At 39.0% G+C, this 72,089-nt stretch overlaps 4 protein-coding genes across 6 annotated transcripts in view; 3 read left to right on the forward strand and 1 right to left on the reverse strand.

Annotated features, from left to right (window-relative positions):
• Positions 1-2,735: 2,735 nt before the first annotated feature.
• On the forward strand, positions 2,736-10,387 carry pdk2a (pyruvate dehydrogenase kinase 2a). Of its 2 annotated transcripts, XM_010794724.1 has the most exons (11): positions 2,737-2,920; positions 3,683-3,824; positions 4,303-4,374; positions 5,074-5,258; positions 6,006-6,095; positions 6,198-6,275; positions 6,683-6,759; positions 6,856-6,954; positions 7,729-7,839; positions 8,850-8,963; positions 9,136-10,387. In XM_010794724.1, exons 1-11 carry the CDS (start codon positions 2,803-2,805, stop codon positions 9,277-9,279), a joined length of 1,230 nt encoding a protein of 409 aa, XP_010793026.1. In that variant the 5' UTR covers positions 2,737-2,802; the 3' UTR covers positions 9,280-10,387. The 2 variants fall into 2 exon arrangements, with proteins under 2 accessions (XP_010793027.1, XP_010793026.1); XM_010794725.1 differs by lacking the exons at positions 8,850-8,963; positions 9,136-10,387 and adding an exon at positions 8,665-8,807 and having other exon boundaries at positions 2,736-2,920.
• Positions 10,388-18,753: 8,366 nt separating this feature from the next.
• On the forward strand, positions 18,754-43,689 carry LOC104966375 (unconventional myosin-Id-like). Its single transcript, XM_010795562.1, has 11 exons — positions 18,754-19,270; positions 35,464-35,672; positions 36,276-36,369; positions 38,263-38,428; positions 38,553-38,606; positions 38,921-39,016; positions 39,725-39,841; positions 40,820-41,023; positions 41,435-41,580; positions 41,780-41,894; positions 43,495-43,689. The coding sequence occupies exons 1-11, from the start codon at positions 19,176-19,178 to the stop codon at positions 43,687-43,689; spliced, it is 1,491 nt and encodes a 496-aa protein (XP_010793864.1). The 5' UTR covers positions 18,754-19,175.
• An 8,927-nt stretch (positions 43,690-52,616) lies between these two features.
• Positions 52,617-62,690, reverse strand: eno1a (enolase 1a, (alpha)). Of its 2 annotated transcripts, none has more exons than XM_010794726.1 (12): positions 62,583-62,690; positions 60,376-60,470; positions 57,645-57,740; positions 57,090-57,148; positions 56,617-56,686; positions 56,061-56,194; positions 55,302-55,524; positions 54,748-54,945; positions 54,100-54,301; positions 53,896-54,004; positions 53,727-53,785; positions 52,617-53,106 (listed from the first exon to the last, which is right to left on the reverse strand). In XM_010794726.1, exons 2-12 carry the CDS (start codon positions 60,458-60,460, stop codon positions 53,043-53,045), a joined length of 1,299 nt encoding a protein of 432 aa, XP_010793028.1. In that variant the 5' UTR covers positions 60,461-60,470; positions 62,583-62,690; the 3' UTR covers positions 52,617-53,042. The 2 variants fall into 2 exon arrangements, with proteins under 2 accessions (XP_010793028.1, XP_010793029.1); XM_010794727.1 differs by lacking the exon at positions 57,090-57,148 and adding an exon at positions 57,429-57,487.
• Positions 62,691-67,792: 5,102 nt separating this feature from the next.
• ca6 (carbonic anhydrase VI) overlaps positions 67,793-72,089 on the forward strand; it is a 5,586-nt gene continuing 1,289 nt past the window's right edge. The window contains exons 1-9 of the mRNA XM_010794728.1: positions 67,793-67,827; positions 68,271-68,428; positions 68,882-69,061; positions 69,447-69,595; positions 70,497-70,592; positions 71,359-71,425; positions 71,500-71,657; positions 71,769-71,895; positions 72,024-72,089. The exon at positions 72,024-72,089 is cut by the window's right edge and continues 18 nt beyond it. Coding sequence (XP_010793030.1) covers positions 68,335-68,428; positions 68,882-69,061; positions 69,447-69,595; positions 70,497-70,592; positions 71,359-71,425; positions 71,500-71,657; positions 71,769-71,895; positions 72,024-72,089 — 937 coding nt within the window. The 5' untranslated portion in view covers positions 67,793-67,827; positions 68,271-68,334. The remainder of the gene's footprint in view (positions 67,828-68,270; positions 68,429-68,881; positions 69,062-69,446; positions 69,596-70,496; positions 70,593-71,358; positions 71,426-71,499; positions 71,658-71,768; positions 71,896-72,023) is intronic.

The raw sequence follows: 72,089 nt of genomic DNA on the forward strand, positions 1-72,089 counted from the left end.
CAGGAATGCATGATGGAGAGCGGAAAAGTACCGGAGGCCACCGACAACTGCCCCCACTACACACACCCCTCCCCCCCCCGCTGACCAGTTAAGCACTCTCCACTAGATGTGTCTCCAGGGTCAGTTTCATACAAGGCCAGCCTCAGTTTTAGACTACCACTGAATAACATGTAACTATTAACTGGAAATGGTGATATTATCTCTGCCATAGATTCATAATGGGACTTCATATTTGGGGGGGATTGCATGTACTGTTATTCATCAAGGACAACGTTCAAAACTTTTTCCTTCCAAATTCAAGAATAATTGATATACAAATGGCTCTTTGGGGGTTGAACGCATCAAAAGTGAAAGTGCTCATTATACAATGCTGAAAATGGCCCTTTGGACTGATATTTAGGGACGCATAGCTGAGTCTTATTCTTTCCCGAAAGAAGCTCAGATATCAAAACTCAGGGAATCTGCTGATCCTGGGTATACATTTGATAGCATTTTTATTTTTCCCTTTTTTAACCCTTCTGAATACCTCACTGCTGAAATAAATGAGGTCAGGGATTACTGTGGTGCAAAGAAGTGAATCAATGGGCAGCCCAACCTCGCTTAATGAAGAAATGGATGCAATGACTTGCAGAAGAAAAGTTACAGAAGAATGCATGATGGAGAGCGGAAAAGTACTGGGGGCCACCGACAACTGCCCCCACTACACCCCTCCCCCCCTGCTGACCAGTTAAGCACTCTCCACTAGATGTGTCTCCAGGGTCAGTTTTATACAAGGCCAGCCTCAGTTTCAGGCTACCACTGAATAACATGTAAACTCCTGCTTCGAAACACCTTTTCATATATCCAAATATCCTAATAATTGTATTTGCTAGGATGCTTATCATTGTCCATTTTATTATTCTTTTTTCATAAGTATGAAATAAACTGTGAGAAAAGCAAACATGCAATGAACTTGCCTGAAAAGCTTTTTAAAAATAAAGAAGATCAATGCTTTCTGATTTTCTTTACTTTACTGCCCTCAATTTTCTGTGGACCAACACATCTTCATCTCCCCAGGTAATAACTCTAGTGATGACTAAGGCCTCTACCAGCAGGAGCTCCTTTATTTGACTGACACATGTTGACCTCTTGTTCTCTTTCAGAGGACACATCTGCTCGAGGGAAGACATGTTTTTCTGTGCTGAGACAAATTATTCAGTTGCAGACTCAAATGTATTAAAATCTGGTCTAAACACCTGGATATAAAAGATGCTGATATTTTGTATCACAGGTGTCCAGCTCTAAATACGGTGAGCTTAAACAGAACATGTTGTAGCTGATATATTACAACATTACTAAAAAGTAAAACACCTGGCATTTGAAAACAATATGACTAATAATTGTTTTGATATTGTAGCGGGCATCAGCATATTATCTGCTATGAGCTGGCAAAAACTGAAATTAACTGTGGTATTTTGAGGTGCAGATTCACTCTCTAATATTGCTTCCATTTAGGTGTAAACTCCTGTTTTGATGGAGAGGCAGGACAGGCTGGCTTTATAAGGACAATCCGCACTGTACTGCCGCTGCTGCTTATGTAACGGGAGATTTGACCCGGACACTGTGTTCCCTGACAAAGGCATTTCTATTCAAAAACCTGAGGTGGCACGCTTCCAGCGAAACAATCACTGGGGGAACTTCTGCCCATCAGGAGAGGAGACAGTAAACAAGGAGCAGAGGGCACTTGGCTGTGTTAACACCCTCATAGGGATGGAAGTTTATAATCAACTTTAAACTGCATTACCTCCTAAAAGTTACTCCTAAATAAGCCCATTACAACTTTATTCAATTGAATGAGAATCTTCAAAAGGCCTTTACAAACTTTCTTTGAACAGCAGAAGTCGCTCCATTGATTGATTCATAGCAAATTGACCTATTCAGTGTAGATTTGATAATCCATTCATGAATTCATCTAAACCTAGTATCAAATGCAATGTAAGTAAATAAAAGAGAACATAAATATCAATAAGTGTCCAACGGAACAATGTGAACTTAGAAGAAGAAGAAACCAAGATATTTAGTATAAAACATATTTTATTTATAGGAAAACCTGCCTTTCATTAATCATATTCAGGCAATGAAAACACATACTGTAGTTTAAAAAAGCAGAAATAAAGTCTGAGCTAACAGAAGATGCTCCGTTTTGGTTTATTTAATACATACAGTTAAACTCACACACACTATTTTATGAATATAGGTTCACCCACTGAATTTAAAAAGAACAAATGAACCAAAGACAGTGAGAACCATAAAGCAGATTCAGCCATAGGCGTTTAGACTGACACAAAGTATTAACCTACAGAAAGTTCAGTTTACAAAGAAGAAATACAATCTGCTCCTTTAACAACAAACACTCTATATGCTCTTTTAGTTTCTAGTAACATTGCAATACTTCTACTAAAACTGTAATTTATTGTGTGGGCTCTTAAGGGAGTATATATTTCCTAGTTTGGTGTTAAAGAACATTATCTTGGAGTACACAGAAACATCTTGTATTGTGTGATGTGTTCATTCATTGAGCTGGTTATTTTGTACTCAAAGTAGAAACGGAAGGAGTTTCCTGTGATCACCACTAACCCCGCCCCCTGCACTTCCTATTGGCCAGTGTGGAACGTAAATAACCACGCCCGCACTCCTATTGGCCGGAGCTCGGAGTTACCTCCTCTGTTTTTGATAAGAGGTCCGCGGCGGTCAGTTTGCTAGCATAACATCGACGTTGTGGACACTTTATAGCTACAAGAGTTTGGACCATTCAAAGCAATAATGAAGTTCGTAAGGTTTATAATGAAAAACGCCGCCTTGGCCAGTGTGCCCAAACACATCGACCATTTCTCTAAATTCTCTCCTTCACCGCTCTCTATGAAGCAGTTTCTGGATTTCGGTGAGTAGGCTATTGATAAGCGATCAGATGTGGGATATAGCCTATCTGAAAAGGGTGCCGTGTGCAAAGGGGTTGCTCTATTTAACATGATCAGAAATGTGCTGGGATTCAGATACAGACTATAATGCATGTTTGTGTGAACTAGCATCTGCAGCAGCACAGTGCTCATAGTGCAGAGTGTTCCATCAGATCTGTAGCCAGCCCTGGCAGCACTGTTTGGGCCCTGTTAGGGACATTCCTGCTAATCACTACTAACATACTTTTTTTTTTTTTAAACTTCAGCAGATTGCAAAAGAACTATCATTAACATTTTGCAGAGAAATTAAGTACTACCTTACAATACAAATTGCAGCAAAATCCCTATAAGCATCCTACATATTTATTTTTTATTCATGACTATTAAAAGGCCTTAGCTAATGGTTACTTTCATAATGTATTCACTTCTGTCAAGTCAGTGTTATTTGAAAAGTCGGATTAAATCATCACTATATTAGGAAACTAATGATCCTTTTTTTTAAATTGCATATTTTTCATATACCGGTAGTCAATAAAATGTCAGAATATTGTGAAAAAGGACCAATCAAGAGCAAAAACATATCATTTTTAAATGTATTACCATATGTGTTAAACAAAAGCATAAGCAGCTGGAAAGGGGATTTTTGGCACATAAATTATTCAAATAGTTATTCATTCAGTGTTCTGCCATCAACTATTTAGAAAGTGGTGTCAGCTCTTAAAATTGTTCACTCTACTTTGCTTCAGGTTCCATCAACGCATGTGAGAAGACTTCCTTTGTGTTTTTGAGGCAGGAGCTCCCTGTAAGACTCTCAAACATCATGAAGGAAATTAACCTGTTGCCTGACAGACTGCTCACAACTCCATCTGTACAGATAGTGCAGAGCTGGTAAGTCAAACCAGGGAAACTGCTTCTTGTGTTGTTATGATCCAAGTTACGCAACCCTTCAACTGTGATACTTATTATTCCAAAACAAAGGAACAACATGAGACTCTTTCTGCATCTTTTGTAACTCTTTAAAACTTTATTTGCTACCAGAAGTCTCCCCCCCCTGACTTGTGAGACGTTTACAGTCACAGCTGTTGACCGTTAATGTCTAAATAGTCGAACAGTTTGCCAACTTGAAGTCCTTCCAACTGTGTACAGAGGGGAGGCTCTCAGCTGTGAACTTTACCCTACTCTCTCCTCACATGTCACGTGACTTTGTTTTCAGGTTCTGCTTTTCTTCCCTCTGAAAGGAGTCAGCTAAGGCGAAAACAGACTTGCCTTTTTGACTTTGAGCAAATAAGATTCCAGCAGACTCACTCAACTGTTTTAAAACATGTTTATGTGTGTGTGAACATCTTTATTTATTATTTTTTCCCAGGTACATCCAGAGTTTATTAGAAATCCTTGAATTTCTAGACAAGAGTCCTGATGACCACAAAGTTCTTGGAGAGTAAGTTCCTAAAATTCCCAACAATTTCACCTTTTTTCTTGAATTGTGTTCCAGTGACTAGTCAACATATCAATAAGTTAATAATCTGCCACTATTTTGTATATTCTATTAATCGTTTAGGTATTGTATTATTATTTATGTGGAAAATGTCACAAAACTCATTTTTTTCGCCTTCAAATATGGAGATATTCTGCTTTTTTCTGTTTTATATTATTAAAGTTAGTATTTTGGGTGTTTTGACTGACAAAACATGACAATCAAAGTCAAACTTTATTTAATATCTGACCTCTTATAGACTTATAATTACTTGAGACAATAATCAGTAGCATTTTCTAAAGTGAAATAAATGTTATAGAAGAATTCATTATAAAATGTTTATTAATTAAGAAGAAATGCTTATTAACTATGCACATATCCAGTTTGCATAATTGTTTTTAGGGCTTGAGCTAATTGTAATTTTAATTATTTATTGACATTTTATAGACCAATAATTGACAGAGTTATCGATAATATAAATAATCATAAATTGCAGCCCTTATCTGATCCTTCGCTTTTTTGTATTACTAAAGCCATACGTTATTGAAGTTATTTTAGGATACTTGTTTATGTCGAAAATGTTAAAAATACAATTGTGATTTTTTTGTAATGCTCTTATTACGCGTATTTCCCACTCACTTCTTTGTTGTCCTTCCTCCCCAGGTTTGTTGACACCTTGGTCTCCATCAGGAACAGGCACAACGACGTGGTAACCACCATGGCTCAGGGGATCATAGAGTACAAAGAGGCCTTCTCCCATGACACAGTCACCAACCTGAACACAGAATACTTTCTGGACCGCTTCTACATGAGCCGCATCTCCATCCGCATGCTCATCAACCAGCACAGTGAGTAGGCTTTCACATTTCCCAGACAGCTTTGTGTCTGAAATGTATATTTTAGTACCAGTGTGAGGTTACTATAAAACTCACTGTGAGTTCTGTCACTCTCTTGACAGTCAGAGGGAAAAATAAGTCTTTACCCTGAAAAAACATGCAGTCTGCTTCATTGCCACGTTAAAGCTTACAGATTTCCCTTCAGTCACTAATAACAATTAAAAAAATATTTATTGCAGTGATTTCCTTTTTTTTATTCATATCAATAAATCATATCATCATAAAGGACTCCTTTTACAGCAGATTGACGCTCCAGAATGATGACAATATGTTTGTATTTGCGAGTCCTGTGGAACAAAGATTGCTGAGGGATATCATGTTCTGATAGTGTAATCTCTCTCAACACCAGCTACACGCAGGGGAAACCATGAAGCTTTAATGAATCTACTGTAGAGGCTCATATCGGTTTTATGACTTGTTTTGGTTTTATTACTTACTTAGTATTTATTGTGTTATCACATGACCTTTAAAAATGTTGAGTATGAGCTGTTATGGGACGCAAATACCACCATTCCGATCAAAAGTCTGGTTTGTTTTGTTGATTTAAATGTAGGAAAATGTTTTTCTATAAAGAGTTTCAAACACAAGGATTTTAGTATATAACATATTATATTCCAAGGGATCTATTTTAAAAGGATTAAAGAAATATAACGTAATTTGTGCTTTATGTCCTTCTTAACTTGTTTTTCTTTCCTGCAGCTCTTATTTTCGATGGTACCCTCAACCCTATACACCCAACTACCATTGGGTGCATCGACCCTCACTGTGAAGTCGGAGATGTAGTCCAGGGTAATTATGCCTTAATATTGGAAAACACATTTTAAAAACTCCATCGATTTTATATTGTTATAACAATTTCTAAATGTATCATCATCATCCCTTTTTTTCCAGATGCATTCCATAGTGCCAAGATGCTGTGTGAGCAGTACTACCTCCGCTCCCCCGACCTGATCCTGCAGGAGATGTGCAGTAAGCTTACATTAATTTCATCTGGCAGTTTCATTACAAACCAAGATCCACTCTTAATGCAAACACCTCAAAGGCCCAAGTCCTTCTTAAAGAGATTTAAAGAAAGAACAAATAGACCCGTATCCTCTGTTTGTACACACAGACTGAGTGTTTGTTGGCAAATTAATATACAGCCTGATGGACCTGAGAGGCCCCTCATTATAGCATGGAAGCTAAAGTAAAGGCTAAATGAGCCCCGGCTCACTGCCCCAGACAATATTGACACACGGTCCCTTTTCGTCCCTATCTTCTTGAAAAGATAATAGCTTTGCAGAATATTTGCCACAAATGGAAAACATTGAGAGGATAATGGATTTTAAATGAAGTGGGAAGACTTATAAACACTTTGTTGTTTGTTTTCCGTGCAGGCAAGAAGAAGAACCATCCGACGAGCATCGTATACGTGCCCTCTCACCTTTATCACATGCTGTTTGAGCTCTTTAAGGTGCGACACACTCTTAGATAAGAATTATATCCAATGGAAGTTGATTTGAATACCACTTGAAGATATATGTTATAATATTATATTTCCTTTTTGTAGAATGCCATGAGAGCCACTATTGAGACCCATGACGACAGCAACAACCTCCCACCCATCAAAGTCCTGGTGTCCCTTGGAGACGAGGACATGTCAATCAAGGTAGGGTTGCAAATTATAATACAGCTTCTTGAAATGGTCAAATAATATACTGTGTTCTTTGTGTGAAATGTTCATATCATTCCTGATAGCAGGTGGATTAGAACTTTACATTTGTCTTGGGTGTGTTGTTATGTTTGTAAGCTCTGTGTGAACCAGCACATTTTTAACAAGTTAAATTGAGCCTATTAAGATGAAAAGCTCTCACTAAGCTAATCAGTTAAGTATTACATTCATATAATAATAATTAATTAAACAGCTTGTTGAAAACAGAATTGTTTGCCGTTTTTGTATGAAAAATTACTTTGGTTGGAGTTTATAGTTTTGGCGATTATTTTATTGATTGCTCAACTAATCGCTGCCGTTTTAATCTCCATTTTAATTTGATTTTACACACTTTTTACAAAGTTCTTTAAGGGTTAAAACAGGAGGGATAAAGCGTGCATTTGTTTAGTTCGCAATCTCCTTTCAATGCACCCTTATTGTCTGCACTCAGATTTCTATTATTCTATACTTTCTCCAATGTGCCTCCTCTAGCTGTGACCTCTTGCACATTTACCATGATGATATGTGCAGTGGAAGAACAGAAGGCCACTTAGCTTCTAGTTTTAAGTGGAGGGCATGTGTTGGTGGCAGGAGGGCCCTCATCACCTCTGTCTTTAAAATGTCTCCGTCAGCTCTGTTCAAGGACCTCATGTCACCCTGTCCCTCCTTTATCTGCCTGTCTCACCACTCTGTATCTGCTCCCCCCCCCTCTGCATCTGCCCCCGTCTGCAGGTCAGCGACAAGGGTGGCGGTGTCCCCTTTCGCAAGATGGAGAACCTTTTCAGCTACATGTACTCCACCGCTCCTGCTCCACAGATAGGAGAGCGCACACGGCCCCCACTGGTAAGGAGATAATAGAGATATATTGACTCAATTACACTCCTACATTTATTTGAAAACACTTTTTTCTTGTTATGGTTGTTGGGTTCTTTAATCATCCCATTCTCTCTTATTAAAGGTGGGGTAGGTACATTTGAGAAACCGGCTCGAGATACACTTTTTGTTATATTCCATGGAATGCTCTTAACATCCTGATAGCAATGAATATCTTAAGTGCTTTGACAAAAAATCCATAAAAAAATGTCATCTGTGGAAGCCGTAGTACTGTAAAAAGCACGACCAATCATTTTAGCCGGCCCGGCTAAAATAACTGGATGGCCTACCTGCCGGTCAGCATTCCATCTGTGCACAAACTTATCTCGTGCCCTCATTGGTCATGTGCGCGTTCGTGTGTGTTGGAGGAGGGGCTCTGTAAGGAAGTGGCAGATTTTTTCCGGCTGTGTACTCGAGCTGGTTTCTCCAAAATTACCTACCCCACCTTTAATGTCTAGTGGGAATTTCTTCAAATTTGGCAAAAATCACATTCACTTGGACTCAATGATGAATTTGGTGGACAAAGGACAAAGTCAATTTGACCTTGCAAATCCTATATTTGGCTATAAATCCAGAAGTTGGACACTAATTATGACAATTATACTCAAGATAATAGTAGGAGGAAATTATGTAATAATATCATTTTGTACAGGCATATAATGAACTGCAACTTGAGGCATTTATTCCGTTCTAAATACTTGTACAGGTGTAAAGTTGCTGCTTATGCACCAAAAAGCCTACACACATTGAAATGCTCATTTGGCCTTTTCTTTAAACTCTCTTCCCTTTTTAAAGATTGAAATCCTGGCATCATTTTGATTCTCCCAAACCGAGTGACTTCTAAAGCAAACTTGACAAAAGACCCGTTTGTTCTGCAGTGATGGAAGGATGCTGCTGCTTGCACTGTGACAGGGAACAAAGCCTTCTCAAACCCCCCCCCCCCCCCCCCNCCCCCTCTCTCTCTCTCTGTCTGTGTGCAGGCTGGCTTTGGCTACGGTCTGCCCATCTCTCGTCTCTATGCCAAGTACTTCCAGGGGGACCTGCAGCTCTACTCCATGGAGGGCCACGGCACGGAGGCTGTCATCTACTTGAAGGTGAGCCAGACGCGGTGATCATGCATGAAACTGCGACAGGACGTCAACAGTGTGAAAGTCTGCAGCACAGAGAGAAAAACTGCCCTGTGGCACAAGCGCCAAACTCTGCAGACATGTCGAGCCAGGTATGAGAGGATATTTGTAATTACATGTTGTCTTCCTGTCCCTCCAGGCGCTGTCCACTGACTCCATCGAGAGGCTGCCGGTGTACAACAAAACCGCTCTGAAGAACTACAAAGTGAGCCAGGAGGCGGACGACTGGTGCATACCCAGTAAAGAGCCTCTAGATCTGAGCAGATATAAAGTTCCCAAGTGAAAATGTCCCTCAAGCTCACATGTAGTAACATGAAGCCTTCTTCATATTCCCATGGCAACATTTTCCTGCTAAAAGGGTCCTCGCTAAAGGAGGCAGACTACCCTTTTATCTTTGGTTTTAGAAGTAGCATGAGGTCCTGAAATGATGTGTTTTCAATCCCATCGCTCCTTCTTGGGGTTCATAGGAAAATATAAACCAATGCATCATAGATCAGGTGCAGGTAGAGACATAAGAAGCACTTGCAACTAAAAACCGTTGGAATAAATGTGGAGCGACGTAAAGGAGGCTTCGAATATTCCAGTTTAGGACAAAACAAGTGCTGCATGTTTATCACAGCAGGTGTTCGAGGAGCAAGATAAGGAAGTTAAACAGGGCGGACCTGTTGCTGAACAATGTAAGAGATCTATATCCTGTAGGAAATGTCACCCATGCCTTAAAGTAGCTATTTCACCCAAAGGGACATTTTATTTAAATAACTTTGAGTATTTAAAATAATGCTTATGCCGCACCGTGGTACATTTACCGTAATAAAGAGAGTCTATAGATTTGACAAAATGTATGACTCTGAAAGTGTTTATTGTGCTTATGCACGTGTATTTGTTTGGAGCTTTTGACCTGTAAAGGTTAAGTGACAGTTTTGCGTTAACTGATAAGATACACGGTTATCTTACCATCAGTTTTCTGGACCAGACTGACTCTCTTCTGTGCAATAATTAACATGTTTTACATATGAGAAAGTACAGCACTATAGGGCCCAAGTTCTATTTGATATAGCTTTTACCGCAGACTTGCTTTTTGTTTGGAGTTGTAATGCTTTTAGCTGAGTTCCATAGAGGCTGGTGTTATCCAACCCCAGAAGGCAATGCATGTGCTCTCTACCAGTCTGTGTTCCAATAACGCAAGGCCAGTCTCAGATTGTTCATCACACTGTGCCATGTGAGGAAAGAAATGTGTTTTGAAAATGTGTTATTTTGTATTAAATGAATCCTAATTATACTATAATTTAAAGGTTATTATATTTTATTATAGGCTGCACTTTTTGCGACTGAAATGATTGTACATAGTGTGAATAAGTCCAGATAATAAAAAGACAACTTAAATACAACATGCTTCTCCTGTGTTATTCAATACTGCATACTGAGTGTGAGACTAGACTGTTGATTAGCTCTAAAGAGGGGATTGATTGTATCAGTCAGTGGAGTCCCTGTGGTCTTTTTGTAATCAAATGTTAGCAGAACATGTAATATGTAAAACACACCGGCATGTGCATATCATATAAGTTAACTTAGCCTTTTAATTATGTTCACATTTTGGACTCTTTGAACACTTTTGGACACTTTAGTACTGTTCAGGTCAAATTGATCCAGGACAAAAAAAAGGTTTGCTTTTTTCTGCTTTCTGTACAGTGGGACGTTGATTTATTTTAGTCTTAACATCTGACAATATAGCACTAATTGTGTGCAATCTAAGGATATCATTTATATTTGCCTGTCAGTATAAACAATTTGATTCCTTGCAAGATTCTTAAGGTAAAATAAATGAAGTGAATATAAGTGAATATTTATTTGTTGTGCTTTTCTAAGTACTCAAAGACACCTTGCAATTAAAACAACGTTTCAAACATACATACATACATACATACATACATACATGAAAACACAAGTTGCAATAAAATGGATAAGAAAACAGAATGCAGATAAACCTGCAAAGTCATAAAATGGTGGAGTAGGAGTTTATCAGGAGAAGCAAGTTTGAACAGGTATGTATGGTCATTTGCTCTGGTAGTGTGGGGTAGGGCATTCCAAAGGGAGGTGCATTAATTGTAGAGCACAGTACAACAAATATATATAAAAAATACAATTGTTTAACAATCGAGTATCATGAAACTACATATTACCAAACTGATCTGTGTCGATATGTTTTTACTGTATACCCCAGTTGCTTCCCGTCAGTGTTACTGGATCTGATCTGAAGCTGCTGATGACATCACGTTTTCTTCCCTGTATCCATTCCAGCAGCAGACCGTCAGGCACTAAATACACATCTTACCAAATACATGGCCGCTGACTGATTTATGTGAGTAAAAGTTTCCACCCCGCTTGTGTTCTTCTGTCTGTGGGTACACAGAGTGACAAGGTAGGTCACAATTGTGAATTTCTTTGGCCCAGAGCCCAATAGGACAGAGGTCCTCATGTGGAGTGTGTGTATCAAAACTACCCTACCATATACGTTTAAATAAGCTATAACTAAACAAGCCACAACATTAAAATGCTGCTTTATTAATTGATAATTCATGATTTTATTCATATTTACAAACCAGTCTCAAAGGGGGTATCCTGTTAAAAGAATATTTTGACGTGAGTTTCAGTATTTTAACAGGTAATACTTCTCGGGAAATTTGGGATGCAGTGGTTGTGGTTGTTTTCTTGTCTTTTTTATATTTTCACATAAGTATAGTTTCAGAATCCTTCCACCACTGACCAATGGCATGTACTTAAAGGGAATAATCAAATTAAACATGAGAAGGATCAGCAATAAACTGTATTTGGTTTAAACTTTTAGTTAACTGTTTCATTTGTACTTCTTAAATTCAGTGCCCTTTTCCACCCAAACATTTGAGAGTTATACACACACTATTTCAAGTAGTTTTCACTAGAGCTACAGTCCCAATGACATACTCAATTTCTCTGGGGATGCCCTTCTGTTTTCGTTGATTAATAAAATATCTGTCATGTGTCACACGTCAAGTGAGGATCATTTTACAGTCAGTCTTATGTTTTTACAGGCCAATAAGCTGTCAACAACTGCTCTAAATACAGCCGTACATGTTTACCTCTAGGCTACTACAGCTACATCGAGGAGTGGAAAGAATCCAGCAGTGCCCTTCTCCGTATCTCATACAAATAAAAAAGGCTGATTACCTCTCCATAGCAACAGGAACAACTACTACAGTACAGTGACAGGAACATCATGTTCAAATCTGCATGTTCGTGTGAACTGTACAAAAATATGTTTCATACACAAGGTGGACAAAGGAACAAATTCAAAGCAATGTTGGTGTCACATCAGTTAGATATCTGGGGGATACTTGTGGAAAATAAAAGTTATGATTTAATAAAAAATCAGTCAGATGTTATGGACAAACTAGGTGTTAAGCAAGCGCACAAAGAAGTTGAGACGGGTTGGCTCAAACAGACTAATACATGGTTACATTTAGAATCAGTTTAAATAGTTAGCTAATAGTAGGCTAATGAATTAAGAAATACAAAATGGGCTAAACTTAAAGGATTATTAGCAAATGGTAATGGATAAGCAGGCGAAAAAGTTATCTAACGTTGTTGAGTTAACAGTTGAAATAGTTAGCTAAAAGTAACTGATAATTAGCTTAAAATAAAAGATGAATAGTTTAAGAAGTTAGGTAAAAGTGTGGGACTAACGCTAAAATGATTAGCTTATAATGTTAGAAAAACAGTTCAAATAGTTGACTAAAGGTAAAGGATCAACAGTTGATATCCTAAGCGACAGTTAACATGTACTGTATAGAAAATCTCCTAAAAAGTTTCTGTTATCCAGAGACCTTATTTCAGGTATTTAACCTCCCAAAATAACATTGCAGGGATCAGTTAACATTGCTAACCCATTTGCTGAGATGTGGGACTAAGTAGTAGCCTAGTAGCAGGTGACCAATGCAAGCTTGACCAAATGTCTATAAAATTGATAGTTCAATTGTGAAATTTAATTTTTTTAAAGTGAAGACATTTGAACATAACGGGTAGTGTCAATAAGACGTTCTAACATTTATGTAAGGAGCAGTGGGTGTAGGCCTACGTTGGACAAAACATCTTAGAAACCACCACAATTCAAATAAGAACAGCCAACAGGTTACCTATCTGATGTATGAGGACAGAAAGCTCAGTGAAATCCCTTAATGACCTATGGCCTGGTGCCCCTTGATACCAAATATCACAACCTGCCAACAAACTAACTGCCATGCCAAGAATCTTCAAGAAGAGTTCGTTATGATTTCACAAATTATACTGAGTGTTTAATTTTGCTGCAAATATCTGTATTGAAGCATGTGTTTGATTTCCCCTTTATTCCTATTTCTCTCAGTCTTCCTGTCTTGAAATCTTTGCTGAAGCTCTGAATAACTATCTTACTCTTTCAAAACTAAAGAGAACTAGATCATTTTAATGACTTTGGTCAAGTTGGTTTGCGGTAACCTTATTAAAGTGGTCTACTTGGCAGAGAGAACCACTTTTCCAGGTGGACTAATGAGGGGAATTTGCTGTTTATGAGCTGTGTGGGTGCATATAAGGAAAGACGGAAATAGCATTTGGATTCAAAAGCATACTGTGTGATAAGAATTCAGAGATCAAATGAAAGATCATTAAAAGTAAATATTGTTAGTCTCATACAGAATGTAAAATCACACTTTTGCATAATTCTAAAGACAATACACATGTTAACGGCTGATTTACTCTTCACTTTTGTGTGTTTGTTGAGTATTCATTTTGATAATAGAGGCTGTTTATTATAATGGAAACCTTGCATAAATGGTTGTTTTCACACCTCCTCCCTCCTGTGGACAGTGTGTAGTAACTGTACTAGCAACTTTGACCACTTTGAGCTGACCATACAGAATAAAAACTGCCAACACCGTTTTAATTTCATGTCTTTATTTACTTAACTTGTAACACCTAAACTAAGTGAGAAAGATGCTGTTAAACGAAAGTATGCAAATTCCCCTGTCTGTGCTTTTACTGAATTTAAGGCTGAGTTCTCATCATGCTGATAAGTAACTACCAACTATGAAGATTATGTTATGAGTCAAATCTTTGCTAACATTTGCATATGATAATATACTTGGAAGATATCCAGTATTTAACGAGGCTAGTCAGCCAAAATTCATAATTTAAATAATGTATTAGCACTTTCACAGTCTATACCCTGTGAGTTGCTCTACACATGCCCTGGTTAGAACAGGCTGTCAAATAAGTTCAAGGTTAGGGGATGATTGGCTGAATGTAATACTGTGGAGATAAACCTAATATATACCCCGAATGTAGGCCACAGATTATCCAGGACTAAATGAAAAAAAAGACTTCAGTTCTTTTTATGTAGTTGCTCTTTTTCACATGGCCTGGCTGCTGAAAATGAGGATGTAATGTTATAATATATTTATAATTTCACTGTCTTGTTATCTATATATTCATGTTGTCCTATTTGATTATTTTTTCTTGCTATCTTGTTCTTCCTTCTACGCATGTTGGAGGAGCCATCTAGTGGTCACACTTTGCATTTGCCACTGGTGAGTTTATTGCTTTTTTGTTCAGATGGTTGCTATTAACATGTGTTTGCTTTCCCCTTGTTTCAACAAAAGGGGAAACTTAAGAAGGCTGTTGGTGTAGCTACACATGGGTTGTAAGCTCAGCTCTATTTAAACGTGTATAAACAGCCTATGTTTTTAACATGTACTATGAAATAGCTGTTTAAATCTATGTTTTTTACTGTTTGTCAGAAAAGTGCTTTAGACCTTTCTTCTTTTATAAAGTGTTTATCTTATCCTAACTCATCCGTTCATCTGAGCACTCCTTTAATTTTTGTTTTGTTTTTTGCACCAGGCATTGTTACATAAATGACAAATAATCATCGAAACATGCAGATATTAAAACACAATTGTTCTGATTATACAATGAGTAAGCACAAACTATTGTGCAACTGTGTTTTCCTCCCAGATGGTTGTCTTAGCTGTGGCTGTGTTTGTAGCGTTGTCATCTTGTGCAATTGGCTGCTCGGGGAACACACATTCAGTGAGCATGAGCAGATTTCTTCACGGGCTAGAAGGCAGATGGAACTTAAAACTCATACATTATGCAACAACCTGTTCTTATTTTGTCCCAGATGTTATTTAGCACAGACAGAACTGTGCTGAGGTTTTGTCATACTGAACTTTCATAAAGAGAATAGAACATTACATTATATTATATTAAAGCCGTGCGCACAAAGTCAGTGACAGACATTTTTTCACACAGAGTTCTATTTTTTTTTTTATCCAGACTGAGCTGCAGCTTTGGAGCATGGCAATCAACCCATGGCTGTTCAACTGTATTCAAGGTAATATGATATAGTCAGTTTAAATAGGGATTAACCCTCCTATTACTTTGGTGTTCGCAGTCAAATTTGACCGGTCCTGTTTTAACTGCTAACACAAAAACCATTAATCATCACCACATTTCATTTAACACCCTTTCAAACTGTACATATTGTATCAGACTACTGGTATACATGAACAACTGCAGTAAATATAAGAATAGACACTGAACATGTATTGCGTGTGCCAGGTGTGATCCATGTGGGGGGATGGGCACATAAGAGCGGGAAATGTGTCAAATTGTTGTGTGTGTGTGTGTTTGTGTGTGCCAAGTGTGATTCACATGGGGGGATGGGCACATAACGGACACACACACACACATCTAGTGTGTGTGTGTGTGTGTGTGTGTGTGTGTGTGTGTGTGTGTGTGTGTGTGTGTGTGTGTGTGTGTGTGTGTGTGTGTGTGTGTGTGTGTGTGTGTTTCATCTGATCCGGATGTTTACTAATTCCTTTTCTTTATGGAGGTCATTTTTGACCGGGAACACCAGGGGTGTTACAAAGTTGACTAAGTCATCCAAAATTCAATGAGAGTGGTGATCAGCAAATGTATGTATGTTGAAATGTCTACTGTGAAGGATATCATAAAGCCTTAATGCAATTGAATCTAAAACCAAAAAGTTATGATTGATGAAAGTAGTAAATCGGTCAGATTTGACCCGAAGACAACAGGAGGGTTAATCAACCTGCAGAAATTAAATAAAACCTTTTGGTAATTAGGTAATCTTTCAAGGTCCTTTTTAAGAAATTAAAAAAATATATATCTTGTGTCTTGTGTGCCAGAACACTTGACATTTTTGCATATTTTAGATAACTGGGATTGGTAATTTATAGGCGAAACATTTCCGAAACGATTGCATGAATCGAGAAAACAATTGTCCAATTTGGCAATAGACATTGTTGTTGCAAACTTGAGTGGATGGATGATTTGCAAATGTAATTTATTTATGAGGCACATTAGGCTTCACACTTACACAACACCTCGGCCCAGGGCTATAGCAAAAACTATGAAAATCCTGTAAACAAATAGACCAAAAGTGTCTAAGGCCCCTCGAGTGCAACCCAACCCACAAAAGGTATGTTTGAAAAGTCACTAAGAAAATCTATTTTCCATTTAATATGGCTTTATTTTTATATTGTATATGATTGCCAAGGTTATTTCTGGACATTATGTCCTTTTAAAGATTATTATAATAAATTATATTATACTTCTAAAGCAATGAAAACACACTTTTTAAGGAAACCTGTCAGTTCTAGACTTTACAGTACATAAGCTGCACCATCTGAATCACTCATTGTTATGTTCATCTTAAAATATTAAAAGTGTGCCAGAATGTGCTGGCTTTTTAATGACATTGCAAAATGTAAATCTTTGCTAAAATTACACACAGAGATGGAGAATGTAATTTGTGAAGAAACAACACTTCAGCAGCAGCAGCAGCAGCAGAATGCTCTGACTCAGGTAGCCTCTTTATATTCATTACTCACTGTCTGTCTCCATCAGCACATCATCTACTGAATGTCTAATTTTATCACAGATACAAAACATAGCTCAGGAAGGCGATTAGTCAATAGAATAACATTCTTTAGATACAAAATAATGATTTGTACAGCAACCTGCTGTATTCATTCTGTCAGAGTTACAGTTACTATAAGCTAAAATCTCTTTTCAAGCTAGAACAAACTTCTTACTTATTATTGAAGTGATGACGACAAAGACAACCTGCCTTTCTCTTAGGAAGACCTGACCCCTGCTTCCTATACACAGTCCTGAACCAGGCCTGATGTGCCACCAACACCACCAACAAGAACAAGATGTGTGAATGCCAAGTCAAATGTAGAGGTAGCTAGATTGTCTGTAGCTACATTTATAACTTTCTTATTTCCTTCCAATGGCTGGTACTTCACCCACTCCAAGGGGCGCCATCAGGGATTTTGGGCCCCATATCACATTGGTTACTTAAACATTTTTTTCTTAATGTTCTCAAATGGTTTGGGCCCCTGTCAGTCACGGGCCCTTAGAATCGTCCTAACTTTTCCCCTCCTTACGGCGCCCCTGCCCACTCCCCACTGTGGCATGGAGGATTTCAGCCAAACAGAAGAGTCGCTGGAAGAACTGCTGCACTTTCCGTTCCACACCTAAGATAAGATAAGATAAGAAGTACGTTATTGATTCCAATTTGGGAAATGTTTACGTTGCAGCAGCATAAGAAGACAAGGCATTGTACATAAGAGAAATTAAAAGAGTAGAAATAAACATCCAAAATGTACCTCTCCAAGACAATAAGTCTCAGGGCAGCTGTACTTCTAAAAATGACCAGAATCCTCATGGGGTTATTTGGCTTACTGTGGAGGTTTTAAACAAGAATTGTGTCACTCGTAAAATGTACTATTGATGTGCATTTAATTATTTTCCATCTGCAGGTTTAGTGTGATATAAAGGGCTTATTGCTGTATGATGCTGTAGGTCTATTCTAAGATATCCACACAATTCTAATTGTGCCCTGCAGGAGAGAACAATCCTGTGTGAACCGAAATGAGTTTCCCTGAGACATAAGAGAAAGAAAAGAAGTACGTTTTTCTTTTTTGGGGAGTCGGTGGGGGGGGCGAGTCTCATGACTCCTCCATATGTGCCTTTTTGTCAGGACAAAAACGTATACAACATATTCAAGTCTGAATGTTGTACTTATTTTTCTCCAAATTATATTCTATGTAGGATCCAGATAACATATATATACAAATTACAAGCCCACACCTAACAAACTCATTTTCAGAAAATACCCTTGCCATGCCCCTGATAAATTTACAAATGCAAAATAAATCCATCCATCTATCAAACCATCCAAGTTATTCAATATATTTTTAGAGAAGGCATGTGCAGTGCCTGTGTTTTACACAAGGTGGCGCACTGACATCAGTGTAAGCCTGGTGGCAGTGTGTTAATGGTGTTCAGCTTCTTGTACAGTTGTTTTAAAAGAGGAGGACAGGCCTCATCAGAGTGAACATGGGCAGGTCATATTAACTGATCCCTGAAAGTGTAATTGTTAGTAGTTAGCAGGCTATTTTGTTGCAGTTTCACTGTATCTAATCCATACCTTTCATTCATATCCCACTGATGAGACCTTGTTTTTCCTTTTATGGTAACAGAGGGCATCCTAAAAGTGAGGCCAAAACATTGCGTATTTTTCTCCCTGTGTTTTACAATTTAGAGGTGGCGCGTCATCGCTGAAATATGTATCAGAAACAGTGGGGCTGTGGTCTTTAGAAATATTTCACCAGTCTGACCAACACCTCTCCACAGGAGGGGCGTGGTTAGGAAGAGGCGGCTGCAATCCTATTGGTGGATGGTCGGCCGGGACGACAGGAGAGAAACTCCAGGAAAACGGACGGAGCTCGCGCACGATGTAACGGGAAAGGTTACATTTTTGAGTTAAGAGGAAACTTTGCATGGACATGAGGAATATTTCGGGTTAACTTGTTATTTCTAACAGAAAAACTGGATCTATAAGGAAATATCCAGCATTTTATTCCTCTATTTGAAGCGACAGGGTATTTTTTAAACAGTTTTTGACCTTACTAAAACATGACTGAATGACAATTTGACGAATGAAAATGCGAATTGTCCACTGAGGAGAGGAGGTGCTCAGAGAAGCCCGCCAATGCTTACCTCTTGTCGGAACTTCAAAGCAAGTTATTAAAACGTTGTTTTTTTTCGCGAGCTTCAATTCGAAAATAAGGTAACAACATGGCAGAGCACGAGAGCCTGGAGTTTGGAAAAGCAGATTTTGTGCTTTTGGACAACGTGTCTCTGGAAGAATTCATGACTAACTTAAAACTCAGGTAAGCAAACCGCACTACGGTCATTAACCTTTGTAAATCCACACATGCCCAGGAAAATAGTTTGAACTAAAGAAAACACGTTCAGGTGAGGACAAACATAGCTTGTAGCGTAATTTTAGCCCAACATGTTGTTACATTATAGCCGCTCAACAGGTGCAACTTGGCTCATTCAGAGTGTAGTATTCTCTTATATTGTTCGGCATAATATATATGACTGAACAAATCTTGACAAACAAGCTAGCCTGCCATTTATGCTAATGTTGTTGTCACTGCACCTGTCACGATACTGCACTCTTTTGAATTACAATCGTTGGAGTAATGCCACTGCATTCATTTGATGCTGTCTTTCGATCAAACCGGTAATATTCTTGCTGTGTGAACTCCACCCAAACAACAACAACACACACACACACACACACACACAGGTTTCCATCAGCTGTGTTGTAAGTGGCTCAGTGTCAAGTATGCATTGTGAATGAAGAGAGCTGTTGTGGGTTAACATGGACTGTGGCTTCACTTTCACCATCTCGGTTCCTCACCTCTGCCATCTGTAATGAAAGTGCAAAAATGATCCCTGATGGCAGTTTAAGAGAGCCTAGAATGACTAGGTGGTTGTGTGGAAAGTCGTGGTACAGTAGATGTCCAAAAGAACATTATAAGTGTAGCTTTCCACAATAGGAAACACATTTGCAATGAGAGAACGTTTTGTCTTTCTTTTTGACAGCAAAGTAAAATGTGATTTAAAAGTAACTAGTTAATGTGTGATATTAACATCAATAAAAGAAAGGTATTGTACACATTTGGCAGAAGATATCCTGTCAAAAACACATTTATGGAGATGCGTAGCAAACTAAATTGTCCCTGAATCTTATTACATCTCTCTAATCTAGGAGCCAAAGATATTTTAGGAATTGAGCTGCTTTGCGGGAATTGAGTACTATTTTTCTCTGAGCTATGTGGTGAGTTTATAATTACATGGCTTCACCCCAAAACATTCTGGTACATAGATCATCACGAATTGGAATGGTTGATATATTTTGATATGTTTTAGTTTGCTAAACTTGTCTCAAAAGCCTGGAAAAGGGCAGGATGGACTATTGACTAAATCCTCTTTTTTATATTTTCAAGCTACACTGCTTTATCAGTAATCTATTAGATCAAATCAGACTTGATTCCTGGAGGGGAAATGAACATGTAACCACAGTACAAGAAAGAGTGATAAGACACAGATAAAGAGCTATACAATAATAAACGACATTCAAGAGCTATGCACATTACAATACCAAGGCCTTAACAGGACTTGAACAGTGTGTATGGAGCTTAGAAGTTGTGATATGAATCTTATTGTGGACATGATGTTATTCTTTATTATATTTGTATTAGATCTGCTATAGCTTTTTGTTGCAGTGTATTGTAAGCCAATGCAGGCTGGGCATACTGTAGGTGAATGCATGACACACTTTGTTGATAACATGGATTTTTAAGCCAGTCCCAGTACAACATTCTCGGCACACTGCCAGCAGTGACTTGTAGAATAAATATTTATAGGATTTTAAGGATGCAGGTTTCTCTTTATTGGTTCGTATACTGAATGGTTTCCCTTCTATGGCCAATACAGTGAGCCACAAGGCTTACATAACTTTTCAAGAAGGATCTCCACACCAACATTTTTGTGATTCTCTTTCTGCCATCAGGGTGATAAATGTAGCTATCCATCACCTTGTTTCAAGCCAGTTCCTTCTGCACTGTGGTCATTGCAAGTCTTTTCTTGATACCCTTTAGTTGCACCCCCTGTGTTTCTCCTGGCTCCAGATAGTTTGTGTCCTCTTTTCAAAAATGGTCATACTTTATTTGCATCAAGCTTGTTCGTCATAGTCCCTTTGCTAATGTTTGAGTGTTTAATTAATGCTTAGTAATGTAGAACATCTAGGTCAACAGCAAGGTCTGCCCGTAGGGACATTTTTAAGAGTATATTATTTCCTAAAATGCCAACAGAAAGGAGGGCTAAGTGTGAATTGGTTCTTGTTTTTGTAAGAAGAGATAGTTCTTTGTTAACAGTAGGGCTACTTGTCTTATAGTACAATACATGAAATATATTTTGTGTTTTGGATTGTTGATTAGAAAAAAATACATTTTATTAATAAAATAAATAGTGATAGCCCATTTTCAGTCCATCAATATATATAGAAAGTTATCAGCAGATGATTTGATAATACAAATTATATTAAGTTGTTCCCCTACACTTCTATGCACACATCTATTTAAATGCAGTGTTTCCCCTATATACCATTAGCGGCGGTGCAGCTAAAAATGATGAATGATTTTTTAAAATTAAAATAATGATAAGTGGCGACCATTTTAGATTGTTTGTTATGTGGATTTATGTTCAATAAAGGTGTATTTTGCTAAATCTTGAGACATTGCCACTGTATGTACTAGGCCTCAAGAGCCTTTCTTGTGCTGGCAAACACATAGAAACATATTGGCGGGGCGCACTTCGCACGCGCACGCACACACACTAAGGAATTCAACGCGCTCCACGCTCACATTTTGCTGGGTGCCTTAGCACCGCTGCTATGACTCCATCCTAGAGGGAACACTGAACTGTATCTATATGCAGAACATGTCTAAGAGAAAAGAGTTCCAGGTGTGTCTATGACGTGTCATAGAGGATAAGGCAGTTCTGATTAACAGTGTTTTTGAGAAAAAAGTGATGAGTTTCTGTGGTGTGCACGGGAGCTCTGGCAGCCCAGCAAGAAGACCTGAGAGCTAGCAGACAGCATGAGGCCCCTTCTCCCATCTCTCTCCCATTTTCTGCATGTTTGTTTTACTCTTCAGCTAGACAGCTCTGTGTGGACATGGCGTGTGCAGATGCAGTTGAGGGTGTGACCAGCCAGGAGTGCTTCCTGTTTGCTCCTTTGTGGGAGTGGACCACTTGAAGGAGGGGTCCACAGAGCATGAGGCATCTAATGGTCTCCATTTGTCCTGGTGCAGTTATACAAAACAAGTGAGCTGGCTGGAGCACGTCTGCACATCTCTCCTGGGTGTATTTTACGCTAAATGGGGGAACTGAGCCTTCCAGTTAACTGCCTGGCCTAATTAAAGAGACTTTTTGCACACAAAAGTTCTGCTTAACAATATAAATGTATATGATTTTTTTTAACAAGTATAATAGATAAATAATAAACCCTCATTGGATTTGGATATTGAAAAGCAGAACTTCCAAAGTAAAGTATTTTATTTTGATGTGGGTCAAAGGCTGAGCTTTGGTTAGCAGCTACTCATCATGTAGTGACTCCCATTGCCTGAGTTTGATTAGCAACCGACTAAATGATATTGTTGTGCAGGGGATTTCTACTTGTGCCATTAAGTGCTTGCCACGTTGAGAATGTAATCAAGTTCCCAAATGGAGCATGGTTTGGAAAGGTTTGCTGGTTTCCCTAGTTGACTTTGACTTTGTTTGACTTGAGGTTGAACTGTGTGGCCTGTTCCCTGCTATGTAGCCTCCCAATCTCTAAATAGAGCCCAGCAGATGCCCGGTCTCTTTATAAAGATGTCTGGTGGGATAAAAGTTCAAGCCAAATTCCTGTCGGGTCTTGGGAATTTGCCTGAATTGACCAGTCGCAGATAAGAATGTTTGGGCTGAAACGGTGCGGAACAGTCCATTGGACCAAAGAGTATTTATGGAGGGGAATAAAGTGATGCAAAATGACGGGAATGGTTTAGAGACTGAAGTCAATTATAGTATTAAAATTCATGTTTTAAAGGTGATTGCTCTCTTGGTTCTCTAAATTGATTTGTAATTGATTCCCCCGGGGATGCCACAAGCCAGATATGGCATCAGAGGAGTTTCGCTAAAAATAGTTCTTGCAGGGTGGATGCAAAGAGGGCTTCAGCCACGATCTCCTAATACTAACAGCAGTGAGTGAAGGAAGCTCTCTGCTAACTGTACGTGTGATGGTACTCTAGGCTCACAGTATGTGTGCCAGGCACAGTTTACTACAGCTAAATGTCTTCATAAGGCAGCGTTGTTTTGACTGTCCCTTGGAATCCAGAATTCCAAATAAATGTGTAATATTCCTGAAAGAACTGACAAGCACTAGACAACACTTTGACATGTTAAAGTGAAGATGAATAAGAATTGGTAAAAACATAAATGGACAGGTCTGGATGTTTGTTTCAGTCTTGTTGACATATATGATGGGAGACAATAACATCCCAAATATGTGCACTATTTGAAAATTATTTTAGCACACAACAAAGTCTGAATTGCCCAGATGTAGTTAGCACCATTATAAAAATATTCAACCAGAGGCTAAGAATTCTTTGCTCAGGCACCCTCTTGTTTTTCCAGTGAACTACAGATAGAGATTTCAAGATGAATATTTATAGAATATCATGTTTGAATAAGTGATAACATATTCTGAAAGCTCCTGTTTGTTTGACTGTATGAACTCTGCAGAGTGATTTGACCTTTGAACCCATCTATGGGGAGTTAAAGAGGACTTTGAACAGGAAGTCTCCAATAATATGGAGCAGACCAACGGAGCAGGGAAGCTGGCATTTCCCCTCGCCTTTGCTCCTCACATTTCATTGTCTCCTGCCGCTGCTCTTCATAGCCGAGTTGGGAACCCTATGTGCAGACATGTTCTTCAGAGTTATATAACTCACAATTCAGGCCTTCAGATGTAAAGTTGTCACTCTATTTCTGGTGTTTCCTGGATTTGGCAATCAAATTACAGTCAAATTCTTCTCATCTGCTGTTTTAGGGAACAATGGTTCTCCTGTTTTAACTGGTTAACTTGAAGAGGTGGCTCAGGTAGAGCTTGTCAGGCAGAGAAACCAAAGGTCAAGGGTCAGACTTTGTACTCTGAGATAGGAGTGCTCGATGATGGCAAAAATCATAATCTCGATTATTTGGGTCAATAATTGATATCACGATTATTAAAAACGATTATCCATTTACTTTAAAAACATTCATTTATTGAAAAAGAATGAACAGTATGTTTTTAACAGTTAATTACCCTGAACTTTAAGTATAATTCAACTGAAAAACCAATACAAAAAAAAAAATAAAATAGTTTTATTACGATTACGTTGTTTTCGTAATCGTTGCAAGCCAAAATCGTAATTGCGATTAAAATACGATTAATTGAGCAGCCCTACTCTGAGATATGGCTCAATAGATAAGTCATGTCTTTCTTTTCTGTTTAGCACATTTGGTACTAAACACTATTTTTTTATGTCATAGGATCCTTTAAAGTTTTAGCATTTGCCATCAAAGCCTTTTTTGCCTAGGGTTCTCTCCTTAGTTTCATCTCACATACTGTATTTGTTTATTTGTATCTATCTGTTCATTCCTCACTGATAAAACCATGGGGAGAAGTGCTGAAATACTCTTACCCTGCAGCGAAGATGAAAATGGGTGATACTTTGCAGCCTCTAAGAATATTTAATCCCAACCCGCTTATTAAAGTTTTTTCCTCTTAGCGGTGGTCAAGACTGGAAGAGAAATATTTATAGATGATCACTAAGATAGACTGTGTTCGCTCTAAGCTTCCTGCTCATTTGCCCAGTAGCTCTTTTTCTTGGATAGCAGAGTATAATGTAAATTACAATCATCTGGCCAATTGTGCAAGTAAAATATGCTTCTTTCATAATGTAAGAAACTTCAAGATAACTCTTTATGCTAGTGTTTCTTCAATTCCTTAATCTGTCACTCCCAGGAGATTCTTTGCTTATCACAGAAAAAGAGTCTCCCCTGAACTGGCGGATTCATAGAAGGCTTTTTGAGAAATGCCTTGCGGGCCCGCTCCCCTGCAATCCACCGGTGAAAAGTCCAGTCTCGCCACAAGAATTTCCATACAACCGTCTGTAATCTGAAACACATTACCATCCTCACATAAACAGAGGCTGTGCTTGTGTAGCTTCAATGCCCTCTAAAATAAGTTTGGCAGCTCCCATAGACGTCTCATTAGTGGACTGCCTGAGCTGGCAGGCAGTGTCAGGACCAAGCCGTTTAGCAGAAGCTCCAGTTATTCTTCTTCTTTTGCTGCCTTTGTGTTTCTTGACTTTTTATTTTGGCTCATATTAATTTGAGCAGATTACTGAATTGTATTCCTGCTTCCCCATATTAGTATAAGAGCACATACACAATGTGTTAATGGACCTTGTGATGAGACTGTACCTTTTGCTAATTCAATATTTTTTTATTTAGGCAAAATTCTTATACATCTGATTTTGTTAAGACAACATAGATTGTTGCAAGTTTGCCATATTTTATTAAAGGCTTAGTGCCCTGATAATATGTACACATCAACATCTGTGTACAGGTGTTGTGTAGTATCACTGCCTTAGTGAAATAGTCCTATGTACGTCTTTTTATGGTTCCAGATATATCAGTTAACAGTGGTTTGGGATGAAGTCAAAATAAATCTGATGGTGTGGCTGTTAAATGGCCCTGAGTGAACTAAGGTCCGTTTTTTAATAATACACTGGAATTGATAATGATTAACCTAAAAGATTCATCTTCACCCATGCCCTTGTTACTGTGTCCATAGAACATTTAGTACTGTTATGTGACACATTAAAGCTGTCTCATGATTCAACAAGAAACCGCATCCTTTGTTTGCGACATTACCCCAGACACAACTTCCCAGGAGCATTGTTCTCCTGCACACACACACACACACACACACACACACACACACACACACACACACACACACACACACACACACACACACACACACACACACACACACACACACACACACACACACACACACACACACACACACACACACACACACACACTGGGCATATAATTCACTGACACTATCAGGAGCACCATTGTTCCCTTTTAACCATCTTCAGGCATGGGCAAAAGTAACTAAGTGCAATTACAATTTGTAGGTACTACTACTTTACTTACCTTATTTCAATTTCATGCTTCTTTATACTTCTTCTTTACCACATTTCTGATATAATTGTTGTACTTTCCACTCCATTACGTTTACATGACAGCTAAAGTTAGCTTATTTTATTATTATTTTTACAAAATTATAATCTTATACAATTCTTCACAAAACCCCTTACAAATAAAGTGTTTTCTTTCAGTTTGATAAATTGTTAGCGGTTCCAGCAAAGGGTGGTCTTAATATAAATATATATATTTTTTTTCTATATTCCTCCTTCAGGTGTGCAAATCAAAGTTTCTTAAATTGCCAGTGTAAGCCTATCCTTGTAAAATAGCATTTTCTGCATATTAAAAATCTTATATGGTAATTTACTTACTTTACCCAAAATAGCTATTTACTGTTACCTAATTTGACCTATGGGTATTAAAACATCCCATTGTTTTCTATCCCTTTCCACTCTGTATTCCATTCTTTGTCCATCTGTCTGTTTTTCTCTTCTTCCCTGCCCTTCTTTTAGCCCCGATTAAAAACATAGTGCCTTCCTGAAATAGCATGTTGAGTAATGTCTGGTTCCTTTGGATAGGTTTCTCTTTATTTCTCTCTCGCTCTCTGTGTCTCCAGTTATTCCCTTTTTACATGAGCCACTGCTGGTCCGTGTGTAAAAGCGTAAACAAGTTCTGCTTCAGGCTATCAGCCAGGCCTCAAAACCCCACCACTCCTCCCTTCATTCAACCAGAGAGACATTTTTATTGAATTTTGGAAATGTAATATGGTTGAAATCCTCTCTGGAAATGCGTGTTTCAGTAACAGCTTGGTGGCAGCACTGTTTGTGTGTCTGTGTGTAAAGGGGTGGGGTGGAAGACTGCCATCCCAGTTAGCAAAGAAAGGAGGGTCAGCCACCTGATCTGCAGCCAGGCTGTTTACACATGGCTCTCATTTCCCATAAGTACCTAGACCGGCCATCCTCATGGGAACATCCTGTAGTGTGAATGGTGAACACATGCTGCTCAGTTCTATTCAAGCATGGCCTTGTGACTAAGTCTTTGAGTGTGCTTGCTGCAGAGGATTGCTGCACAGTGCAAGATACATGTAACCTTAGCTTAATCATTCTTTCACCATTAATGGCTGCAATCTTTTTTTTAAACCATATATATAGATGAAGGATACATCTCCCCTTCCTCACACCATACAAAAGTGAAGCCTAACTATTTCAGATCCCAGAATAATTTTTTTTTACAAACCTATCTCTGCAAGGATGAATCATAATTAAGAAGATTTCAAGTTCTGGTTAGATATTAAAATGAACGAACACACTATGGTCTAAATAATAATTAGTGACAACACCATTAGTTATTTGACAAAAGAGGATTATTCATGTCTCTGTAGTCAGGAAATAGCTTATTGCATATTCAGAATTGTTTTAACTTTAGTGTGAGCACAGCAAATGTCTTACATCATGTTACATAATCTGCCTCCATGCTCCATCCTCAGTGCAGAGCAGCTGTGTCGGTAGCAGGGAAACTACCCCTTCTGATTTTGGAAGGAGATTGATGTGGGCCTGAGGGAGGGTGGATGTGTTATGTGTTGATGGGCTGTGTCTCCTACGAACAGTCTGGGAGCTGCTGTTTAGCACTAAACAGGCTTTACAAAGCAGCGGAAAATCCCCCAATGCAGAGCCCAGATGTCTGATGGCTGCAGACCGTGAAGGAGGCCTCTGTCACACTGTACAGTGCATACATGAGTGGAGTAGAGCAACCGTTTTGTCTTATTTCTGGTGGGTCCTCAAAATAGAAACAAGAGTGATATGTCGACGACAAAAGCCCAGCGGGATGTTAAACCTCAGCTTTGTTCATACAGCATCTTTACTAGCCTCTCAGGAGCAATAGTGGTCATAAAGAGTTGAATAATGCATGCAATGACAAGCCAAGTTTACCCATTATTCAGCAAGACTTCATCTTAATCTCCTTCATGAGCGTGTCAAAGCTGCTACTGTTCACCTTCGCAGGCAAATCAGTGGGCTTCACTAGAATAACTAACTTCTCGTTGTTTTAAGAATATCTGCATACACCTTTCTCTGACCTCAATCCTTTTTTCTTGTGAGAAATACGCCAAGCTTTCTCTACTTCAGGCACCTAGAATGTATTTATATAAAACAATCTAACAAGAAAATAATTTATGATTAAACTGTTCACAAGTCATACATCATGTAATGACATTTTTAGGAACCTCAGATTTAAGACAATAGTGAGCTTCTAGCATTGTGTCAACAGTTTGTGTGTTTCCCTTTCCTGTTTGAACATAAAAATGCCCTCCTGCCTGCACAAGGTGAATTACACGAGGAAAGGTCCTAGTTTGGAGCTGAAGAATTTGATTGGCCTGCAAAGAGCTCTGACCTCAACCCCATCCAACACCTTAATGATCAAATACAACATTGACTGCCTTCTCTGATATTGTTTTGTCTGAATGGGAGAAAATCCCTGCAGATCAATACAATTATATATGGGTGTTAGTACTGTTATGTACACGGAGGTGTGTGGCGCAGTGGGTTGTGCGTTGTTGTTCGGATCAGGGGGTCACAGGTTGAAACCCCACTGCAGTCAGCATATCGTTGTCTCCCTGGGCAAGACACTTCACCCCAAATTGCTCCTGTGGGGATTGTCCACAGTATTGAGTATGTAAGTCACTTTGGATAAAAGCGTCTAACAAGTGACATGTAATGTAATGTTTGGCTATGTTATATAGGCCGTATATGTTTTTTTAGACGTCTTTAACAGCCATGTTCAGTGTGCTTTGGCACTGTTTATGCCAATTGTCTGACTTTCAGAATTTGAAAACGTATTATTGCATCTGCCAAAATACTTAATCCAGTATTTTCTGGCTTCTACTAATCTTTCCCATCCTCAGTGAGTTTATTTGCTGTGACTATAAACTCTTAATCCTTTTAGGATAGAGTGGTGAATAATTAAATTACTTCAGAAAGATGGGTTAACAAAACAAGTTATTGTGAAACAATTTTGTTATAAAATAATCTTTCATCTGCTGCAAGGCGTGTTTTGCATTTAATGCACAGTATTTCCTTAAAATGTTATTATAACATTAGAAAAAGAATAAAGCATATTTCAGTCCTGCAGATGAGATGAATAAAAGCACAGAAAAAAATGGCATCTAATTAATCTACTAGTTATTTCTACAATTAGATATATGTTTTGTCTTTAAAATACCACAGAATTGCTATAAAAACACATTCCGTTATTCTGGACGCCTAGGTGGAGTCATGTTTATTTGACCACCCCAACTCTCAGAAATCAAATAATGCTTTTTTTCATATATTTTGAAGACAAGTTAAAAATGCTCCCATATCTAAAGTCGAAAGCAGTCAATATTTTGCTTGAAAAGTTAATATAACTACATTTGAAATAATAAAAATGCTTAATGATCTGCTTGCTATGTTGCAGCACTAAAACATTTTTTGTAAATTTTCATGAGCTTTTCAAAACAACATTTAAGAAAGACTACAGACGAGATGTCCTTTACCCAGCAGCCATGTGGATAAGCCCTCCTGCACATTGCTGTCAATCTAAACAAGAGCAGTGATGGTAATAAACTCTGAGATAAAAGTAGAACAGACACAGATTAACTCCCTTTATAATTCCTACATTGACCCTAAAGTTCAAACCTATAATGATGAAAGCACGTGCCGGCTGGATACGGGCCACACATTGCTCCATATAACACACACTACTGATACACAGATTTCTTTATAACACCAACTTGTATGGGACTGTGTTTAAGTCTAGATACACTTTCTCTGTTGCCTTGAATTTCTGCTTTTAATTCAACTTTACTAGCAGAAGCTAACAGTCAGATGTTTTTACGAGAGTTCAACGAGCAGCACTTCACTTCATTTAGAATTACTGCATAAGTAAGTGAAACATTTTGGTGTTAGAGACAGACAATTATGTTAAATGTCGTAATTACACCAGCGTGTCCAGCCTCAGGGTAGAGATGTTGTGAGGGGAATTTTCATGGGATTATTTGAATCACACTTACCTCTATTATTTTCTGAAGTTTATTTTCAGTCGGGTATAGGGGAGAGATTGTTGGTGAGAAAATGTCATAAATTGTTCCCGCTCCTCCCTCAGTTAACCATAAAAAAGACCCACCCAAACAAGATTGGAGACAGTGGTTGTGCTCGGCTTTGCTCTGTAATTCACTTCTGAGGGGAGTGTGTTGTGTGTGCGTGTATGTGTGTGTGGCATTAGGGTTCCTCTGGTATTTTTGGGGCAGAAAAAGTTCCTTTTAGTAAAACATTTTTCCACTGTGTTTTTGTGTATGGCAAGTCTTTGGAGTCACTTTTGAACATGTTTGCACAGTCAGAGGTTGGTAGAGATAATAACAGTACTGACAACTTTTAGGAATATAAACAACTCAAGAGTATCAAGAAAAAACAAACAAATCTTAGAGTATAATACTTAAAAGCGTTATTTCCAAACATGGACACAGCTCCCCAGACTCCATTAGCAGCTTCATTTCGATACACTGCAACTAGTTCCTATTGGTCAGACAGAGTTTCACCAGGACCAGATAAACAGGCTAGTTGTCTGTCATGCTCAAATCTCCCATGAGCAAGTATGCTGACATTAGCTGGTTGACCTGATGTATTTTATGAGCACACATGCTCTTATGTTGGCTTTTTAACTATTGCAAAATATAAAAGTGCAAACTTTGTTCAGTTTCTAAAGGCTTACATATAGACAGCTCTGAGCATAGACTTGAGTCATTAAAAGATTACAAACAATCAAATTCAATCCTCAGTTTAACAACAAATAAACTGAGTATGAATGATCAACAATGTGTAGGATTTTCTGTTTTGTTTTCAGAGACAGAAGATATGGAAAACATGAATGGGTTCGTTTTTGGGAAATTCCAGCAGACTGTCTTAAACCTCAAACAACGAACAAGCTTTGTTTCTGTTGTAGTATGCCAAGTGCAGATTCAGAAACTAACAAGCTGCACATAAATAGTCTCATGATCATGTCACACCAGCAGGTCCCTCAGTGGGAGTCAGACTATACATAAATCATCACAGGTCTCACAATATCTGATGTTTCTTGCACGTATGATCTTTCTATCCCCTTTTCTCTACATGCCTACCTCCTCTTTCTGTTTCTCTCTGTCTCATTTCCTGGCATCTTTTGGGATGGGTCCTTTCGGAAATAGATCACAGGAATGCCGGTCAGATGAAGGGGGGGTGATGAAGCAAGAGTTGTGCTGTGATTCCTCAAAGGATTAATGGACTGGTAAACCTTCACTCTGGTTTTATGTACTTTCAAACATCTCAATCTTAATCTAACATGAAGCTTCAAATTGCCCAATTTATTCTGAAGGTCAAAAAAGAACCAAAAGTGTTACTACATTGCAATCTGATTCAGTGTCAATGCAACTATGAATAGTGTTTCTAGGGGACTACTATGACCCATACAGTCCTCTAATCCTGCGTCTATTAAATCCGCTAAATGAGAGTGGAGCAGATGGATCAGCCAACGCTCAATCTCAGTTGACACGCACAAACTGATTGATTTTTCTCTTTTCTCCTCGACGTGGAACCATTTTATTCACAAAAATGATGCGATTGTAAATTTAGAGGTGGGGGTAAAACTCCTTTAGATCTCACCTCTAGATCTAGATTGTCAGTGATTTGATGATTTAATGTCTGCCTGTGTTTTTCTAAGCTGTGCAGCTTCACAGAGAATCCACACTTTGTGGTATAGTCTGATGCGGTTTGTTTGTCTAGTGTGTAATGTTTTGTTATTGGGTGGAAAAAATGAAAATTACAATACCAGACTGACACTCCCAATGATAATATTTGTTCAAAAAACCCTTGACGTGTATTTGAATGATGTAATGTGCCTGAACTTCTTGTCCTTTTTGAAACAATTTAGCAACATTGCCTAACTTCAAAGAAGTGATAGTTTTTGCACATTTGTGAAAGTGAAAGCCATTCCTTTGATAGAAATGAGTCTCTACCTGTCACCTTGTTCAGGGGTGTTTATTAAATCAGCTTGCATGAATTCAAATGTTTACTTAACTTTTTGAACTCATGGGGCTGCAGAGTTTGACATAAAATGCAAGCCTTAGCATAAATAAACATATTTTATACACACAGATTATGTACAAGGGCAACAATACTCCCTTGAGACTGGTTTGCTTTATAATGGTATATTAACGTTGTTAGACATTTTATACCGGTAACGTACAGATAAGAAGAGTTCAACCAATGTCACTCATCATTATTCATCAATAAAGATCCGGATATACAGATGGGTGACACATCTCAATCAAATCCCACAATGGTGAAATACAATCACATATTTGGTATTAACAGTATGGCGGAATGTTTACGTCTCCTTTTATCGCTAAACACGAGTGGAGTATTTTAATATCTTGCATTTAAACAATATTATTAGATGTTTATGAGCTTTCCTTTCGTCTGGTTTGGAACCATATCAATTCCCAAGATGAAAAATACCTCCAGATGTTTTCATTTTGGACAGCATACGCCATCACCTTCTTTCTATACATACAGTACGCAGCTGGGACTCCACATACACCCCCCTCCCTTCATCTCAACCATTGTTGAAGATCCCCCAGCAGCTATTGTACGTTGAGTGGGCAGCTCTCCGTGTTGGCCCATGCAGGGGGAGACGTCTGAGACAAAGACCTCCGATTGACATTATAACAATGGAGCGGGCACACAGCAGCCTCCTGACTGGGGGGGCGGGCACAATGGCTTTTTCTGTGGCATCAGGATCCGAAGAGCCATCTAGTTAGCTTAGCTTTTATATTTTCATTATCAATTAATCCGACAAATATTTTCAGAGAAAAGTAAGAACTGTCCATCCCAGTACGTCAAAATCCAAGTGAATGTATTTTTTAGTCAGTCCTTAACCCAAAGCTTTTTAGGATGGTAATATGATATAAAACGGAGTAAATCAGTAGAACGGCATTTTCAGTTTCTTTTGCTTGGAAATTGACTGTTGAATATTATTATTTCTCTGTCGATAACAGAAAGTGGCATTATTTACACAAAAGCCTCTTATTCTGCATCTTTATTCTACCGTCTTCATATCGTCCCATCCTGACCAGGACCTATGCTAGGTCATTGTCAGCCAGCCGTGCCATTTTGTGCATGGCCTGACATACAGTAAGATTACTGACATGCAGTATGAACACATAAGGATGAGCTAATCCAGCATGTGTAGTGTGTGTACAGTTGTGGTAGAGCATTGTTGTACCGAGCTGCAACATGAGTCGTGTTATCCCACCCTATAGCGTTGCTCAGTATTTCACTTCAAATTTGATGATAATATTGAGCACTAATGTATTTGACGTTGCCATGCTCAACAATTGGTTACTGTTTTTTTGTTCCCACTAAAATGCACTATTAACATACCTTTTTAAAAGTTCAGTGCGGATATGATTTATAAAAAATGATTGAAAAATGCAAGGTTTAGAAACACTGATAAACAAGAAGAATGTTATGGACATCCATCAACAGCCAGTTGGAGTAATAATGTTCATCATTCAGCGCTTGATTTGTAATTCTACCAGTGACTGAGCAATTTAATTCAAATATATGATAACTCAATATCTGGCAAGTCGTTTTAGCAAATATGAGTGCTTGATTGATTTTTAATCTGGCAATCGCTTCAAACCCACAAACACTTTACGTGGGCCTGTTAGGACCGTTTTGGAATAATCTGCGTTTGGCTCTGTTTGCAAGGCAGCGGCAGAGGTTTGGCAGCTGTGAAGAAAGAGGCCATTCTTCTGTTGAGAGGAACTGGGCTCCTAGTTCTCTTTGGAGAGGAAGGAAGTCAGGCAGGCAGGCGGGCCTGAGGCTGGGGGAGAGAGACAGAGATCAAAAGATTGTGTGATTTAGAGAGAGATGGGCACAGAAAGTGAGATGGAGCTACTCTGTACCTTTGAAAAATATGTCCATTTCAGAAAAATACGACCATATAAATAGTTGTTATGACTATGGAAGTTTATTTATATAGTACTCGTCACACAAACCAACCTGCATTCTGCACACATGCAGGCAGGGGTCATTTGTTATACCATCCTTAACAATAGGCATTCATCTGCTGCTGTAATAAACGACACTCCTCTGGTTACAGTCTTTGCACAATATATTGGAACCTGGCTGCAGGGTTTATCCTCCATTCAGTCATCATCAGGTCCAACACTGCTGTTTGGTCATCAGGTTTTGCTCACAGTTTAAAATGCATCTTAGCAATGTTGGATTGGGTTGAAGTCCAAACTTTTCGGGCCAGTCAAGTTCTTCCTGACCAAACAGGAAACCCATGTCTTTATAGAACTGGCTTTGTGCATGGAGGACATTGTCATTTGAAACCGGAAAGGGACAACAAACTCATACTGTTGACATAAAGTTGGAAGCTCACTATTGTTTAGATCTCATTGTATGTTGCAGCACTAACACAATTGAAGGAGGAAGAGTTCAGGAGCAGAGAGTTGATCTTGTCCCTCAATACAGCATCGGTGTCAGATATATTGACTCCCTTATTGACAGTGATAGAGGTTTTGAAAAAGGCTTTGAGCTAGTAACATGCAAACTGAAAGATTGTAACATGCAAACTGAAAGATTGTAACATGCAAACTGAAAGATTGTAACATGCAAAATTGTGCCGTTGGACAGATTGAAAACATCAACTCACAATATATATGGCTTACTTACAGTTTACCAATGTAAATGTCGGATACATTTATTTAAAGTGGCAAATGTTAAGCTGGTTATACAGTTATTGAAATACAATTTCACTTTTGATTCAATTCCTTTTTTTCCTTTTAGGAAGTTGCTGCATAATGATTGTCATTGTGTGAGTTTAAGTGACAGGCCTTCCCAGTCAGTGTGATGTTGCTTTGTATCGGAATGATTTTTAATTAATGCATTGACATTTTTAATTAGAATTTCCTTTTTTCAAATAGTTTCTGGTTATTGCTTGATGCTGGATTCTACAAAAGTATTGACTGATGCTAAACGTTTTAAAGCAGTAGTTTTGTAAATAAAAAAAGTATTTCCTTCTCTGGCAGAGTTTGATTATAAATTCATCCCAAAATATGAATGCTTATAAATGAAGACAGAAAACTCAATGAGTAAATTCGCCTGCTTGAACACAAACACAAGATAGGGACAAGTAGAAGGATATTGAACATTTGATAAAACGACTAAAAAGCCACGCTGTGTTCCCTCAGGTTTGAGAAGGGGAGGATCTACACCTACATCGGGGAGGTGGTGGTGTCCGTCAACCCTTACCGTGCCATGAACATCTACGGCCGCGACATGGTGGAGCAGTATAAGGGCCGCGAGCTGTACGAGAGGCCCCCCCACCTGTTCGCCATCGCTGACGCTGCTTACAAGGCCATGAAGAGGAGGAACAAAGACACTTGTATTGTCATCTCAGGTAACACAGAAAGCCCCCCTGCATGGGTCACTCCAAGAGAACAAAGATGTTTTACTCTCTCTACATTTCACAACAAACGACAAGGAACACATTTCTTCTGAGAACACTGTAATCCTCCTTTATTTCCTCTTATACTCCGGTGTTATCTGTCCTGACGGATGTTCTGGAGCAAATGTCCTGAACATATTAATATAACCTCTGAGCTTTGTTAAGTTAATAAAAGTAATGAATACAAAAGATGTTCTTATGTGGATATAAGCTGTGTGACATGCTGGAGAAGCCATGCAGAGGATGAAGCACCACTTAGTGGTCAGAAGGGGGAACTGAGCATCTTAAAACCATGGTGTCATGAATCCATACCCAGACAAAAATATAGTTTGGTCTATTAACTCACTTCGAAATCAAAGTGATGTTGTATACTGAAACATGTTTGTGCAACACAGTATCATTTTTAAAGTATGACACAAAAAATCAGGCTCTGGGCATGGGTCTTTTCAGGTTCATTATTCATTCATTTATAAAGCAAACTGCCTAAAAATGACTACTGAAATAAAAATGGATACTTTTAAAGACTCACTGCACTTTGTATTGTTTTCATTGCAGGGGAAAGTGGAGCTGGAAAGACAGAAGCCAGCAAGTACATAATGCAATACATTGCTGCTATCACCAATCCCAATCAGAGGGCTGAAGTTGAAAGGTGAGCTGCTGCTATTGACCCGGTTAACTCGCACTGAAAAGACCGTACACAGGCTTGGTTTGGTGACTAAATATTATGGGATGGGGAGTGGGTACGGAGGAGTTTTTCTTTGAATTCTTAAAATGGAGTTGTTATGCATGGTTAACCACAAAGACAGTCATACAAATCAAAGAAGCCGCGATACATTGGATAATAACAAATAAAAAGTCATTTAAAACTCAAAATCCACCAAAGAATGTTCAGCAATAATCCTCTTCCTCAAATTAGAGTTTCTAGCTGCAGCAAAAGGTCTATTTTAGTACGTACATATGAAAGAGCTTCATATCTCATTCTTAATTATCTATTTTCTAGGTCACATTTCTTATCTTGCAGTTATGGTTGATAGAAGCAAGTCATATTCCACAAATGATTACTGCCACATATCAAAGTCTCAGCTATTAAACCATATGATCCATAACTGACAGCCCACACAAAGTTAAGGTCAGGAATAAAGGTGCAATTTGTGCAGGAAAAAGGTTGAAAGGTCAACTTTAAATACAAATGACTGGTGTTACATTTGAACCAATACAAATATTTTAAAAAACATTTAACGTTAGAGGCGTCATTATAGTGTCGAATATATTTTCATAAATCCTATGTCATCTGGGTATCATTTGGGTCACAGGCCAGTCAGTCTTTATGTGACAGGAGCAATATGTGTTATGTTATGTATGTTTTTATTCTTAACAGTACTGCAATATCCATTTCCCTGTATAATATATTTTAACCAATAAAAAACCTCCATTAAATGTTCTATACTCTTACCAGCTAAGTCTAAACTTTACAGCTATTCGGACAAAAGCAATACAGTGTTATCTAGGTTCAAGAGAGTTTTTAGATTAGATAATATAGTTTCAATGGTATCATTAGCCTTCAAGTTATGAAACCTGGTAAATAAAAAGCCAGACATTTCTGAGAAAAAAACGCCTTTTTGAAAAGAGGTTTTTAACAAAATGACAGATTGTAGATATTCGTTTGAAATGATGAATTGATTCTCCTGCAAGAATGTAGCACAGGGTCAAGTCCTACATTGTGTACATGGAGGCAGATCAATCAGTCTTTCTAACTTCTACTGACTACTCCCAGTGTATTGTCCGTTATCTTTGTGAGTTAGGTATCAGCTAAGATTGTTGCTCGTCCCTCTCAGTTATTAGTGGGTCTCAGGGGAAAGCTTTGCCATGGTTTGCTAGTGGAAACAAATTAAAAAAACTCCAGCTGTACCTGGTCAAATATCACATACAAACACTGACACAACACATCTGTCTGAATTTATACATGTGGTTTTCTGTAATAACTCTGTACATGGTGATATATTTTTAACCTGCATTATTCTATTTTTTGTCCACTTGAGGGCAGCAGAACAAGCTATTAACACAACAATGGCACATCATTCACACTTACATCACTTTACTGTCCACCAATTACATGAAATGGAAATGTGTCTTTGGCCCTGGCCACACATACCATAAACAAACATACAGTAGGGAACATACAAAGTGCAACACAATTATGCATTTAAAAAGTGGAGGTGACCATGTGGCAGTTATTCAATTAAGTCACATTATTGCCTATGCTTTCCAGCAATATTTAAAAAGAAATGAGTAAATGTACATGACAAAATGATGGTCTTGGTTTTCGTAATTGTGTCCTGAAATGTGCTTAGGGATAGGTTTCGATAAGATGTGAATGTGGAAGGATCATCATTTTATAAAGTTGATATTGTTAACAAGCTGTTTCCTATTAACTTATCTTAAATGTACTAAGAAGGTTTAAAGTAAAAGAATTTAATGAAACATGTGGGTTTGCTAATTTGACCCCAGCCGACATCTTAACCTGTTCTATTGTTTCACACAGGGTGAAAAACATGCTGCTTAAATCCAACTGTGTCTTGGAGGCCTTCGGGAACGCCAAAACCAGCCGCAACGACAACTCCAGCCGCTTCGGCAAATACATGGACATCAACTTCGACTTCAAGGGAGACCCCATCGGAGGCCACATCAACAACTACCTTCTGGAAAAGGTATTGGAGTAGACATAGCTCTAATTTAAAGTGTCATAATCCCAACAAACGGGAATAACTGGCTTGTTTGATGCTCCGGGTGGCTTTAAAACGGCTGTTATGTAATGCTCCACTTTTTCCACAGTCCAGGGTCATTTTCCAACAGGAAGGAGAGAGGAGCTTTCATTCATTCTACCAGGTACATATGTAAAGAGCATTTGTACAGTATGTGTTTGTTAATCATGTAAACGACTGAACTCACAACCAGGAAATATGAATCATGCAGAATTCTGAGTCATCAAGGGGCCTTTTGTACCTACATGTAGGAGCTCAAATTGAATTGAACATGAATAAGCCATATTTATAATAATTGTAATACATGATATATGAGTTAAAATGTCATAAATGACAGTTGGTAGAAGTTTGCATAATGGCCGTTTAATGATTCAAAAACTCAAAAAGGGGACTGTGTGTATGTTGTCAGTAATAATGTATGTTTTGTTCCCCCCCTAGCTGCTCAAAGGTGCTCCAGATTCCCTGTTACGTTCTATTCACATCAAAAAGGACGCGACAGCCTACAACTACATCAAAGTTGGAGGCCAAATCAAGGTACTTCTTAAAGTTTAACTTACATTCTAACAAAAGTAGAAAAAGCAAAGAATGAAAACCAGAGAACAAAAGTCTGAGACCGTCAGTGTGAGTTAGTCTTCAGTGATATGGATGCAATCAAACACACCACTTACACACAGATGTGTTTCCTCACCACAGTTTACAGATTGTATTAAACTAAACAGTACAAAAGTCATGTATTGCATGTAAAGAGAGCATTGCAGTAATCATCATCCCTGTTACTGTACAGAGGAGTGTTTTTTTATGTAGACCTCAGCTTCGTGCCACAGTCTTTGCATGAGTTAATGAGTTGGAACAAATCCACTTGACAGCAACACAACAACAGCCTGACGTAATGGAATACAACTCAACCAAACAGCTGAGGTAGCGGTTTATACACTGTGTGCCTCAGTGGCTCCTGTTTTATAGCCAAACATCACAGTGGAGCAGCAGTTTCTAATGTCATTAACTGTGGGGAAATGACCGCCCTGCTAGTTTGAAAGGGACAGGAAAAGACTGGCTCCAGGACAAAACACTTTGATCCATGTTTATATTTGTTTAAGTAAGATACATTTTTTAAAAGATAAAATGTTCTTAATTTGAAATCTTACTTGACATTGCAATGATAAATCCAATCAACTTTAACACTGTTTACTTTCAGTATTTTGTTTGAATCCTTCTCCAACATTTCCTGTTCTCTCTCTCTAGTCTTCTATCAATGATGGCGCTGATTTCAAAGCTGTGGCTGATGCCATGAAAGTGATCGGTTTCACAGGGGATGAGATTCAGACTGTTTACAAGATCCTGGCCACCATCCTACATCTGGTAATACCCGATAATATCAAAATCCCCACTCAAGTCTCACGCCAGCTGAGTCCCAATATGGGAGATACTGTGTATAGATTTGAGAGAAGTGAGAGCCATATTGGCAAAGTGGGCCGGTATGCTTGCCAGGATAGTAAGTGTATGGATTTGAAATGGCACACATTTGTTTACTCTTTTGTTTGTTTTTGACACTGGGTACTATTTCCAATGCAAAAGCAGCTCATTAAAAAAAAAAAAGATATATATATACAGTCTATAAGGGTCTATAATTTCCTAGGCTATTTCTGGTATACAGCTATATTATTTCGTACTGACTATAGAGAAACTAGAAGGAAACTATTGGAGTATTATTAGTCATTTTGAGTTTATAAACAGTTTTCAAAGGAATTCAATTGAATAAGTGATATGTAGAAAACTAAGTGAACAGTCATTATTTGTTCATTTGATGTTTGGCTGCAGTAAAAAAAATGCAGCTAAACAGGTGTTCACTGTATAAAATACTCTCTTGTTTACTTTAGTTTTTATTATTTATTTGCAATTTTAACTATCTAAAGAATTTACGCTGTTACTGTATCGTTATCCTTTTCCAGGAACCTTCCTTTTTGTGAAATGTCCCTATTCTCTTGTTTTGCCTTGAGAAGATGGATACCCCTCTTGTATCTGTGTCTTTATGCTTTTCTAAACTGGAACAGAAGCACCTAGCCTGACATCATTTGTACACAGACAACAATGTAAAAGTTACACATTTGCTATTATGGATATTCACAAATGGCTACAGCCAGTCATGCCGTTTCCCGGCTACATGCTAAGCTTAGCTAATCACTGCCTCATATTTAGTGACATACATTCAAAATACATTAAACTGGTATCAATCTTTTCATCAAACTCTTGGCAAGAACGCACATTTGTGTTTTCCAAAATGGTGAACTATACCTTATGCACTGCCGAATAATCCATGCATCGTGTCTTCTCTTCTAGGGCAACCTGACATTCGGGGTGGACGGAGATGTGACTTTGATAGAGAACACAAAGCTGGTGGCTGTGTTTAGCGACCTGCTGTCCACCAAAGAAGAAAACGTGGAGAAGGCCATGCTCTACCGTACCGTGGCCACGGGCCGGGACGTCATTGAGAAGCAGCACACGATGCAGGAGGCCAGCTACGGACGGGACGCTTTAGCCAAGGTAACTGTTTGATAGTTAATTACATCTTGCTGGTCTTTTGTCCAGCAGTACTGCACACAACACTTTCTCTGTATTTGGCCGCACACAAAGAGGGAAAAACACAACCAGCTGATGGCGAGGGGTTGTGACATTTCACCAAGCACTTGGCGATAGTTTCACTGCAATTCACACTAATTCACACAAGCATGAGTCACAATGTTGTGACTCCACACAGAGGCTGGAGACTGTGGAGGAGGAAATGTATGTAGGCAGTTTCTAAACCAGCACTGTGGGCTGTGAACAAAAGTCTGACTCACATTATGACACACTCAATGACCCATCTGTGCTGTGATCCTCTCTGCCCTTGAGCAATGCACTTGTTCACCAGCCAATTAGTCTAATGAACCTGTTTTCATATTTTGTCGTCTTTAGGCCATGTACGAGCGACTGTTCTGCTGGATAGTGGGACGAATCAATGACATCATCGAGGTGAAAAACTACGACGCCAGAGTCCACGGGAAGAACACCGTCATCGGGGTGCTGGACATCTACGGGTTTGAGATTTTCCAGAACAACAGGTGAGCATGAGACACACTATTACACCAAAACAAAAAGCATCAAAACATCTGCATCCTTTCTAACAGAATGTTACGTTTCTGTCTGTATTTATTAGATTTTCTTGGTTGTAACAAAGACAACAAAGATCACATTTCTCCATATATAATTAGAAATATATTCCGTTGCATGCATAACATTCAATCCCCTCTATTTCTTTAGCTTTGAACAGTTCTGCATCAACTACTGTAATGAAAAGCTGCAGCAACTGTTCATCCAGCTGGTGCTAAAGCAGGAACAGGAAGAGTATCAACGAGAAGACATCCCATGGAAACATGTAAGGGGGATTTTTGTTTTTCTTTTGTTATGCTTATTTGCATCATTCTGCATTTCCAATGCCATCTCTCCAATGCCAAATATTTAAAGGACACAGAGCGGTGGAGTGGAGGGACATTTTGTTGGCCGACCTGGACATTTGCTTCACAAGGGCTTCCTCATCAAAAAGCAATGAGATTTTTTTATTGGATTTAAAGGTCCCATGTCATGGCCATTTCCACTGATCATAATTCCATTGTTGAGGTCTACTAGAATAGATTTATATTGTGCAATTTTCCAAACTCACATTGGTTTCTCATACAGCATCTCTGTAAACTACGTGTATTCACTGAATTTCACTCTCTGCCTTTAACGGCTCGTTGTAGCTCCAATAGCTCCAGCCCCCACCCTCCCTGTGAGCACAGTGTGCTCTGATTGGTCGGTACGTTGTGAATCGCGCTGAGCTCTGTGGAGGTGTGGTTTCCTTGTTTAGCGACAGCGAAACACAGCCAAACTCACCCTGAGCACACCCAAAGTCACAGCCGAAGTAAAAACAATAAGTGTGGCTTGATATTGAGTAAGAAAAAGGTTGATAAACGCAGTGAGAATGGGTCTGCAGAGAGAATTTCGCCGCGATCCCAACTGTCTGTTATCAGCCTGCAGCCAGGGAGGAGAGATCAGCAGAGCTGCATGCACTGAGTGTGTGTGTGAGGAAGTCCGTGGATTGGTCAATTTGGACCAATCAGCGGGGGGGGCTTAACGTAACGGCTCCACGGATTGGTCCATTTGGTTCCGGGTAACGCATGACATCATGAGTTACCCGGAAGAATCAAATGGACAGTGACGTATCTCCAACGAGGCGTTTTGGGGAGGTATTTTCTGTGTTAGAGTTTTACTCGCTACAGGGTGTACTTTGAGGGTTTTGACTCTGCAGACCGTTTACATGCATAAAAACCTTCATAACACACAAGGGGACGGGTAATAACCGGAAAAGCATGACATGGGAGCTTTAAGAATATTTCAGAAGATCAGAACATTTGTGGCAGTGATGCATGTTTTGTTTAGCTAAACACCAACTTTATGATTTTTTAAGAGTAACTGCAACCGGCAGGACTAAAAAGCTAACGTTAGGCTATAAACTACATCATGGTTCCATGGCTGCGCATCACTTACGCTAAGCTAAAGACGGCTAATGTTGGACATGATTATGTCTCATTAGGCCACTTGTTAGCATCTGTCGTTTTCTAGGAAGCTTCCAACATTTATGAGCGGTGTTTTAATGTTTTTTACATTGTGGAATAAAACAGAAAGTCTCTTTAGCTTGTGTTTATCAAATGTATTATGTCAGGCGTTTAACCCTAACATGTTAAAAGAACTGTTGACCTCAAGACAAGATAACCGGATGTGGTAAAATGCTAACTCATTTTTGGGTTTTAGGAATCATTCCTTCACCACTTTATTGTCTTATTCTTTCCAAAAAGCTTTGACTTTCTCGAGTCACAAAGATTTCAGGAGATTAGTTTCACTGCTTCTTTTATTACCTTGTCAAAGTGTACAGCCTGCAGTATATTTCTGTCACTTTGACACAATGTGACTTTTATTCTCCTGTCTTCTGTTGTCAGATTGATTACTTCAATAATCAGATCATAGTGGACTTGGTGGAGCAGCAGCATAAGGGCATCTTCTCTGTGCTGGACGAGGCCTGTATGAATGTGGGCAAAGTCACAGACGAGGTTTTCCTCCAGGGACTCAACGGCAAGCTGGCCAAACACGCCCACTACACCAGCCGCAAGGTAGGAATCACTAATACAACATGACCCTATATACTATAGAGGACTTGACTTGAGCCAAACAGTCTCTGATGCTTTAGCTAAAGCACAAGACTCAAATGCTGCTAAGCCTTCTTACCTTGTTATAATGGGTTTTTAAATGTTTTCTTTATTTGTATCTGTATCACACAACATACTAATTTCTTCATATACCCTTTAACATTCACCATGTACACTTAACCACTTTACAATACTTCTGACACTGAAGACAGACACATCTAGAAAACCCCAGTGTTTCAATTGGAGCTGCAGCAATATGTCAATTCATTTGTCCTTTGGTGGAAAATAAATGAGGAACTACTGTATGTCAGTAATAAATCAGCTGTTTAGTGATTTACTATCCAAATAACCCAAATAAGGTTTTAGTTCCTCAGATGTGAGAATGAATTTAATTCTTGACAACAATATAAACACATTTCATCTGAAACATCACCCATCTACTTTATTTGCAGCGCTAGTCACACATATCATATTTGTTAAGTCTCTTACAGTCAAAGTTTTGATTCACAGTTGAATGTATCACACATTCATGGCCATCATTTGCAAATATAATGAAACAAGCAAAACAATAAAATGAACCTTAATACAGACTTCAATCAGTATATCATATTCTGCTGGTGCAGGATGTGTCTGTAGTCATTTGAGAACACCAGAGAGCAGATTACAACATGCAGTAAGTAACCATTAGAGCCTGAACATGATCCTGTTAGTTTAATAATCAGGAAGGCTTGCAGTCTAATTCACTCTAATGGTCTGTAAGCTAGACAAAACATAAGCCAATTTACTCTACACAGCTTCTGTCTGGGATCAGATGACTCGGATAAGGTGAAAGTCACCGATCTGGGGTCAGTGTATTTCAGTCTCTCTGCAGATGTTAAACATGTAAATAGGTCATAAGTAGACTTTAAAACCCAAGTTTTAAAATGACTGCTATTTCCTGTACGACCACAAGGGGGCATCATCTGTCAGAGAGAGAGAGTGAGTCTGACTCGACACTTTGCGATGATGTGATGTCACTTCCAACCAATGGGAGTGTGTGGAGCTGCTGTGTTTATAACAGAGGTTGTAGTGAGAAAGGGAATGTATTTACTAATTTACGAGGATAACCAAGCAGAGAGCTGGGGAGAAGAAGATCGTTATGCAGTGAAAAGTAAAAAATACTTAAAGCAACAGGCCACAGAGTGAGGCTTCCAGGAAAATTAAAGAGGCCCTGTTATGCTTTTTGGGGTATCCCTTTCCTGTAGTGTGTTATACTGTATAGGTTTTTGTGCATGTCAATGGTCTGAAAAGGCTCAAATCCCCCCCGCCTGCCTGAAACACCTTCATTGGACTCCTTTGTTTACTTCTGCAGCATAGTGACATCACTATGTAACAATCGCACTTCTACTGGATAATACTCCAACACATTTTAGACAAAAGCAGCCTGGGCTCTGGTTTCAGACAGAGGGTGAAAAGAGGTGATGCAGTACAGGCAGTATGAGAAAAATAAAGAGCTTTTTGAACATTAAAGCATGGAGACATGTCAGTAAATGCACACAAAACAAGAGTTTGCTCGATGACAATGAACCTGTGAATAAAGCAAGGTTGAGTGGAGATGAGCAAGACGGATTGTAAATGTGCTGCAGGGTTTATTGATCCATAAGGTTCCCTTTCACTTCTATCATCTGTGTGCCGTTATGTTCCTTGCAGCCCCCCCCAATCTGCCCTGCTCCCCTTGAGTCTAAAACACTTCTGGCTTTTAGCTTGAAACTTACAGTGTTCCAGCTGCTACTTCCTGAAACCAATATCAGTTTGAATCAATATTAACCCAAGACCCTTTTTCCCTATACTGTCTGGAGTCCTGTTGCCAGGCAACATTAACATAATGGACTTTTTTGTCAATAAGTAGTGTGGATTATTGGGGGCTTTAATGGATCTCCAGGGTTTTTTGGGGGGTGGAACAGACGGTGTATTACCATTTTAAATAAACAGTCAGGGTTAATTGCGCTGAAGCTTAAGTGCAACGTTTATGTTGTCATTGTTTCAACAGACAGAGAAAGCTCTTATACTCAATAAAGGTAATACAGGGTTTATAACACCGCCATGTGGTTGTAAGCAGCTATAAGAACATCTTTTAACATTAAAGGATGCACAGTATTTGTCCGCCTTTCGACATTCTCCGAAGTCACAAACAATTTGGATAACCTTTCTACAATATCATTATTTGTGGTTTTACTTACACTAGCTTTTATTACAAAACACTAAAAGTAACAAAATGTATGTGTTGCATTAGGAACTATTATTTATGTGTTTTGTTATGAACTACAGGGGAACTGAGTCTTTCATAAAACCTGAAACGATACTGTTGACTTTCATCATGAGAAACAGAGTTACAGCTAACAATGCAGAGTATTCATTATCATATCATACATATCATCCCATCATTTGCTTTCCTTATTTTATTGGAACATAAAGAATCCTAGCATCAGTGGCACACTGGATTCATACCATTAACACAAAGAGCCACATGGGTTGAATGAAGCTTTTTTCTTTTTCTTTATTTCTTTATTTTCTCCTTCAACTCCTTTTTTTGTCTGAAGACCTTTGAATATTGTATTGAGATATTGATTGATATTAAGGTAATTCCTTTAGATTGAAACAGTGTAGCAAGAGGACTGTCTTGTCTAATTAGACATTGTGTAATCAGCAACACCTAGTGGTCATCATATTATCTGTAGTCGTTTTACCTACCCTATCATTTTATTTGTGTGCGCTCCTCTTGAGAACAATATCTTTTACATGGTTGTATGTGAAGGATCTAATTTGTGTGACTTGGTTTTGTTTTTAATCATATATTCTATATATTTTGATAGGACTTCTTTCATTTCAGGAGTGCATTGAAGCCTTGAGATTTTGTGATTACTTTCAGCCAAGGCCAAACAAAAAGAAATATATTCCTCCTCTGTATATTTGGTTAACCCAAAATAGACACCATATCCACCCTCATGATGCAAATAAGGTCTTCGGAAATGTTCTGAAAAATGTCAAGGCTGCGAGGGTACAAAGTGTGCACGAGCTCTACAGACTTTAAACACACCCAAAGCTCACATCTCTTCATGTCTGTCTGCCAGGATGAAAGTGTGAAGGGTGGAAAAAAGGTGTAGAAAGAGAGAGAGAGCACAGGGAGGGACTGGGAATTATAATGTGAGAGGAAGAAAACTAAGCACATCAAGGGACAGAAAAGGATTGAGGCATGAAGAAAGAAAGTGTGAAAGTAAGGGCTAGAATACAGTAATGATGATCGATGTAGCAAGTATATTTTAATGTATCAAAAATTAATACTTCTTATATTGGCAATGGATTGAAGGACTATGATGTAAACTAGTTCCCTTTTTAATTGAAAGAATCACAGCTTCCCTTGTTCCTTCATTTTGGAGTACAGTAGCTTATTATATCTGTTTTCCGATCCAAACTCACCAACCTCATTTCCAGCAGCAGCAGCCAGGCGTTTTCAGTGAAAAAGCTCCAATGATCCCACCTCGCATTACCTTCCCAGCATAAAATGGCAGGTATTTTATAGGCCAGAAACATAATTCTAAATGGAAGTCAATGTTGTTCCATGTCTTCTAAATGCAAATAAGCAAATTGAATCATATATATGCCTTAAAAAACTGCAAGAAGTATATAGCTTCACCGAAGTGGCCCAACATCTTACATCAGCTTTCTTTTGAGTGGATTTTTACTTCTCAGTTTTTAAGCTGAGAGTGATGAAACAGTGCTACATACCGAATTATAGATTTAAACATACATTTTGTGAAAATGATCAGAACTGCACATGTTATGCTATGTTTGTTGCATATCAGAAAAACACTACCATGTTGTTTTGAACCTAGACTGGAAGGTAACTTTGCACACTGATATCTTCACAAATAGTTAGCACGAATATGTGATTTGTTATGAGTAAACCATGAGAACAATTCTAAAGTTATAAATATATATAATTCTCCTATTATAATCAAATATCTCTAAATCCTTCAAAATATCTCATCACAAGGCCCATCTCAGTTGCCGAGCAACTCCGTTTTCGAGAAAGGATGCAAGCTAGTTGGAAACGAGTACTTTTAATCAAACCTTGAGGTGATTTTTTTGTAAAGTTGATAAAACTCAGAACAATGAAGCAGAAATGGATTCGAGTATCACTGCCGAGAAAAAAGGAGAGATGGATACTGTAGCAAGAGTCTGAGTCAGAGTCTATTCTCGGAGATGTTCCTGTAACGCAATCTGAGCTGTGTGTCTCCAGTACTGAAATACTCCTTTTACTTTCAACCGTTCACTTGCCACTGCATGTGCACAGTTAATCACACATGCAGGTTTAATGCACAGCGGACACACTGAGGCACATATTGCCACAGGCCGGACAAACACTTGATAACAGATCAAACGCAGAAGCTTTAGATTGCTAACACATGCCCTCTGCTGTGGCTGCTTCTCTGAGCTTCCTCATCTCCATATGTCATGTTGCTTTGCAGTCTGGTGATGAGAAATGATTCGTACTGGCTTCCAGGCTTCTCAGCCTTGTTATAAATGAATCAGAAGCTTTTGATGCATGGAAGCCACGGGCTTGTTTACAGAGATGTCTCACCTAAAGGAAAGCTAGAAACTGATGTGGATGATGTTTTTTTCGCTGGTGCGATGGTGCAATTAAATCCAGCTGTTCCCAGATGTATTTCATCAGGTTGTGTATTCCAGACTCTTTACTTTAATCACACTGAAATGTAACATGTTTCATAAATGTTTTATTCTTGGTGACTGCAAGCAAACTGTGTACAGTGTACTTGTCAACTTAAACTTGTCTTTGATGTCCTTTTTAATTCTCTTTTCGTCTTGTTGCATAGTTATAGATTTTTTTCTCTATGCCATAGAGCTCTATTGTGTTCCAAAAGCAACTGCTCAGAAAGCCTGATACATACAGTATAGTTAAATGCATTAAATATTCAATCATGTTGATAACAAATCCTAAAAAGAGAGACTTTTATAATATAAAATATCAAGATTTAGTCACAATGAATTGCCACTGCAACAAGAAACCTGTAACCTCTCAAGTATAGGCTAGCTCAAATAAACGTTAACTGGGTCCCTTCTGCCTCAAAGTATTGTCTTTAGAGAACATCATTAAGACCACTATAACACAGTAACAGTATAAAGCGTCTGTAATCCACGTTTTTATATTGACAGTCAAACAAAGTACGATTATATGCAATGGGGTCGCTGGTAATCTCATCGGAGTTAATTATCAGCTGATAATTGATAATTGTTTCTTTTAGCTCTTTGTTTTTGGTTTCACGTCACGTAGCTTAACTGGGTTGGTTCTTTCTTGCTGCTCTGAACAGCAACAGAATTCATGATATCATTTGTTCTATTTACAGCTTGTTTTGGCTGCCCTTAAGGGGTCAACATATTCATATAAATATTAAAGATTATTGTAGGACCTAGTGAGCTTGGGATTGCCAGAGAAGGGAAGGGAGATTAAAAAAGTATTGAGTTATAGTAGCTCTCTGTTATCTTTGCCTCCTTTTCCACTTTTTATCTGACTCCAAATAAACGTTTCTAAAGTGTCTAAGCTTGTGGCATGTACAGGTGCAGAATTATAATGGTTGGGAAGTCTGTGCTCGTGTTTGCTCAGCCTCCTGCCACACGTGCTGCATGTTGGGGGGTTTGCACTCAGTGGTTAAGCTTTTAAGAGCTGTGCGTTGGCAATGCTAATTACCGACATATTCTGTTCATTAAATCCTGGAAGGCACGAGGTCAGCAGTGCAGTAAAGAAAAGCCTGGAAGGAGGCAGTAGATAAAGGCTAAAGCAGTAACGTGCTTATGTTAGTTTTACTCATAAGCAATGGATGAATGTAATGTGTTATATCAACCCTAGTACTATGTACTGTACTTAAAGGGGCCCTGTTATACATGTTGGGGTTTTCCCTCTCCTGTAGTGTGTTGTATGTTTTTGTGCATGTAAATGGTCTGCAAAGGCTAAAATCCTCCAGAGGGAGTTTATCTCTTTTTACAACTTGTTATTGCTGCTTTTACTTTTAGTAAATCTCTGAGTACTTCGTCCACCAATGCCCATACAATAAGGGTGTAGCTCGATATTTAGTGTGTTAATACCCTGACAGCTGCCTCTTTGTGAATCCATCTCCTCATCTGTCGCCTGGATTTGTTCCTGTGGTAACTGCTGTGATTCTGATTCTGGTTATGAGACTGTCAGACGCTGCTCATCGGGAGGTCTGGCTCTAGTCCTCGGACTGTAGATGGCTGTTTACTCCAGGGAATGGGGAGCAGGAGGGCACAGGTGACAAACAGGGTTTTTGGAGAAGTGATTACAGGGTCAGATTGATGTGGGAGTGTCTAAATAATACAATATACAACCATTTGATCCACCAGTGAGAAGTCTACAAAGTAACATGCTTGGTTCTTTCTGGAGGGACAGCTGAAGTGTCAGAGACAGTTTTGTGTGTCCTGTAAAGCTGTCTTCACACATTGGAAATTAGAAATTGAGTGATACACGACTAAACAGTCAAATACGAGGCCTAGTTCATGGAGTAATAAAGCAATGCAGGGATGACATATTTTGTTAGGCAAATCCGTACATTTGCTTCACGGTGATTCTCTTAAAGAAGACATATTAAGCTCATTTTCAGGTCGGTATTTGTGTTTTGTGCCTCTATAGTGAAATGTTTACTTGCTTCAATGTTTAGTGCTTTATTGTTTATCATACGCCATGTGATGCAGCACCTCTTTTCACCCTCTGTCTGAAACCAGAGCCCAGTCTGCTCTGATTGGTTAGCTGGCCAGCCCTGTGATTGGTCAACCCCTTAGAGATCACATACAGCGCGTTGGAGCGCTAGCTAATAGAAGCGCTAGTGTTGCATAGAACATTTAAGAGTAAAGAAACCTATAGAACACAATACAGGAAAGCCCAAAAAGCACAATAGGGCCTCTTTAACGAAAAGCCGATGGGACTTTTCAGATAGATTTTGGATTATTGTAGAAAATGTTGCAAACAAGACATTTTGTTCAGAAATATAATCTTCACAAATGAAAACTTCTGTTGTTATTTTTTAAAAGAACTACACCATTGTTCTAGTTTTTCAGTTGAGAAACCCTCTAGACAAAATAACCAGATAGATTTTTCCCTAATCCAATACATAAATGACCTAATCAATCAATCAATCAATCAATCAATCAATCAATCAATCAATCAATCAATCAATCAATGTTTATTTATATAGCCCAATATCACAAATGTTACATTTGTCTCAGTGGACTTCACAGTTTGTACCGAATATCAGTATGACAATACGGCACCCTCTGTCCTTAGACCCTCACATCGTACAAGGAAAAACTTCCAGAGAACCCACAGTTTAAAGGGAAAAATGGGAGAAACCTCAGGGAGAGCAACAGAGGAGGGATCCCTCTCCCAGGACGGACAGACGTGCAATAGATGCCGTGTGTAAATTGAAAAGATAATACATTTGCAACATAGGTAGTCCAAATGTTTGGAAATGCATGTGTGTATAATAGGAAGATGAATCCACGAGGGTATCCATCCAGGACTTATGATCCAGGACCACAGCCACGACTCAAGATCCAGGACTCGCGATCCATGACACAGGACCGCAGGATCATCCATGAGTCGTGGCTGTGGTCCTGGATCATAAGTCCTGGATGGATACCCTCGTGGNGGCTAAATGGATTGGTTGTAGTTTTTACAGTATTACGGCTTCTTCCACAGATGACATTTTTTTTATGTATTTATTGTCAAAGCATTTCATATATTCATTGCTATCGGGATGTTAAGAGCATTCCATGGAATATATAACAAAAAGTGTTTCTGAAATAAATTACATACCCCACCTTTAAGTGTTGCAAATAAAGACACATTGTCCTAGTTTGAACACATTTAAATACTTCTTATTTGTATCTTTAAGATGATGATTTTAGGTGGGAAAATTGTGCCACTTTCTTTTTACAGAAACATGCATTAGATGTGATGAGCCCAGAAAAGTGAAATTCAAATGTCATTTTGTTCGAATTCGGATTTCTTATTTAATTTCAGGGAAATGTACTGCATATATATCACCACTAGATGGCAGAGGTCTCAAGGAAAATAAATGAACCATTGCAGTTTCCTAGAAATTCATTTAAATCTCAGGCTACAATCCACAACTGTGATATCAATTTGGAAGTCGCCCAGATTAACTCTTACCCTTTTGAACTTTCTGTAAAACATTAGTCCATTGAAGTGTGTATAAAAAGTGTTTAAGGAAATATGCAACAGAGGATGTTCACAGGGTGATAAAAATAAATGCTAGAAAGTCTCTTTTGTGACGACTAAACAATGGAGACAGGTTCAGACAGGGCACACACAAAACAGGGAATTTGTGTGGCATAGACCCAGCTGGCAGCCCCCCCAGGTACCATACCACCGGTGAATAGGCCCTCGTTTATCTTGGCAAGGCTCAGTACAAAAAGAGCTTGCAGAGAGCTGCTGAATTATTTTACCCGGGGGACAGAAATGGCGTCTCCGAGCACTGAGCTCATGTTTTTGCCTCTCGGTGGTACTCGGATTACATCACACACATCTCGCACAGAAAGAAGCAGTTTCTGAGGAGGAGGCCCTTCACCTCATGTACTCTGTGAGAAAGCTATGAATCCTAAATGATTTGTAATCATAACCTTGCTTATATTGAAAATAATCATTATAACTAAATTGATATGGGAGTTGTTATAATACAATTAAAAGGTTAACACATCATTGAGGCTGATGCAAGGAAAAACTCAGACTTGATCTGACAATAAAGTGTAATTGTATTGGAGTCTATAGTATGCCCACAATCAGTCAGCACATGAACACATTGATATAAAAGGAAATCACAACGTTTCAAACTATGTTGTTTATTACATATTTCTGCCAACGCTTACAGCAACACAAAACCTTTTCAGATGTGATACATTGCACATACAGTACTGTCACTACTGCTTGAGGCAGAGACGTACTACAGTTACAGTAGCTCAAACACTCAGTAGAGTACCAAAAATCACTACAACTCACAAGAAACTAAACCAAAGTCTCTCACACGGTTACACAGACACAAACATAGGACCAACACTATTTAGGAGATAAAGCGTAGTTTGAAGATGAGCTGAGCTGCGGTGTAGCTGAGGCTTATCCACGCCACAGACCACAGTGTTGGACCTTGGATTTCAGCAGTAATCTCTCCGTCTTCTCTCCAGACAGGCAGGCGACCTAGCATGGCGTTTATATGTGGGGATTATTCATGAGCAGAGGACACACAAGGACCAGCTCAGATGGGGTGCCTGAAGTCCTTGCCTGCAAAACGGGCCTTGGCGCCGAGCTCCTCTTCAATCCTGGGAGAGAGTAATGACAGTTTGTTAAAATGATGGATGGCTCGACACAATTTTTTCATGTCAAATATCACACAGTCACTGCCATACCAATGCACTTTTGTTTCCCCTTTACTTTATAACAGCCGAGATCCTTATAATATATTTGCATGAAAGCACTTTGTCTAACCTAACCCATCTAAAGTCCTCATGCTGAAACTGTTAAACAAATATTCTACTCGTCTAAAGGAAGAAAGAGCCTACGTAAACCACAACATGACTGGAATACTGCAGCTTGTTTTTATTACCCGTTTGCTTTTCACACAGAGAAACATATAGCTTATAACAGAGTTCCAATAATTACAATTAAATTAAATTAAATAGAACAGACGTTTAGATCTGACTATTAAGAATACCACATTTGTTTATCATTTCAGTTTAAAGACTGGCTATAGTAAATCATATCATATTATATATACTGATAGTTTATGCCAAGAGATTGTATAAGATATTCATTTTCCCTTTTTTTCTTCCGATATCCAATTCATGGACTCATACTGTTAATAATGTTCAGGGTAACTGTAAATGGGTGATTAGGATTTTATTTAGCCATCAGAATTTTAATGTTTTGGGACTGGACTCACCTGAGCAGCTGGTTGTACTTGGCCAAGCGCTCAGATCGGCAAGGTGCACCGGTCTTGATCTGAAAGAGGGAATAAATGAAATATGAGAACTACTCTGTAATGTGTACTGAAGGCATGCAAATAAAAGTCAATCTAAGAATATTAAATAACTTGTGTGTTTAGTATGTACCTGTCCAGTGCAGAGGCCGACCACCAGGTCAGCGATGAAGGTGTCCTCTGTCTCTCCAGAGCGATGGCTGACCATCACGCCCCAGCCGTTGCTCTGAGCCATCTTGCAGCTAAAAGAAAGAGACACATATTAGCCTTGTCAGCCTGCTTAGACTTTATTTACTTTCTAATATTTTGGTAACACTGCTCTGTTTTCGGCACTCACGCCTGCAGCGACTCTGTGACGGAGCCGATCTGGTTGACCTTCAGCAGCAGGCAGTTGCAGGACTTTTCAGCCACACCCTTTGCGATGCGTTTGGGGTTGGTGACGGTGAGGTCATCGCCCACCACCTGGATGCTGGTGCTGGCTGTGAAATTGCTCCACGCCTGCCAGTCATCCTGGTCAAAGGGATCCTCAATGGACACCACTGTTGCATAGGAAGAAGGTAAGAGCAATGTCACAGCCAATCATAAATCAAGCACTAATACATATATTATCAGAAACCTTAAACCTGCAATAATTGATGTTTTTGACCACTTGGAGGCAGTAGAAACAAGCAGCTAAATTATCCAATATGTCCACCAGCTATTTGCTAAATTTGAAAGGAGTATATAGTGTTGTGCTTATGATTGACAAGGAACTAAATATATTACATTTGACATGCTTATGTCCATACCGTTACATTTATGCTTTTTTATATATCTGCATAGGTCCACCTGTTGTTTGTACATGTCCTCACATGTTGGAATGTGTAAATCATCCTTTTCCTTTCTGTAGTTATATTAAATGGCTCTCATTTATAACTGTAAAACATCTCTGGGAGCAGTGAGGGTTTCAGGGCTTTGAAGAAGTGGATATATTTTAGAAACCCACCGGGGTAATCTTTGACAAAGCCCCTGTAGATGTCGGCCAGCTGGTCTGGGGTGATGTAGCGGCTGGGGTCGTCGGGGGACTTGAAGTCCAGGTCGTATTTTCCAGCCTTGTAGAACTCAGAGGCAGCCACATCCATGCCAATCACGATCTTGTCGGTGTAGCCGGCCTTAGCGATGGCATTCTTCAGCAGCTCCAGAGCTGAGATAAAAATAACATATTACAGTAGACATTTGATAAGAGAGTCAAAACACTCACTTCTCAGGAATGAGTCACCACTGAATACTCTGCTCCACTGGGGCATTTGCCATCTCAGCACCTTGACGTGACACTGGAGTCAGAGGCTGGCTGAGTTTAGGTCTTAATTTAGAAACCATATGTGTGTAGAGTGAAGTACTTCCCTCAGAGGTCTAAGAATACAATGCCCTCAGGATATTCCCTTTAACCACACAGCAACAACTTTATATGCAGCTGGATGTAAACTCTGTTAGCCTGTAATGAAACTCTATATCAACTGTGTTTATAGTTTTGATTATAGTTTTATTGGTTCCTCTCACCTTCCTTGTTCTCCAGGATGTTGGGGGCGAAGCCTCCCTCGTCTCCTACATTGGTGGCGTCCTGGCCATATTTCTCCTTGATGACATTCTTAAGGTTGTGGTAAACCTCGGCACCGATACGCATCGCCTCCTTGAAGGTGCTGGCTCCAACCGGCAGGATCATGAACTCCTGCATGGCCAGCTTGTTGCCTGCATGGGAGCCGCCGTTGATGACGTTGAAAGCCTGAAGGGAAGCAAAGAGGATTGTCTTTCAGCCTAATGGAATCACAACAGAATTTAAATGTATCGATCAAGTTCAATGATACATGTGTTTTAGACCTATTTGCATTAGGATTAGATTACATTCAACTTTATTGTCATTGCACAGAGTAAAAGTACTGAAGACAACGAAATGTAATTAGCATCTAACCAGAAGTGCAAAACAGCAGAAAGTGCAGTGCTGTTCAAGTATAATATTAATATATATATATATATATATATATATATATACATACATACACACACATGTGACAGATTAAACAAACTGAATGTATTTACAGTATGAATATTATGAGGAGGTATAAACATTATTTAACAGCAGTATAATAATAATAATTCATTTTATTTAAAAGGCGCCTTTCATGACACCCAAGGACACCGTACAATTTGTTAAATATACTAGAAGGTAAAAGCAACATAATAGAAATTAGAAACAGTATAAATCATGTATACAAATATAGGAGTCTCTAAAAAGCCTGTGATAAATGAATTATTGCTCACAGGGACGGGGAGGATGACTTCAGGGTTTCCAGCCAGGTCAGCGATGTGGCGGTAGAGGGGAACGCCCTTCTCTGCTGCACCGGCCTTGCACACAGCCAGGGACACGCCCAGGATGGCATTAGCTCCAAACTTAGCTGAGGGAGGGGACACACAAATATTTCAATATGTTCTTTGTAGACTGCATTCAAGTAACATTAGCGTCTTCTGATATCTTTATTCATTATGCATGACCTTGAAATAGTTTAGGTTCTAATTGAAGTGTCTGTTGCAAAAATGCAATGTTTGCATGCCTATTAATGTGTTTATTTTATTGTTTTAAGTTTGTGTTTAAGTGTCTATTTTTTTTTTTCCATAAAAATAAACAGACAGGTATTTTAATCTTTGGTTAACTGTCAAAAATGAATATGACTAGTCGAGATACAACCAATTTAGTGTGGGAAATTGACATATTTATAAAGGGATTGCTTCACCTAAAATACATATGGCAAAATCTTTCACCGTTGATAAATTATTATTATTAAAATAACATAAAACACAAAATGAAGTAGCCTCTTACACTTGTTTTCTGTGCCATCCATGTCCAGCATCAGCTGGTCGATCTTTTCCTGCTCAACAACGCTCACACTCTGGATCAGACAAAAAATGACATGTTAAATTGTATGTCTGGAAATAAGTAACATATACTAGGTTTAATTTGAACTTGTTAGTTAAAAAACACACTCAAATAATGTTAGCATAATCACTGCATATCAGTATATAGCTACCTTTGATATTAGATTGTTATAAATGCAAAGGTCAAAAAACCCTGATGTCAAATTGAAACAACTGCTCAATATGTCCGTTTTAAGCCTTACCATATTTTTGAATATTCGATTTATTTTTTAAATATTGTCAGTACTGCTGTAAAGGAAACTGTTTGTAATTATTATCTTTAAAATTGTCGAGATACATAAATGATTAATTCAAGGAACGGGTTGGCTGAGTCTGACACTAGCACAGTGATATTAGTCAAACAATAAATGGTCCTACCTTGCTTATCAGTGCAGGTGCAATTGTTTTATTGATATGCTCAACAGCTTTTGAGACACCTGCAAGGGACAAGCAGACCGTAACTGACCCAGACAGCAGAAGACATGCAGAGCAGGCGGGACAGATGACCACAGAGGACCTCATCCAATGTGTAGATTATCCTGACCAAATATGATTTAGCCGTCTCTGATTGTCCTCTTTGAAATTTTTCTTTCTTTTCAGATCTGTGAAAATCTTTGTGCCTGTCGAGGTTAGTTTGCAAAAGGCAAAGCCATTCGTCATGCTGCTGTGCACGCCTATTTGTAAGAAGGTCATTCTGTTATTCCACACCATATTTACCTGGTTACACAAAGCAGGGGCCAAGAATTCATTAACATATTTAACTGCTCTTTTGACTCCTAACAGGGAGAAGAAAGATGGAGGAAATGGAAATAAAGAAGGAGGAGATTGGTACAGACAACATAAAATAAAGTGGTGTTGAAATGAAATGAAAGATAGGTAACAGGATGGAGGTGACCAGAGAGGTTGAAGGGGGAATCCGATTGGACAGCGTACCTTTGCCCATGTAGCGTGTTTTGTCATTGTCACGGAGCTCCAGGGCCTCGTAGATCCCAGTGGAGGCACCGCTGGGCACTGCAGCTCGGAAAAGACCTTGGAGACACAGAGAGGACATTTTGAAACAGTCATTCCCTAAAAAGGGCTGAATCATGTCAAACAAGCAAAGGACTAAATCAATGTATTTTTTCAAGTCAGCCATTAATGACATTCATGGCTGTAAACTATGTGATGACTTTGTGATATTCATACAGCACAGAAAATGCATGCATACATCTGGCATTATGTTACAAGGGGCTACTTGGTATTCAAGGGAACAAACGGCAAGTAAAAGGAGACGCAGTTTAATCTACTAAAGGCTCTTAATGTCTGTCCAGAGAGAGAAATACAGCATGAGTGGTGTGGAGGAAGTCGTATAGGCTGTGCGACAGACGGCTCTGATGTAACAGGGGGAGACAGGCTGCCGACTAAGTGGCCGTTTCTCAATGTCGAGAATACCTGCTGCAGAGCCACTATTTCAAGTATACTACGTCATCGAGTGGCGCCGAATGCTGGGCATTTAAACAGTCCTTCGGTGCCACTCGATGACGTAGTATAAAAAAAATATGAAATAGTGGCTCTGCAGCAGGTTTACTCAACATTGAGAAACGGTCAGTGTGTGCAGGCCAAGCCCCGCACACACATGAGAAGATGGCCATTTTGGGGATTCAGCAGAGTAAGGAGGAATTAAACTGGGGATGAGCCAAAAAAAACCTATTGAGTTTGCTCAGTGGAGCGGCCGAGATGGTGTGGGTCTGATGGGATTCAGGGTTTAGGACAGGAGGCTTAATCCAGGTTTAGCAAATCATCTGCATCAAGACATCACCGGGCCACAGCTGGGCGAAAACAGGATATAGACTGAGACGCCGTACTATCACATCCTACAAGCATTTTATCTGGGCTGAGACCTATGACCTATATACTATCAAAACTAGGGCATATCATTGTGACTGTAAATATCTCTCTAGAATGCCAGAGTAAGCCTGCTGAAATTATATAATTCTAACAGCATAAGAGGTTTTCTAGTATGACTGTGACCGAGTGGAAAGCTGGTTACGTAACGCAGCAGAACACATCACTCTGACAGACGTGCTCTGTGTGCAGCTCCCTCACTTTGGTCCGTGGTGTAAATGATGCCAAAACAGGCCTGGCAGACTTAAAAGGGTTTTTTATAAAGAAAGAAAGGTGCTGTTTACAGTAAACTGGAGCACTTAGTAAACATCCCAAACTAATGAAAGCAGGGCAGCAGAATGGAGCAGTCGATGTATTGAAGCCAGTGGAGGCACTCACTTCCATGTCAATTGTCATTGAGGTTGCTTCATTAACATTCTCGGGACATTTCATTGGGTTGAGCTGGTCCTTTGTTTGGGCTCTCGGAACAGAACTGCTCGCCAAAAAACTTCAATCACATTCGAGCCATTAGTACATTGAAAATATTGATCTCAACCGTAGGCAGACGTGTCATACATAAAGATGCTTATGCTGCTTCATTATGTAGTCCAGTGTACAATAAGGGAGGGAGCTGCAGATTTAATTTACACATTATCTCTTCCTTGCATGCAATTCATAGATTTAACTAATCTCAAAGGTTTGCTAGAAGATCCTACTGTATGAGCTATCTGTGCCGTCAAAAAGGAACCATTACAGTAACAGAGTGCTGGACAGGCAGTGTGATATTACAGGAGCTATTTTCACACATCCACCATCTGATCTGACCCACTCTGGGCCGGGAGCTGGCTACACTGTAGGGCCACACAGGGTTGACCATCCTTATCTTCGGCTTAACTCGTTTTCACTCTCTAGTCTAGACAATCAAGAAAGACACAAAAAATGTATGTCACTTTTATTATGATATTCTTAATGCAGCATTACAGGTGCTGGAAAATAATTACATATTTTAAGTTGTAACTTTGTTAAAATAACCTAAATGTGTGGAGGTTGAAGAAGAACTAAAGTTTGACTTGTACATAATGCTGCAATATATAATTTTTTTAAGTCGCCGATCATTATGTCAACTTGTGAGATAAGTACATTTGATTTGATTGATTTTGCGCTAAAGTATTTTAAAAATAAAGTTACTAAGAGAGCTCCAGTTTTAAAATGTAACCATCCTTTTATTAGTGCCCTTAGAGTCAGTTAAATGTTTTCCGTAAAATAACATTGGAAATGATTTCCTTATATTTAATCTATAGACATGTTTTGTATTTTAGATAGATAGAATAGATAGAATTTGAGGATGAAACCCTCTTTAATTGTCACACATACATGCACACAACACACGCATTGAAATTTGACCTCTGCATTTAACCCAGTACTAGGAGAATAGCACTAGGAGCAGTGGGCAGCTATTGTATAGCACCCAGGGGCCAATGGGAGTGGTGGGGGGAGGGGGTGTGTCCGGTGCCTTACTCAAGGGCACCACGACAGGGCCCAGGAGGTGAACTGGGACCTCTCCAAGTAGCATTCCACACTCTACATTTAGGTCAGTCAGGGACTTGAACCGGCGACCCTACGACAAGCACTCCGGACTAGCAGTATACAAGAAGCAGACACTCAACAATGATATTGCATATTTACCTTTTACTGTGCAGCCTTAATTGTACTGTGTTCCACTTAACTATTTGTGCCACACCCATTTCTTAGCATACTAAGTAGAGGAACACATGAATATATACACATCATAGTACAGTACCTTTCTTGGTGTAGAGGTCAACCTCCACAGTGGGGTTGCCACGGGAGTCAAAAATCTCACGTGCGTGAATCTTCAGGATCGACATGGTTCTGGTTCTGCGGATGAAACGACAAATCAGTAAAGAGCTGCAGCTATAGGCCAAGCAGACAGACCCCTGCACTGTTACTCAGGGAATTAAAGCTTTGAGTCATAACAGTGAGTTGGCAATAATTTCAACACTAAATGACACAAGGGTAATGGGTTTTATTGCTTGAGTTTGAAGAGTATGAATGGAGCTCATGAATTAATAAAGGAGCCACCTGAATCAACTGTTGGAGGCTGGCCAGGATAGAAGGCATGTTGGTCACACGAGGGCGTGGCCTATGCAGCAAAATCTCTGGTACATTCAGGTTTCTTAATATCTCTGATTACAAAACAGTATTGCAAAAAGCTTGCAAAACTGATTTACGAGAACTACTGTCCCACAGAGAACTGTTGTCAACAGCAGTGAAAGGTCACAAAAGAAAAATGGTGATTCACTTGGCACACATTTTTAGCTTTTTATTGTCCCAGTTCTACTGTAATAATATGGTATGAAGGTCTGAGCAGCAGAGTAATGCCACAGAGCCTTTGTTATCACTCTGAACTGCAGTAGCAGAGGACAGACATTTTTTTAAGCTTTACAATCAGGCCTTGACGCTTGTTGCCCTACTGATTTCATTGGTTTTATCTGACTTGCCTTACAAGCACTAACTTGCCTATCTATCCACTCTGTATGCATGAGTGAACGTTGAGTACAGCCACTATAGTTAAGTTGTACTGCAGTTGAATCAATGAAAAAACCTCAGTCCCTAAACTTGCCACCGGCTAAACACTGACCCTGTTCTTTAGTTAAATGGAAATATATTACAGTTTACTGGGGCCTGATTTAAATTCCAAAGGACAGCCTTAGATAAGCCTGTTAATTAGGCAAGTCATATAGAGTTGGGTGGTTTTTAAACAACAATAATGTGTGCTTCTATTGTTAATATGAAAAAATTGAAATATATGTCAATCATTCTTAAAGTAACATACAGAATTATAGGAGCAAAAAATACATGTCAGATTTGAGTAGAGTAGATTCTAACAATATATCCTCTTAATATACATTAACCTAACAACTTTTCTGACCTTCTTGTCAAAGAAAGCTCTTAAAGATATTCTGATGTTCACTATTTTATGACATTTTATAGACCAACTGACTGATTCTTGTGAAAAGTTGTTGATCAGTCATTCAAATAGTTGTTATTGGCAGCCCTAACATATAGCAGATACACTATATTTATATCATGCATGTTTCACGTGCAGATTGCAGTACATATCCATCCTTTTTTTGTTTAATCTGCACTCCATCGTTACAACCGTGGAGAGCAAGGAGGTAAACTGGCAGAACAAAATGGCAGCCACATATAAATAAATAATCAAGGCTTGATACCTGATGTGTGTACGTGCATCTAAGTCTGGCTTGTTCCTTAATTTGCCTGCATTAGAGTCTGCCAGCAAGCTGTGTGTATTATTTATCAGAGTAATAATAACTCAAAAGAAGAACAAAATTAAACCTGCAGTAACTTACAATGTCACTAACTGAGTGACGCTTTCGAGTATTTTCTGAGAGTATAAAGTAGGGAAATGACTAAAGAGACACAAACTGAGTGTACCTTACTACATACAGTAATTTTCCTACAACCGGTGGACACACCCCCAAATCTGCTGCAAGCAACTGGTAGCTCTCTGCCTGAGCCTGCTTGCAGCCTATGTCTCACACACATCACGACTCGTAAGTCTCTACACAAATAATACACCAATAATGGTTCTTTAACACATTTAGGAGACTGTTGGAAGGTGGTCTTGCAACTTGACGCCCATTTCCCCAAACAGCCTGCAGCTCTAAATGGAGTGACATATCACCAGCTGACGGTCAGGTTTAAAAATAGACGCTGCGATACAAAACTACTGCATCCAGCGAGCCATAAAACCAACTTACTGTCGTTGATAATACACGATAAAACGCAAAGTACACACAAAGGCAATACTTCGAAGTCATCAGTTGATAAGGAACGCCATGTACAGATGTATAAAAGCAGAGTTAGTTTAACAGCAGATCTAAGAGTAGTCATTTTACATTTTGATAGCTGTTGTCGTACATACAATATGCATATACAAAGCAGAAATAAAGATGTGATAGTTACCTTTTCCGGGCCTAACTGTGTGCAAGGAAGGTGCTGTCTCTCTCTCGTGCGGGCAGGCAGACAAGGCGCTGGTGACGCTTCGGACTCGCTGATAAGTGAGCGTGAATCAGGAAGAGACGCAGAAACGAAGCCACGCTATTGGCTGGGACTGGCTCACGAGGCAGACAGTGCGAGGAAGGATGCACGTTCACCATCAGGAGGCAGCTTGACTGATGCGAATGTTTTAATTCCTTAGCATAGACACAAACATTATTGTCAGTGAACACCAAACATATGTGCATACAAATAGTAGGTTTCTCTTAATTGGGATGAATTATGGGAAATGTAGTATTTTCTTTTCGTGTGAGGATGAAAGGCAGGACACAAAAAGCTGACGCATTCTGAGTACGTGCAGGGAGGCAGGCAGGGATTTCCGATGCAGTGGTTCAGTGTTGGTCACATGTCTGTTGCGGTCACGTTTTTTGGCTCTGACTCTCTTTTCCCATCACGAAAATGAGAGACTACAAATGTGGCCATTTCCAAAAAGATCAAAAGACGTCTAGGAGTACGCGACTGGATGGGAAATTAATACTACTTTTATTTTCTCTTACATCACCATATCAGTGATACAAATACACTTGTGTTAGACGACACAGTGATCAAGAATAAAACTATTTAAATGTTTCTGCTTCAGATCCACACCTTATTTGCATAACCAATTTGTTATTTTCTTAGCACATATTATTTGACATTGGAAGTGTTTATGTAGGCCTATATATTTTTCGTTAAGAGTATGAAAATGAAGTGCTACTTGCATGTGTATACATATTTGACACATACATATATTTAGAGAGTGTCAGCACTGGGTTGTGTTTTGATAAAGCAGTAATAAATCCAAAGATAAGTAAATGAAGTTATCCCGACACATCTAAAGGATCGTCGCTAGAGTACACAGGTTTGGTGCAGTTGCACAGTGCAGGCAGTGCAGCATCCTGGTTCTGGAGCTACAGTGTGATGAAAGCCTGCTGCAGTGACCTTGAGACTCTGTCAGTGTTAAAACCAACTGCGCCATCTGCTGCTCACATGCTCTCATTAAAATGTCCCTGCAACAAGTGCCTGCAGCAGACATGTGTTATTATGTAGGGATGGCGGAATTTAGTGACTCAATATATTTAGCAAACAAGCAACAACAATTCTCAGTCGGAAGAAAAAACTCAAAAGAACAATCTTTTGTATTTTGAAGCGATATAGGCCATGATGGACCAACATGTTCTTTTGACCAGTTCATTTTTATTACATTTTTTTACATTACATTACATTGCATTTAGCTGACGCTTTTATCCAAAGCGACTTAGAATAAGTGCATTCGACCAGGAAGATACAACCTTGAAGAAAACAGAATCATATAAGTACATCAGGTTTCATAGAGCCAAACATTTCAAGTGCTACTCAACTGGCTTTAGAAAAGCCAGCCCTTTATTAGTATATAAGTGCTTTGTTAGTAATTCAATCGCTCGAAGTGGAGTCTAAAGAGATGAGTTTTCAGTCGTCGCCGGAAGATCATTTCATTCTGAAAGAGCTGGTATTTTTAGGCTAGTAGAAATGGGAAAATGCCAAATGTTAACTTAAAATCTAAACAAAGTTAAAAAATAAATACAGATTCAGAAGACATTATTAATTACTCGTATATTCGTATAAAAACGTATACTTTGATGTCTTGTTGGAAAGTGAAAGGGCAATTTACGGTTGATGCAGAATACAGTTCAGCAAGTCAAAAACAAATATTGTTGAGTTTTTGATTGGATGTTCAACTGAAAGTTATACAATTTGCTAACATGAGTTTGTTTACTTTCTTGCTGAGTTAAACAAGACGATTGATACCACTGTCATGTCTGTACGGAAAAGATGAAGCAACCAGACGTGAGGAAGCATAAGAGAGTTGTCAATCCTTTTAAAACATTTCCTCATAACCAAAGATTCTGATGCCAGGCAGCCTGGGGCTGGGGTGGAGGCCAAGCCAACAGTGAAAGCTGCATGTTCTTGAGGAATTGGCTTAATATGAGCTCCTGCGTCTTTGCCCTCTGGCTCCAACAAATCCCAAAAACAGGAATCCACACCTGCTATGATATTGTCAGAAAATATGACATGTTTCCACTGTAATATGTACAATTCAAAAATATTGATGTGTAGCATTATAGTGCAGTGGTTGTTCTGGGCAGCTTGCAGGCTTGAATGTTTACAGCTGATAGAGTGAGGCCTTTCTGACGAGCCTTCAGGCTTACTTACTTACCTTGGTTTAAAAAATCAATAAAGAAGAAAGCCCTTAAATTATTTATATTCCTGGCATGTCTTGATCCGAATGGCTCAACCAACAACAGTTTGTGTTCATGCATAAAAAATAACTTGAGTCACTGTCATGGAATTCTTGTTAACACATAACTTCTGCAGTTATCAGTATCTGATGCATGGTCTGTGTGAAATGTCATTCTTCATACCCCCACATACAGCTAAAACTGTTTTTTTAATGGAAAGAAAATGAAGCTGCCATTAAAATGTCAATAACATATCTTCATCTTATTGCTGTGATATATTTTGTTGTTAATTCTGTTATATTGATCTTTTCTTAATAATAGTCTTGTCGATTGAATCATCACAGCCAAAAAGTTTCCTTCCAACTCACTGCTGAGTTGATCAAACTGTTGGCAACAAATACTTTTTTCTCACGGTTGATGGAAGACACTGTAAACTGAATGAAATGTCAAGGTACTAACAGTCATATGGTTTAAATGTGGCCCTTTGACTGTAACGCCATAAAACATACTAAAAAGAGATTGTCAGGAAGTAATTGGTTCTTGGGATTTCACCCAGGAGGGTACTGGGAAAAATTGGAAAAGTGACATTCAGTGAAATAAATTCTCAGCTGACTCAAAAAAAAATGCAGGAAGACATTTTAAAGGTCAAACTAAGGGTTCTTGTGATGAGACGTCGAATCTAGGGAGTTTGAGCACTCGCATGTTGTGAATTGAATCATGTACTTGAGCAGTTGTACTCAAGAAAAATGTAGTTTTATTAACTTTCTAAAGACGGAATCTAATTATTCTTGTTTTATTTTCTACACTTTTTGGTCCCATTGTCACCAGCACAGGACAGCTAACATACCACCTGCAGCTCACAACTATATGTCAACCTGACCATATGTGGGCTTTAAATGACTAGGCTTACTGTTAGCCTTCAATCACATCATCTAAGTCCAGAAGACCTTAACAACTGTTATGGTCCTCAATACAAAGACAAAAACCTAGTGATTTACCAAGGAAGAAGACAGCTTCAGTTTATTTCTAAGTGCTGGTGTATGCATGTTGAGCGCCGAGGGGCACATGTGGCTTCTTAATGATCTCAGACTTTGTGTTAGCTATAAGAAAAGGCTGGCCTGTCACTTCACCCGTAAAGGTCAGTTCTGTTTTCTCCACCTGGGGTTGCTTAACATGTTTTTTTTTAATGTATAAATCACCCAAGAGTTGATAGCCAAACACAGAAACAACTGGTAATAATCAAAAGCAGACCGCCGAGAGGCTGTAACTCCAATCCAGATAGGAAGGATGTGAGTGGAACAATGACAGTCTTAAATCAAGGTGAGTGCTTTGATCATTTCATCAGTAATTCAATCAGACCACACACTCACACGCACACACACAATGGCAAACTTAACACTAGTTCCAATTTTAATCCTTCATTTAAGTAAGAGTTAAAAATGTCGTCAAATACACTAATTTGTTCTTCTTCCAAGAGTAAGATGAACAAAACCACTTTTGTAAGCTAATCGCAAAGCCAGTTAGCTTAGCTTTAAGACTTGATACAAGGGAAAACATAGCCTGGCTCTGTCCAAAGGCCTCTAAATCTGTCTTCAAAAACCTCTAAAGATAATTATTAACTTATAACATTACTACTCTTTTATGTGGGGTCGTGTTGGAGCTTTTCGTGAACAGAGGGTAACCCTTGTTCTGCAAAACTTGCAGGCCCATAACCTTTCCCATACATAAACATTTGAGTTTTAAGCCATTTTCATGAATTGTTATGCCATTTGAGTTTTATCATCTAGACACAATCTTTTACGAGGGGTTATACGCAGCACTATTTCTTGGCCGAGGATGCCATTTCTGAAATTTCCGTTATTTCCAGCATCAGGGTGGAAGTCATTCTCGGCCAAGAAATAGTGCTGGGCATAACCACAAATAGACTGCAACTCATCTTTGTTGTGCTTGTTTGTCTGTACGGATGTGATATTAAGCTCTATCTTCCTGCTAAGATAAACTATACCCAGCTGGCAGACGCTTTATCTTAAAAAAAAATATATGAGATTAGCATTCTTATCCAATTCCCAGCAAGAAGGTGAATCAGCTTATTTCTCAAAAGTGTTGAAATCTTTTTTTTTTTAAACCTGAAAAAAGATTATCCCTTAAGATAATGTGCTTTCGTCTTTCATCATGTGCATGTTCTTGCGAAGACATTGGCAAGCTGCACACTCACACACCTCAAAGTTAAACAGCTCTGGCATGTAATGCTGAAGTGTTAGACATGTTGCAACTAGTGTGCAGGAACAGGTGATTCAAGTCATAATATCCTACTCCTTACATTGGCTATCATGCTTGTTTTTTTTATCAGGAAACAGCCAGGTTTTTCAGAATGACTTGCAGCAGCTTTCAACCTAAGTGAGAGTGACATGAATGTGCTTCTTCTGTGGTTTTCTGTGAAGTGTGATGACAAGTTAATTTGCAAAATGGTTAGAAGAAAGTGACAGCAAGTGCTATTTTAATAATAATGAAGAATACAAATATTCAAAGATGTTGGGACTGACGGAAAACGGAAATGCTGCATTGCAGGCAACATAAGATGTTCTCCTTGTCAACACTGATATCTGATGATATTCCAAAGTCAAACTTTCCGTTTGGTTTTGGGCAAGAAATTCGGATGTATGAGTAGAATAACCAGCTAAAAATTATCAGTTTGAGGGATTGTCACGGTCTGTCTGTGTTGTGTTTTGTTTTATTTTGAAAAGTGTTCACCCCCTGTCTTGTCTGTTGATTCCTGTCTCTGTGTTTGCCCTCCTGTGTCTGATTGTGTTCACCTGTTGCCCTTGTGTTTCTGCCTCCCCTGCCCAGCTGTGTCTTGTCCTGTGATTACCCTTCTTTGTATTTAGTCTTGTCTTCCCCTGTGCTCCATGTTTATTCATTGTTTGTTTTTCCTGTCTCCCTCCATGTGGATCACGGTTAGTTCTTGTGTTGTTGTTTCCTTGTGCTACGTTTCGATTCATGCCATGTTTTGTTCATCAGCTTTTAAATAAAGCTTGCTTTTGTTTCTAGACCTTTTTACCTTTTTTTTGTATAGTCTGCTTTTGTTTCCTACCTTTTCCCGAATCCTGACAGGGATACATTTCAACATTATTCAATTTACAATGTCAGATGAGTCAGAGTTTTCCTTGTACAATAGCCTACTTATTCCAAAGTCAAACACGACACTAGCTTTTGTTTTCAACGTCAAAACAAATGATGTATTTGTGTTATTGGGTGAGTAATGTTGATATAAGAGTATAGACAGAGAGCAGACAGAGAAGTGTTTTAGATAAGACAGTCCTTCCTTCTCACTTTGGGCCTGATGGGCAGAACCCTGGGCGGTTTCAGCAGAGGTTTCAAAACCTCCCTCTACTTGCAGTTTAAATCCGAAGGGAAAACCTCTGAGGTGTCACTGTCCTGTGTGAAGGAGCACAGACGCAGCGATGGAGTTCCTCTCCGTGTTTGTCTCCTCGGTTTTAATCTGTGTCATCAGTGCTGCTGGGATCGCTCATGATGGAATACACTGGACATACACAGGTATTTGTATTGGTAGACATTTCAAATCCTTTATCATGATGTTTTATTTATCAAATCAACTTTTACTCCTAATTTAAACACCACATGTAACGTAAGTGCATGTGAGAGATATGATGATCAAATGCGTATTTGTTTTGGTTAAACATTATATTATGCTATTTTTTATTATTTAACATTCACGCGAGGCACTTGTCAGTTTGTTTACAGTCGCGCACTGCATTGGCTAAATGCTTTGGATACGCACTGAGTCAATATTTGGCGTCAACTTTACAGCGCGAGAGTACGAAATAACTTGGAGTGAATACTTTTGGGATAGGCACATGAACTGCCACAGTATCCAGTCGAACAAGTCGTGTGGTTGTCAATACCACCTACATGTGAACGGGATTAATATTGACAAAGACTGTATTTTAAAATATGGTGACGGTTTCTTCTTGATTTTATTTGCCACAGAGGGAGCTTTGGACCAGATGCACTGGCCAACCAAGTACCCATCATGTGGTGGGAAGAAGCAGTCCCCCATAGACATCCAGAGGCGCAGCGTGAGGCACAACCCAGACATGTTGCAGCTGGAGCTGAACGGATATGATGCTCAGAGTGGAAATTTCCTCATGTCCAACAACGGGCACTCTGGTAAGAAAGTCCAGCATTAACCAACTCACATTTAAAGGACTAAACCGCTGTTTTCATTCTGTTGTTATTGAACTATGAGCCAATATGAGACTGCAGTCTGCAGATCATTTCAAACGTTTACTTTCCAGTGAGTAATTCATTTAGTTAATTTCTTTATGGTGTAAAACCCATTTAGCACATACTTAACACTTTACCTCAAATATAGAAGTGTGTGGTACATTATTTCAGTCCTTATGCTCATTGTAGTCGATTACAGAATTTAAACAAGTCTTCAGAAATTAATAGAATCCAACTGCTGGAAGATCCGAAATACTAGCAGGGATCAACAGTTTTTGTATGCTTGCTCTGGTGTGCTTTGTATAGTAAAATGTGATGTTTCCATCAGTTCAAATTGACCTGCCTCCAACCATGATGATCACCAAGGGCCTTCCAGGAAAGTACACAGCTGTCCAGATGCACCTGCACTGGGGCGGCTGGGACCTGGAGGCCAGCGGAGCGGAGCACACTATAGACGGCATCCGTTACATGGCGGAGGTAAGCTTTATGAAAAAAAGAGTGTTCTGCTTGATAAACAAAGGCAGAGTACCAGATACTGGCCTTTAAAGTCTTTAACACACAATGCATGCATCCTCCTCACAAAGCCGGCAATTAATCAAAAAGTAGTTTCTAATTATAGGCCTACTATGTATACTTCACTGTTTAAGTAAACATAAAACCTTCAACTATGCATGGAAACTGTATTTACACAGGAGATTATTACACTGCCTATGTTAGGAAAATATCACTCGACACCAGGTTGAGAATCAATAATCAGGTACTAATTTTTTCTTGCAAGAAGGAGCAGAGTTAAATCACATACAAATGATATGGTTTAACTCACACACATGGGGTATGTTTCTCAACGGAGCAGGAAAAAACATCAGGCTCATAACAACAAAGTCGTAAATCGAGGTGGCGCTAATATCAGCCACGGGTGTCGGAAAAGCGTTGGGTCATCTGCGATGGGTCATCTGTGACGTCTTCTGGACTTCCTTCACGCCTCATAGAAATTAGATATGTAGGAGACAACAAGTATGTGTCTGTCTATCATAAAGAGGCAGCTGCAAGGTCGTACACAATCACACATGATATCAGTGCATTAAAACAAACCCAAAGAGGAGATAACAGTAATTTCTCAAACAGCCTAAAACAAATGTTTTACAAGTATTTAATGCCAATGTTGCGTCAACAATATTATTATTTGAACTTCCATTATTCAATTCAATCTTTATTTCAGACTCAGGGTCCATATCAAATATAAAAAGACAATACACACATCAATAAATAAATTATGTCAGCCTTTTAGTAACCTTCAAGTAGAAATGTTCAGTTGCAAAGCAGTTCATCGGGTATGTTTTGGCACCTAAACTGTTTTACACTTTACCTTGTCTTTCAGCTCCATGTTGTTCATTATAATTCTGACAAGTACAAGAGCTTTACTGAAGCCAGAGATAAGACAGACGGGCTGGCAGTACTCGCCTTTTTCTATGATGTAAGTAACTCACACATTTTTTTGTTCCCTTTCCTTTATGCTATGCTTTATCTTTTGTCAAAGGTCTACAGATGCCTGCAGTATTTCGGATTTAAAAAAGCTCTGTCATAGTTTTCATTTTTTAAAATTTGTAATGAATGAATGAACAAACAACAAATGCCTCTTGATGTTTATGACACTTTGTTTCAGTCATCCTGCTGAGTTAAAGGCTATATTGAGTGTTAATTTACAAGCCGACATATTGAAAGTTTTATTTATATATGTCGGCATGAGCTTGTTTCCAGAGGAATGCTCTGGATCGCAGACAGCCAGTGGCTCTCAGCTGCGAGAGGTCATCGCTGCAGTAACACCAGGGCTGGCATCTATCATGATGGCAGCTCAGAGTGGCTGAGCTAGTAGTTAGGGTTAGTGCTATTTGGACAAAGTCATTTAGAAAAAAATGATTCACTGACGTGGGGGTTAAAAGAAGGACAACGCTTAATTATACTCACTCAAAATAAGTCATATTGGGCAACCAAAACAGCAGTCAGATGATCAGATTGGATGTTTTCTGAAGGTAGAAAATATGTGAACGATAAAACTATCAACTTCAAAATATTCATTACTGTTTACAGACCCACATCCTGGTTCAGCTTTGACTTTTTGTATCCTATATTTAACTTAAGCCTTTTGTTTAAGAGAATAACCAAGCCTCCTTTCATTCTTTACACGCTCACCATATTGTTTTGAGTGAACATCTAAGTTTGAGCTTTGATTTTACCTTCAGGACGGGCATTTTGAGAACACGTACTACAGTGATTTCATCTCCAATCTGGACAATATCAAATATACAGGTGAGTGACTGCACACTTAATTGAATCGACCTTAAGTGTTTGAGTCTAATGGGATTGTAATGTGCTGCTGACAGGTCAGTCCATGAACATATCAGGCATCGATGTGCGCTCCATGCTGCCCGAGAACCTCAACCATTTCTTTAGATACGAGGGCTCCCTCACCACGCCACCCTGCTACGAGAGCATCCTCTGGACTGTGTTTGATACTCCCATAACTCTGTCACATAACCAGGTACAGCGGATAGAAAGGGCTTCATTACTAAATTTGAACAAAAAGTCACCAATAAAAGGAAATGCTCTGTGTTGTGTTGTTTAAGCTAATTGTTCTTCTTTGTGTATTCAGATCAGAAAACTGGAGCACACCCTGATGGACATCCACAACCAGACCCTGTGGAATGACTACCGCATGGCCCAGCCTCTCAACAGCCGAGTGGTGGAGTCTTCTTTCCTGCCACGCCTCGGGAAAGGAAGTATGTTGTTTATGACGGCAAAGTGATAAATCAAGAGAGCAATATCATTTATGTCTCAGAAAAAATGTGGGCACGACTAAGGCCTGAGTCTAATCTTTATCTTCCTTATTCTCCTTTTGTTTCTTCAGCATTTTGTCGGCAAGACGAGATTGAATCCAGGCTGCTGAAGATCGAGGGTCTGATCACGTCCCTTG

This window comes from Notothenia coriiceps, unplaced genomic scaffold (assembly GCF_000735185.1).
Source record: "Notothenia coriiceps isolate Sejong01 unplaced genomic scaffold, NC01 NC01_scaffold00037246, whole genome shotgun sequence".
NCBI classification, from domain to species: Eukaryota; Metazoa; Chordata; class Actinopteri; order Perciformes; family Nototheniidae; genus Notothenia; species Notothenia coriiceps.

Coding starts and splice junctions, on each gene's coding strand:
- pdk2a (XM_010794724.1), top strand. CDS start 2,803: ATGAAGTTCGTAAGGTTTATAATGAAAAACGCCGCCTTGGCCAGTGTG. Junction 6,760..6,855: donor TGCTGTTTGAGCTCTTTAAG/GTGCGACACACT, acceptor TCCTTTTTGTAG/AATGCCATGAGAGCCACTAT. Junction 7,840..8,849: donor AGCGCACACGGCCCCCACTG/GTAAGGAGATAA, acceptor GTCTGTGTGCAG/GCTGGCTTTGGCTACGGTCT.
- eno1a (XM_010794726.1), bottom strand. CDS start 60,460: ATGTCGATCCTGAAGATTCACGCACGTGAGATTTTTGACTCCCGTGGC. Junction 54,302..54,747: donor CTTTGTCAAAGATTACCCCG/GTGGGTTTCTAA, acceptor CCTATGCAACAG/TGGTGTCCATTGAGGATCCC. Junction 54,005..54,099: donor GTCACAGAGTCGCTGCAGGC/GTGAGTGCCGAA, acceptor TCTTTCTTTTAG/CTGCAAGATGGCTCAGAGCA.
- LOC104966375 (XM_010795562.1), top strand. CDS start 19,176: ATGGCAGAGCACGAGAGCCTGGAGTTTGGAAAAGCAGATTTTGTGCTT. Junction 36,370..38,262: donor CAGAGGGCTGAAGTTGAAAG/GTGAGCTGCTGC, acceptor TGTTTCACACAG/GGTGAAAAACATGCTGCTTA. Junction 41,895..43,494: donor AAGACATCCCATGGAAACAT/GTAAGGGGGATT, acceptor TTCTGTTGTCAG/ATTGATTACTTCAATAATCA.